At 39.2% G+C, this 72,089-nt stretch overlaps 1 protein-coding gene across 2 annotated transcripts; it reads right to left on the bottom strand.

The window, feature by feature from the left end:
- Positions 1 to 14,866: 14,866 nt before the first annotated feature.
- NCK2 (NCK adaptor protein 2) lies at positions 14,867 to 56,279 on the bottom strand. 2 transcript variants are annotated; one of them, XM_075200244.1, is made up of 4 exons: positions 55,968 to 56,279; positions 22,750 to 22,990; positions 17,723 to 18,444; positions 14,867 to 15,936 (listed from the first exon to the last, which is right to left on the bottom strand). In XM_075200244.1, the coding sequence occupies exons 2-4, from the start codon at positions 22,973 to 22,975 to the stop codon at positions 15,742 to 15,744; spliced, it is 1,143 nt and encodes a 380-aa protein (XP_075056345.1). In that variant the 5' UTR covers positions 22,976 to 22,990; positions 55,968 to 56,279; the 3' UTR covers positions 14,867 to 15,741. The 2 variants fall into 2 exon arrangements, with proteins under 2 accessions (XP_075056345.1, XP_075056346.1); XM_075200245.1 differs by lacking the exon at positions 55,968 to 56,279 and adding an exon at positions 25,628 to 25,847.
- Between the last annotated feature and the right edge of the window lie 15,810 nt (positions 56,280 to 72,089).

The raw sequence follows: 72,089 nt of genomic DNA, 5'->3' as shown, positions 1-72,089 counted from the left end.
TGTTGTGGATGCCTAAATCATGGAGGATCTACAATGGGAGTCGCTGACTGCTGTTGGTTGACTACTGTCTTGAACAATGTTTGCAGCTAAAGTTCCAGCTTTGTTACTTTTGTACCTATTTGAGAACTAATACAGCTACTTGCAGCTTATTACTGAGTATTAATGTTATTATATCATCATTTATACAGCTTCAAAATACTCAGCAGCACTTTAACATTACTAGACATTACTACTATTGTTAGCATTTACCTATTACCGGTGGTTTATTAATAGGCATTACTGTTACTGCTAACATAATACTGGACATTGTCTCCACGATCCATAATCACTAGCAAGTGAAATGTTAAAGTATAAAATGATTCACGTTTATCTATATTTGTTTCCAGCTAAATTCAAAAACTATTTTGGAGTAGTCAGGGGCTGCAATGAGCCCCCCAGAATCTAGCATGTTGTCCTTAGTTATGGAATATAACTACATGTGATATTTCTGTAGCATAGCAGAACGCGATCCTACAGTCATATGACCACATATATAACAGTGTTGACTAACCAGGAAGAAATCAGTTTGTGTAAAGCAACTTTACCCAATACCTATTTCTTCTCTGACTCTCATCGCTACTAAGAACTAGAGATATGATATGATGCAGTTATACAGCAGCACCGCTACACTACAGAGATTCTCACACTGAATGGTGAGGGGGATGACATGTTAAGGTACATTCTAATAAAAAGCCACACCAAAGAATGTTAGAAGCCAACGTCCCACTCGTGTTAGAATGACTAGTAAACTCATTATCTATGATTTGTTTTTCAATGATGTACCATTTTAAGAAAATTGCTAGTTTCTTCAGATATGAATAATATTTTGCAACAGTTTAATCAATAACTATTACGCTTTTGAGAAAGATGATTTTGCTAAGCTGACGCCATCTTGTTGCCTTATAGCCATTTTGTTCTGTTATAGTTTAAATACAAATTAGATGCACCTGTTTTGTAGGAGTAATTCATTATTTGCAAGGCTATGCTTATAACCTTGGACATACCAGACAGGAGATAAGCCAGCCCCCCCCTTCCCTTGGGAGTTTTCCTTTTAATAATGAGAGAATATAGTAACACCTGTGTAAAGGGAACATGAGTGGTTAAAACCTTTTGGGGCGTAGTTTTCTGTAATACGTGATTTTTGCTATATAGATAGGGACTTGTAACTAATAAAGCAGAGTTTATTGCACACTCAAACCATGCAGTGTATTTAATTCTCTCCAGCTCATAACTGATAATCTGACACTTACAGGTGAACAATCTGATTTAGATTCGACACTCTTCGACATTTCCTGTTTGCTGCTTTTCCTTATGTGTAAATTAATGGCCAGAATGGTGCATGAAACAGTTGCAGCATTATTCAAGACTATTTTGCCTGGCAAGTTTCTCTTAGAAGAGAGAAATAAAATAAATGTGGGGGTCAAGACCACCTCTGGCATACCAGCTGTGTGTATACACAGACATATTATACATACACATCTACATAGTATTCTAAGCATAATTCCCACCATTTCAAACTTATGTGGTCCAAACAGGATCTTTACAAGGTTCAAAAAATACCACTTTGTCCTCAATATGTTATACATCCATTAAGAAGCATTTCTAGACTACAATTTAGAAGCATAAAACCAGTTTTCCTCTAGTTCGCATTCAATTTATGGCCATTAAACTATCTCTATTATACAGATTATATTTTAATTTTTGCTGTCCTTGGAAAAAATACAAGTAGTAATGCTTCTGTGCTAGTAAATCTAATGCTAAAGTAAGGTTCAGCAATAGAATACATTTATTCTGTGTAACAATATAGAGAGGCAATATTAACATTATGTCCAATTTTGTTGCAGTGTTTCTAAGAGTACAAAGCTCCACCTTGTGGATGGAAAGTATAATTGCTAGTCACACAAAGTTAAGTACATCCATTCTTAACAAGGGGGGCTGCGGTGGCATTTTGAAGTAACCTTCATCACTAACTGGACTGTATGAGGGAAGAAAGGTCTGGGATGTGGATGGGAGAAGACAATGAGGCACAAGCATGCATCATGGAAGAGACAGGATAGTTGAGTGCAATGAGGCAGCGCATGAGTGGGAAATAGGACTGAGCAGTGCATGGGGGAGAATAAAGGGAGTGCGTTACCGTAAGAAAAATGTATAAATCTACCTCTTGGATGGCGTGAAATATTTGCAAGTATGTATATAACTATGCAAAAAATGTGTGTTAAAGTGCATTAAGTCCTGTAGATGAAGAAACTGTGTTGTGCAACAGGTCTTAGCTTTATCTGAAGCATGTTTGAGGGGCATCAGAATGAAAAGGTTTGGGCTCCCCTGTTTTAGGACTTTGGTAGGAGAGAGAAATGTTTACTTTCTTATAAGAGATTACTTTTTTCTTGACACATAATGGTAACACTGTAAGAAGTCAAGTGTACTCGCTATTGCCAATTCACTGAGTCACATAAATCATGAGAAAATAATTACACACCACTAACTTTACTGCAACAGTACAATGTTTATTGGTTAAACAAGCTTCCTCTTATGTTATCAGATAAAGGGAAAACATTTTAAATACTGAAATGTTACATTCCACCTAAAATATAGCAAATTTTCTAGATCAATAGGTATGTGTTAACAATTCACATACATACTGTTAATTTCATTTCCTAGAGATGCTCCATGGCAGCCATAACAAATGGGTTAACTCCCTAGTCACCTGAGTAAAGAGAGGAAAAGAAACACCCCCAGATGGGGGAAACACGTTCCCCTGGTGTGCTTTTCCTGTCTCTCCACCTAGTAAGCAGTGTGCAAGTATAGTGTAGTAGTTTGGTTGTTTCTCTATTGGGGGCTCACCTTTTTCCCAGGGGCTCCAGAGGGTCCCTATGACACAGCTTGCATAGGCAGGGCTGGCTCTCTTCGAGATGCTAGTTGCTATAATGGTGTAGCAAATACAGGGTCTGGCTTCTGGGTCGTCTCCTTGGGTGTGTGACATCACTTTCAGGTCAGAGGTCATAGGCTGGCCTGAGACCTAAAAAGGCAATGGGAAACCTTGGAACTTCTTTCTATTCCCTGCACCCTTCAGGAGTCCTTTCTATTCTGCTTTTATGGAGTCTGACCCCAATCCAAAAAAGCAGCATGCCATACCCATGCCAGGTGAGACCCTTATTTAGGGTGCTTTCTACATTAGTAGTTAGTCTTCCTTCTCAGTAGTATTTTAAACCTGTTGAAGGAAAGACTTGCAGTCTATAAAGAAGTCTCATTACAATGTTTGCGGAGCATGTGACAAAACTTTGTATAAGAATTGTAATGGGGCTTTATGTGCAGACTGTATTCCTCATGCCAGAAGTCCAACTTGTTCAGCCTTTTGAACAGTTTGTAGAATTTCCAAAATGATGAGAGCAATGATGAACACTTCTGTCACAAAGAAGAATTTCTGTGACATGCAGGAGCTTAAGGGAGCCAGAGCACAAATAGATGTAGATCTGGAGGATGTTAGGCTTAGTACCTTTGGCTGGGGGTTATTGGGTTCTCTCGGTGATCTTGAATGGTCATCTGTCCTAGCTCAACCTCCAAAGAGTTCTCTGGGTGGCAGAATTTCACATTAAGCAGAGATTTAGACACTTAACACACAAGATTGTATGGAACTGGTGGAATTCATTCTCTATGCAATGAAAAAGCAAGACTTCCTTACTTCCATAATTCAACAAGGACGCTTATCTTTGATTCAGCCTGTCTACATCTCCAGGGACCTTCATCAAGGTACTAGTAGTTCACATCGCTACTTTCAAGAAAAGGAGTCGCTTTCTGATGCCAATGGGCAAGGTTGCATATGAGGAACCTAGTAGAACTGACTAATATGACTATTGAGCAAATAGCAGCAGCATGCAAACATTCTAGCGATTAGGGCAGAAGACAAAGGGGAAAGCAAAGTTAACAGAGTAGCCAATTATCTCAGCAGACCCCAGAAACATGCAGGGGAATGGTCATTGCACATTGTTTAAATTCCATTCCTGAAGTTCAAAGTTTGTCGAATAAATTTAACGTCAATAACTCAGAACATCAAAGCTTGTTATCCATGATTTGCAATATCTTAGGAAGTACTAGCTCAATATTGAAATCCGGATGTCTACTTTTATTGATGTAGGGATTGAGTGGTCACAGTAGAGGTGCAAGGAAGTCTCCAACAAGGTCTCTTCAAGCTAGAAAGTAAAACTCTTCCTCTATTATAGGATTTGAAGGAGGATTTGGAAGTCCAAATTGGATCCTACTTCTGCTAGCATTCCACACACATCTTGATTTTCTTCATAATGGCTTCATTAAGGCCTTGCCCTCACCACTCTGAAGGTTCTTGTTTTGTTACATAGTGTTTTTCTGGACTTTAACTTTGGAGGATCTAATTTTTCCAGATTTTTTTTTTCCAAGCAGAATAGAGAATTTGCATTCATATTAAACCTTTTTTGGCCCTTTGTTGAACCTCTGCAAGAGATCTCACAAAAGTATCTCACAGTTAATGTGTTACTTCCAGTAGAAACGATAGGTTAGGTAGCTTAGATAGATATCAACTAAAATTATTGGAAACCTGCTGGAAAGAATGTAAAAAAGATCTCAAGGAAGTATCTGTTGTAGTGGAGGGAAAGTATTGCCATTTGTCTTATTCTTTCATATTCAAACAATATCATTTCTCTAGATTCAAGTTAGTTGTAATTTGCGTTTGTGAAAAATAAACAATACTATAATTTTGTGAATAACCACATTCAATGAACATACATAGATAAAATTTGCTATGCACAAATTTTCTTTTAAAATGCAGTATATTCTCTTCTTGTGATAGACGTGTTTTATTCCTCTTTTTCCAGCGTCGCGGTAAAAAAACAGAAAAAAAATCATTGTGCAAAACTGTATAGGAAATCTTTCTACACTAATATTTCATAAACTACTGGTGTTAGTCTTGACTCTCTTAAGACATTTTTCTAGTAGAAATCATGTCTGCCTGACCAGTGGGGGATTTATATGCCCTATGGTGTAAGGAGTCATTTCTAAATATCTAATCGGACAAGGTGGTGTTACAAACGAATCCTATTTCCAACCAAGGCAGTTTCCACTAAAACTCAGGAGATCATACTCCCATTTCTCTGCCTACAAACACCTAACAGGGAGGAAAGCTTACATTACATACACTGGATCTTGTCCAGTAAGCGCAATTTCAGTTTACCTCTCCAGAACTGAGAAAAATGTATCAATAATTTGTCCTTCTCATAGGACCTTGACAAGGACATGCTCCAACCAAACAAACATACTCTTACAAGTTGGATAGGTCACTGCACAGGATTAGAAGATTACCGAACATGAGGACCCGTAAATTCTAAGAGCAGATCCTCCTGGGTACATAGGGCTCAGGCCTCAGTGATCTCTGCAAAGCTGCAGGTTGGTCATCGATTCACACCTTGACTACCTTCTGGACAGGACATCATCTGCTGATGGTCAGCATGGAAAGAAAATCTTTCAAAAAGTTATTACATTTTTTACTCTGCACCGTCAGTGCTGAATTTGCTCCAGAATTCCAATATTCCTATCAGTATTGTCTGTTATATTTTTTTGGAAGAGCTTGGGAAGTTTCTCAAAGAGTCTAACTATATACACTTCTGGGGGAGTTTATTTTTACTGTCTCATGTGCCAGTGAGCAGTATCTACTTAGTTGACTTGGAAATAAACACATTCTTTATGGCCGACATGGAATATTTCAAGGACATAAAATTAATGGTAATAATTCTACACATTCATCTATTAACAGAAAGAGAGAGAGCGTACGAGAGAGGGAGAGCGTACGAGAGAGGGAGAGCGCGCACCAGAGAGAGAGCGCGCACCAGAGTGTACGAGAGAAACAGTGTAGGAGAGAGTGTGTACGAGAGTGAGAGTGTGTGTACGAGAGACAATGAATCTTATGGACAATAAAAGAAATCACAATAATGCTACTTCCTTCCTTCATGTCATTTAAGCTCATCTTTTTCTGACATTGCTTTGCACCAATCCACCTCCCTGAAAACCACTGCAGGACTTTCCCTTTTAGTACCTATACTTTGGAATGCTTTACTTTGCCCGGACTGAACACTCTCACTTATCCGGTCATTATATACACCAGTCCAGTAGGTAACTCCATCCTAACAACTCTCCTCTTTAGCTGAACAACTTTGCTGCACTTAAAACAAATTTGTAATATGCGAGCCACAATGGTCATATCTTAGATCTTAACTGCTTGAATGATTTCCATCACAACAACTTACAAGATTTCACACTAAGACATCATAATGATTTTGATTTTACAACTTCAAGCACGCGTGTTAAAGAATAAATCAGATTTTTTTTGCTTAAAGATTATGTAACATTTGCTTTGAAACACGTACCTTTGCTTTTTATGACAGCTCCCAAGCCTAAAGGGAAAACAAATTACAAATTAACTTCTAGCTCTACAACAGTAAAATACAATGTAATTTGTATCATAATGCTCATTGCATGGATAATACTATGGAAACCACTTATGTTATGTTGCAACATGGGGTTATAAGGGTATATTACCACACTGTATAAAGGGCAGATGATGAAATAAACACATACTTGGCTGCTCTCTAGTAATTTCTGGGAGACTAGCAAACTTTAGAGAGTACTCCCCGATGAATAGGTACCCTTCCGGATCTCAGCCCACAATTTGTGAAGGGGTTAAACAGGAGAAATCTCAGATTTTTCCTGTATTAACTAGAGATGTACACTGACCCCTGTGTTTTGGTGCTGGATTAACTTTGTGTTTTGACAAAACCGCCCTCGAGTCTTTTGGTTTCCGATTTTTTTTTTTGCTAAAATCCCTATTTTTTTTGGGGCTAAAATCACATAATTTGGCTTTTTTTTGTTCCTACATTATTATTAACCTCAATAACATTAATTGCCAGTAATTTCTAGTCAATTTTTGTCAAGTGACAAGAACACTGCTACCTCTCCTGTTTCTGTATGAGCAATGGCACTGGATCTCCTTGGGAGGAAGGTACTTATGAATTCCAAAACTTGCGAGATCCAACAACACAACAATGACGTTTTGCCTCGATTCAGATCAGAGGACGAGCAAAAGTACCGAGCCGGCTCGTGAGCCTACTCGGATTCTCTAAGTTTGGGTGGGTTCGGTTTTCAGAAAACCGAGCCCGAGCATCTCTAGTATTAACCTACTTTTCTCTATGGGGTTCTTTGAAGTTGAAAATACTTTGCATGATCCACCTTTGTGCAACAGATTCTGCATTCACTGGCACCATCAGGCTGCCGATGGAGACCTCAAACACTTTGTGTAGGAGGGAATTTTTCGCCAGGGCTCTGAGTACCCCCTGTATAGTGTATAGCAGCAATGTTTCAATATGTAATGCTGCGATTTGCAGTGATGCGTATTGCTTGATACCACACTAGCTTAATAGACCTCTAAATGTCCACCCACTTCATCCACCTTAAACCCATAGCAGTATTATTGATCATTTTCATAGGTTGGTTAAAGGGGGGTGCAAAGGATTCATGCAGGCTCTCAAGAATTAAAGTACATAGTTTATTTCTATTTTTTAGTAGGACAGATCCTCACAGTAAACTATAATAAATCATTGAGAATGACAATTACTTTTTATTGCTGCAACGCAAAAAAAATAATGCATCAGACACACCCAATCTAACTATGGCAAATATGGAGGAAAAGAACGTTTATTAAGATTAATCATTACCCTGCTGCATGTTGCACCGTTCTATCGTGTGTGTCAAAAACTTCTGCGGTGGCAGAGGGCAGTTCTACTCCATTTATGAGAAGAGCCGAGTTATTATGCAGTATTACCCATAGCAACCAATCATATTATAGCTATCGTTTTCTAGAATGTTTTACCTTAACCGAGCTAGAATCTGAATTGGTTGTTGGGCAACAGCTTTTTCATTTTAGGAGTTTTACTAATTCTCCCCATTGATACTGCCATTTAACAAATATGTTGTGATTTTTCATATGGCAGTTGCAAACAGAACAGTGTAGAAGCATTATCAGTTATTCCAGGAAGTTGTGGTACCAAAGCATAATGATTTTAGTTAGCGAATATAATTTTAAACATTTATAAGTAAAGTAGCCCTTTAATTTTAAGGACAATAAAAACAGATATTGCAACCAGAAGATTTTGATAATGCACCCCTGAAAAATAATGTAACAACCCAACATTTGTCTGTAACTTGATATATAGTAGGTGCCGTACTTCATTTACAGGTTATAAGTAAACAATGTCATAAATTGAATTTTTCTGCTTCAGCTTTATATTGGCCTGAAAATGTATTGCATCTATTTAATGTTTCTATGCCACTGTAAGACTAGTTACAATCAAAAACAGTTTGTCTAGTCAGCTGAAATAGATTGCGCCAACACAAAACGTGATGGATATATGTGAATATTGTTTAAACATAAGTCAAAGCCTCACTATGTAAACAAAATATTGCTGCATCAAAAATATTTTCCAACACATTCTATCTGGAGGAAGTGTGAAATCTAATTGAAAATCATGATCATATGGTAATTCATAGCATCTGACATTTAAAGGTCTGAAGAAAAAATAGGCACCATATCAGAAAACGTCCTTGAAGAACTAGCTTGTTGCCGTCACGTTCTTGACAAGGTTAAAATGCTCATGTGTTTACATCTACTCCTGACAACTGAGTGGTAAAGCATCAACACTTAATGGTGGTTTGTCACAACCCATGGGAGTCTTGAATTATCTCTCCAATAAGGGACCGTGGTAAGCTGAAGCTTTCATTTATCAGAGATCATTAACTATTTTAATTAAGCAATTTATTCCCCACTGGTACTGCTGACAGGATGGTCCAATGATGAGAAACAGTCCATCAAGAAAGGACATGCCGAGACACAAAGCTGATCTCCAAGGAGCGGCATCCTTTTCCAGCAGTGACAGTTAACCTTCATCCAAAAACATAACATACATTCTAAACTGGGGGCTGACAAAAATAGTAAGGAGTAGAAGAGCTGCAAATACTCTAAGTACGTGTAAAGATGATACATATTATGGTTTATTATCTAAATTGCCATATTATTAAATTTGACACAAAAGGTACTTAATCTAACAATGTAGTCAATCTGTACAAAATTAAGATACAAGTCTCAGATCTGTGACCACATAAAAAGCACGCGTTCTGTATATACATTACATTAACATACAAATTATTGTGACAGTCCTCCAGTTTCCTGTGCACCTCTACAGTCAAAGCCTGTAATAACACAACCAGTGAATCTTATTGGCAATACAAGAAATCACAATAACGCAACTTCCTTCCTCTATAGTAGGACTGATGTGTAATGGAAGAAGACCACGTAGCGACCAAGAGATGTATAAATAGGAAAATGTGAACAGTAGTTCGTAGGACAATTTCCATTATTTAGAAATTTATGAGAAAAAAAGGTGTACAACTGTATTCCATAATAAACGGGTTAACTACTGCATTTGGTTATATAATTGCACAGAAGGTTTTGGCAGAATGTTGTTTTGAAAACAAAATCATAGTTTGCCCCCATTGTCAAAAAATTGCATTGACACCTACTGTTTAAGGTGCTATCTGCCGTATGTACAATTTCCGTATATCACTCCTACAGGCTTTCAAAGACTTAACCTCTCAACTAACTTTTTTTTTGATTATTAAGTCATCATAATTAAATATTAAGTCTGCATACCTCAAGTAAAAGGAGATCAGTGCCAGATATAGAATTTAGACAAATGATGAAAGAACAAACACGCCAACTACACCTGCACATTTGCTTTGTATCCAGAATGGACTATATTACCAATTTCCAGAATCATTCAGTAAAGAAGTGTCAGATAGTATGGGAGCCCTGGTTCTGTATCATTACCAGGAAGCACAAACACCAATGAATCTCTCTCAGTCCGGATAATTAATCCCTTTCCACCTGCCCCTCCATCCCATATGTAACTCCCCTTAAAACCACAATACATTTATATATTTACCTTGTATTGTGTAAGACATAACCTCTCAAAGAAATACCTTTGAAGCCAATGATGTATCTACTAAGTTTGAAAAATAACCCGAATGTGAATGTTCCTTTCTTTTCCCTCTATTTTCCTATATGTACTTTATAATCTACGTACAATTAAATAGATGTTAAAAGGTGTTTTTTTTTTTTACCGTTTTATATTTGATAAAAGATGATTTATCCATTTTAGCAGTTAACCTGAATGAGACCTGAAACCCTGATGGACGTATGCATAATACTATATGTCAGATCATTGTCCGAGATCTGTATTGTTTATTACTGTGAAAATCAATAAAACATTGGTCAAAGTCCTTTTCTAGCTGAAAGGTTACGTCTCACATTTAGTACTGTCAGCATGTCAAGATAAGTGCATGTAAAAGTAAAACTGTAAATGATTTTGTAAGATAATAAAAAAGGTTGCAAGTATTTCTAGAAATAAAACCCATATAAGCGCTGCTAAGTGATGTCATCACTTCCGCATTCATCAGAAACAAGTGCATAATGGGTTATCTTGCTGTAGATTAGAAGGATAATTTAAATTATATTGGTGTTCAAATGACCTATGTTGAAGGACTTAACCTTCAGTCTTGTGCCTTTCTATGCACCTAAATCTGACACCTAGTATCTAATTTATATTAGTGGGCACTATATCCAGTTAAGTGGTCATTTCTGACTTCCAAAAAATTCCTTCTGCAGAGCACTTGAAGAGACTGTGTGCTGTGTGTGAATATTAACATGCATATGCAGTGTGTCATTTTAAAAGGAAAAAAACAGGTTAATAAAAACAAAAACAAAAAACCCTTTACCTGCACTACCATCTAAAAAAAATCATTTTACCAACATTACCCTCCTCCTAAGTGGAGTCCCAGCAGCTGCTGTTTCTCCAGAAAAAAAGTATATATTTTCCTATTTCTGACTGCTTTTCCCTAGATAGTGCTCATAAAATGAAAATCTGTTTCAATTTGCCAGCAAAAGACCTGTCCCAGAAGATCACACAATATAACAGTTAATTATATTTTTCACATTTAAAACTGCTGCATACCAAAAAGCAATACTTGATCTGGTCATTAAAGGGCAAAAACTGTCCGGTGATCAAGTGGTTACTGTGAGTAGTATTGAGGTACACCAAGCTAATCAACCACATAATCTCACCTGTTAACACCAATGATGTTCATCAGATTAAACAGTATTACATATAATAAAGGTGCCTGGAAATGCTGCAATTCAGATGTCCTATTGGGCTGGTTGAAACCTAATTGCTCATCAGGTGTCAAATGGAACAGATGGGCTGTTCTGTGGCACAGTGGGTAAAATGACTCCCTCAAACCCTTGGAGATGTGTGTTCTATACCAACCAGAGCACTATATGTGTTACTTCTGTAGGTTCTCCCTGTGTTTGCGTCGATGTCCTCCCACAGTCTGAAAACATACTTGTAGGTTAATGTTAGTGTCGTAGAGAGTTTAGCACCACTGAGACTTTGAAGTGCTATTTCATATGTTGGCACTGTATAAAGGTTAATCATTACAACAGACACTAAAGTATCATTCAGCACTCCGAATCTTTCATATTTGGCCATACATGTCTATGCACATGATAGCTGGCCCGAGAAGCCAACACAGACATTTTATGATGTAAAGAAAGAAAAACTAAATTGCCTATATACCATTACCCAATAGTGAGCGCCTACTTTTATATACATGAAAATTTTGCACAAATGTTTGTTTTTATTGTTTTACTTTTGGACGAAATAACCGTACATGGTGGTGCTGCAATTGTAATCACTATAGTTTATCTCCCTCTGTCTCAATATCTTATGTTTCACTGTGCTGTAAAATAGGTTGTTACCTGTACTTAACTGATATAATAGCTCTACAGTAGTATACAGAACTTAAATGCACACAAGAATTTGGATGGTCAATTTAGTCATTCTAAATGACTGTCAAAGAATAAACCCATATGTATGCATATGAATGGGTAAATTTAAAAAATAGAAAAAAAAACCTCACTTTTATTCTATTTTCCATTATTCTCTCATATATATGATAAAAGCACAGTAAATAAAGGCAATGCTAGGGTGATTGTGTCTGTCTAAAGGTGAATCTACTCTATTCATAAGTGTGATTTACTAGCACTATACTTCATGCACATTTGATAAAACACTTTCATATAAGTAATTTACATTAACCCTATGAAGCTCTGTCATTATCATGAGTGAAAAATACGTTGCTTGCCTGACAGGTATAATGAAATATTTCAGATTCCCATAGACCAGTGCCTCCTGGTGGCCACATTGTTAATGAAAAATAGTACAGTAGTTGGGTGCCTTTTCTACACAATAACCTAATGACATGGAACAAGAAATCTATGGAATCTGGATATTGGATGTAACTGTAATCTTAAGAACGGAGGACACTAGAAAGTGCTAGAAAATATGTCAGACATTCAAATATTAAAATGACAGGGCTGCAATATACATTTGAAACTATGCATCTCAATACACTACAAATACAATAGGAAATACATAGGAAAACTGTTTACTTCCATTTACCAATAAAGATGATATGAGGGGCTGACAATTTTAAACTTACAAACATGCCCCTAGACAAATGAACAAATGAGCCTTCTTAAAATATGATATAAATTGCTCATTGTACATATATATATATATATATATATATATATATATATATATACACACACACACACACACACACATTATATATTATAAAAACACACACACACACACAGTAATTTGTATACCTTAGTGTCTCTCTGTGTGTGTACGTTAGGGAATTTAGAGTGTAAGCTCCGATGGGGCAGGGACTGATGGGAATGAGTTCCCTGTACAGCGCTAATCAATTAGAGGGGCTATATAAATAGTTAGTTTGTTTTGAAGAAAAAATGCATAGTACTTACTAAATGAAGCCAAGTAGACAAGGGAAATGGCAATGAGCAACAGCACTTTGGATGGATTCATGATTCCACGTTAGTTTCTCAGTAAAAGCTCATTCCACTGCACTGGTTATATATACTGTAGTAAACTGAACACTGTCTTGTCAAATAATACTCTCTGCCCATCAAGAAAGCATGGCTTAAATTCTTAGGTAGGAACAAGAGACACTTGACTATGTTTTAACATGTAACACAGCATTGTTAGATTTGTGTTGTGAGAGTGACATCTTACAGGACCATGTCAAAATGTGACTTTGTTGTATAACCAGGAGTCTGCATAATCGCATAATACATTAATGGACCTGAGACATACCACTAACTGATCTGTTATTTACATAAACATATTTCAACCAGACAAGTTCTATTTTAAACGAGTTCCTTTTTTTATTTTTTTTTTTATTTACATCAATCCAAAACAAATAAAAAAAAATTAATTGTTCACCGTTCAGTAACATTCTAGCAAAAACTGCTATTAAAAATTACTATAAAGAAAGTTATTTTCTTACCTTGGAAGGTAAATATTCTTTCCTGAGCTAAACTTAATTTTCTTAAAAATGTCTCTTGAAAAGAACATGCTTAGGTTACACACCAATATTACAGAAAGAATTTGTTAAAAAAATTAATCCGCATTCATTAGAGGCAAAAATAACTCAAAAAGTAGGTAAAATAGTCTATTGAGCACTTAAGTAACAGATAAAATCTGCAATTCCCTCAATCCTTAAGGGCAATGTGGAAATAGTGTAAAAATAAATTATGTAATAGCACTAAAAGAAAAATAAAGGGGTATTTTTGATTAAAGGACAAAAATGCGGCATCTTAGATATATTTTAAGTAGTAAAGCTAGTCACATAGCCATCTGAAATCATATTACCAAGTCAGTGTGGCAAATACGGGGCACCATAGCACGTGTTTATTAGCAGCATATTAAGTAGCTTTCTCAATAAACCAGGGCCGGATTTACCACTAGGCAACCTAGGCAATTGCCTAGGGCCCAGCGGTCCCCAGAGGGCCCTAGGCGGTGACACCAACATTTAAAAATGGGCCGCTACTTATGGGCCAGTGCTATGTGCTTGCCCCCCCTGGGCTAAAGTCTGCCAGCCAGCCCCTGAATAGGGGTATATGTTATGCTAAAAACTATAGTGCTATGGATTTTTTCAGGGAGGGGGCCCCAAACCAGTATCTTGCCTAGGGCCCCATGAGGTCTAAATCTGGCTCTGCCATAAACCAGTGGATACGACTTCTAGGGAATAATGCCTTAATATTGTTTAGTTTTAGAATTTCAACAACATTACTTTTTGATTATATCAGTAGGAGAACATAGCCTAATGACAATGTACAAACGCAATGACCAGCAGTATATTGTGCTCTACGATTAGGTGCCTGCCAAACATCGACAGAAGCCATAACTTCTAGCGTAGTATTTAAACAGGGTTGTACTGAGGCAGCTGTCTTTTGGCAGGGATATACTTTGACTATTTTGCCTAGGGTGGCAAAATGACTTGTCCCGCCAGGGTGTCTGGCTAAATAGCAATGCAGAACGACTCATTTAATAACTGTTCAGGTTGGAGAATAGTTTCTAAATACCATGTCATTTTTCTTCAGTTCATTAGCAAAGATAAGTTAGGAAATCTAGATTTCAAACAAGAACATTTAATCTACTGTGCAAGTGGTATGGTGTTTAAGAACCAGTGAGCACAACCTACGGAGGAAGAATGACCTTTAAAGAAGCCTGTAATAAAGATTGCCACAAACAGTTGAGCAATATGACCCAAGGAAGGACCAAATTTTCAGCAAGAAAAGTGCTAGAACCTTGTATCAAAACAATAGCAACCATTTCAAAAAAGAAAATTTTATTTGTCTGTATGAGCATAGACAATCAGGTACACATACATTTTACTTTCATAATTAAATACTTAATTGTATAATTAGAACAGGTGTGGAAGGGGGAGGGACAAATGGAAGAATGTGGATGGCACATTTGGTTTACTTTTTATGTAAAACTTTGAATTAAATAACTCGCTTGTGAACTTCCTATTATTTTACCTAATACACTATTTACCACAATCATTGTACCAAATTATTTTCAGAAGTACTGCTGCAATACATTACTTGGTGTACTCTGCAGCGCAGTGAGAAGTTACTGTAGTGGCTGAGAACTGTACAGTGTAAGGGTTATTTCTAGAGCCTATGAACTGTTTCAATATACTACCTGGTAAGCAACAAGGCTACAAAATTCAGCCACAACCAATACACCATGTCTGCATTATTATTTGCTGTAGATTCAGTGCATTTCAACTGTGCCTAATGTCTTTTAATAAAGATATGTTTTATACATGATAAAATAAGTTTTTGGAATATGTTAACACTGTTTCAAGTTGCCTCCTAGTCCTACGACTAGCTGTTACTAGCTATGAACTGTAAACATGTGCAGAATAGGAGACTTTAAACCAAGGCATGACAGTGAGTGCTTACAGTGGTCACTTAAGTGAGGTTTTTAACCTGAGGGCAAGATGACTTACAAACAGAAAAGACAGAACACACACGCACAAATAAAAAAAAAGATAAAAGTACTATGCAAGAGTGTTTGTAGTATAAGAGGAGCCTGTATTGTTAAGACTGAATCCTTTGTAATGATGGCTCTGCTCCATGGAAGTATTTTTTTTCCGAACTAAGGCTTGAAGTTTTGGAGGCCAGTGTTAAGTTTTATGTCACTGTAGTGCTTTGACAAGATACAACTTTTCTCCATGTTCACTAGTGAAGATGGGCGCTTTTTTGTAATGTTCCACCAGTTCGTCCATACTCTTAAATCTTCTTTGTCCAATACAATATACTTTGTCCACCAGCTGCACTTTAAAGTGTTTGTTTTTTCCTGATGCCTTTAGAGATATGGAAAAATCACTCGGCTGCAAAACAGAAAAACATATATACATTTACTTATATAATTATTTATAAACATATTCAAGGAAAGGCCAGTTTTGCGTCTAAACAGATCTTTTAAACCGTGCAAAAAAAATCTAGGGTCCCCTACTAATATTCCACTGAAACGGTGCTCGCAAATGTGTTTAGATTTTGCTGTAAGTTAATTGTTAGAGAGTCACTTCTCCATGCAGGACCCCTTTCAGTTGCTTTTGACACCATTGATCACCTTCTTCTGCACACCCTTCACTCCATAGGCATTCGTGACACAGTATTTGCCGGCTTTATTTCTTACATATCCAACCGCTCCTTCAGCCTTTCTACCTCCATCCTCTGCTCACATCATCTGTTGGGGTCCCACAAAACAGTGTTCTCAGCAATCTTTTTTTTCTCACTGTACATTTCATGTTTTGATCAACTAATTTGCTCACTAGGCCTCCTGTACAAGGTATATGCTTGACAACCAAATTTGCCACTCTTTCCCCTGGCCTCTCCCTTTCTCTACTAGCTCATGTGAACAAACAGAGCTTATATTCCTTCTTCCTAGAATCACCATTTCCCTCAAATCCCTCTCACCATCATCTCCTGATCTCGCTGCTTTGGTGTCACCTTTGATTAGTGATCTGCTTTACTCATAACTGTTACTCTCTCTACCAGTCCTGCCACCTGCTCCTTCTAAATATTGCTAGAAAATTCCCTTCCGTTACCCCAGATGAAACCAAAACACATTCATTTTCTCACCTCCTGCCTCAAATACTGCAACCACCTCTATCTGGTATTACCCTCACCCATTTATCAACTCTTCAAATCAGTCCTAAATGCCGCAGCTCTGTGAAGCTCTACACTGGCATCAAACGTCCAGAATCCAATAAAAATGACTCACCATCACCTACAAAGCCCTCAACAACACCTTCAGAAATTTCAAACCTCTTCTTAAAATATTCTCCCTTACATGAATTTATTATGGCCTATCCTAATACCTATGCTACTCACACCCTCACAAGTATCTCAATATTACACTCTGAGTCACACTCACTCTTCTCAGCTGTGCATGTTTCTCACTAGATTGTAAACTCTAAGTGTACTAACGTGCACTTGCATATTCCCACAATAAAGAGGTCATCCTTGGGGTTTCTTGTAAGTAGTTCTAAAGGTCAGCAACTGGTGCTAGTAGTTCCTGGTTGATGCAACAGATAATAAACATTTAGTAGAATAGATATAGCTATCTATATTGCTATCTAATTATCTCTCTACCACAGATCGTCAATGGAAAGTGAGGTTTAAACACAAAGCCTCAGAAGGCACCTCTGCACCATGAATCCCCTCCACATACCTGTATCACAAATTGTGACTGAGGCAAATAAACATTTGGCATTTTCGCACAGAGAAAGGCTACTATAATTTACCATTAACAAATCTCATTGTTAACCACGTTTAATATTTTTGTTCCCCCACACATTGCTAGTAAAGGTTAACTGTAATTTTCACATAATTCTATAATGAGGCAATTATGGTACTAGCGAGCACATGAACGACATAAAGGTGATTTTCGTAATAAAAAAAACAAAAAAAAAAAAAACAGTCCACATATAAGGTCAGTCTGAATGTAGAATGTTTTATATTAAAAAGAAGAAAGCAGTTGTGTGTAATCATTACCATCTACAACTCCAAATTATGGAGTAGCATTCACTCCAGCAAACTGAAGGATTACTTCAGTTTTATTTTGCAGAACAAAAGAATGAGGTATGGGAAAATAAATCAAATATTACTCACTGAAGACTCGCTATCACGAATGAGGAAATCTCCCTCCATTCCTCTTTCATTCAGGGCACATTCTGCTTGATGTCTTGTAACTCCTCCATAGTACCATCCTTTGCCAGCAAAACGTCCTGTGCAAGCAGGACCAGTATAACTTATTTGATGAGCATGAGAATTATTTACGGAAAGACCATCAGTTAAAATTACAACATAGTTTTTGGGAACAAGACCAATCTGCCCACTGGCATTTTTACATTTCCACCATTCTGGGTCATTCTCTGGCTTCTCAATGACCTCCATGATTTCTCCTTTCTCAAAGTTCAGCTCTTCTTCTGTTACAGAACTAAATGGGTATAGGGTCTGAACAACATGGAGAATTTTACAGTTCTGACCATTGCTTATAGATGCTCCTTTTCTCAAACTGAGAAAACTAGGGGAATCTGCTGTTGCTTCATCAACCTCTTCCACTACATAGTTTGATGGAAACCACCCAACCTGTCCACTATGTGCTCCACGCCACCAGCCATCACTACATTTTTCCATAACAATAACTCGTGAACCCTTCACAAGGGAGAGTTCATCATCTCTTTCCGCCACATATGCAAATTTTACATATGCGGGTATGTTTAAGTCATAGATTCGATCAGTGTTGGTACCATTAGAGGAATATTCAGCATCAGTGCTAGGAGTTGGCGAGGCATCTCGAGTGCTAGTCTTCCTTTTTGTCTTACCCAGACCTGTAAAGAGAAAGTAAAATGATTGACGTCTTAATATGCGTATGTGGCACTTGTAGCAAAATTTTATTATGCAACACAAAAAGATAGAGTCCACTGCTCCTTTCTGCAATGTAAAAGCAGTTAATTCACAATTCATAACTACTAAATGAAGGTAAATATGGCCATTTAAGTGGCTGAGACTAGTTGAAGCATTCAAAGTCAATATTAACAAATATGTGTATAGTGCAAGGTGAAGATGAAAGACCTGGAAGGTAGGCTGCTCAGAAAAAAATTGAGATTTATGGCACTGCCGGAGTGGGTAGAGAGCCCTAGTCAGGAACTGTTTCTTGAGGACTGGCCTCTCAAGGAGTTTGGCAGAGAAGCATTCTCTCCTCATTTTGCTGTGAAAAGGAAGCACAGTTTGCCACCTCAGCCAGGAGCCCCTGCTAGCTGTTCTCAGGATGACCCAGCAACATGACCAACACTTTGGCAATCATATATATCATTATCTGTTTTCCCTGAATTTGCGGTGGAGGTCTAGATCGCCAGATCACTATTTACACAAATTTAGAAGAAAGTTCGGTAGATACAGTTGTCTTACACAATGCTGTTCCCGGCCAGGATACGGGTGTCCGCGGATGGCAGGTCCCATTTCTTCTTCACCCCGCAGGAAGAGGCGGATTGGCTTGCAGGTCATCCACCTCTAAGACATCAAGATTCTTGATATATACAGACTCTTGCAGACACAGTATTGGGTTGTCTTCATTTCTTTTCTGTATTCCCATCCTACTCCCTTCCCCACTGGGATGTTTTGTTCTTTGAGCGGATTTAGGTATGCCTTAGTTAAAATAGGTATACTATTAATAGGTTAGGAAATCTAACCCTGATAGTTTATAGGGATTTTGAGGCATCATACATTGAGTCCCATACAGTATCAGACAGACTTAAGTGGATCAGTATAAATGTTTGAACTGTGTGTTTGGAGAAAAGAAGCCTCTGACTATTCTTGCCAGACACAAATCAGTACTTTCAGACTGATATGGGGGTTAGCTATCTTGCATGCTTGGCATGGGATGAGCTGTCCTCAAGAACAATACCGGCTATTGTGGACGATTGCATCGTTTGGAAGTACGTGGGGCCAAAACTGAAAGTATTCTTTAATTATTACAAGGACCTTTACACACAGTGTGCTAGGTATACACCCCGCCCAGCTTGCAGACTATTTAAGGAACATCAGGCTCCACCAGATTGTCACCAGATTCATCTGATTTATTTGATTATCCCATAACCGAGAAGGAGATAGATGTGGCCATTTCCTCATTCCCGAACCACAAGGTCCCAGGCATTGATGGTATCCCAATAGAGGTGAATAAACAATATAGACAATTCTTTGTCCCCAAACTCCTTGAAACGTATTCCTGTTAGAATACAGGTCCCTCCCCCCTCTCTGTCTGAGGCTCATGTCATCCTTATTCTTAAACCTAGTAGGGAAACCATACATTCGAACACATACCGCCCCATCTCCCTGATCACCACGGATGCCAACATCCTTGCAAAAATTATCTCCACCAGTTTCAATAGGGTTATACATGAGGCGTTTCACCCAGACCAGATGGAGTTTATACCTGGCAAGTCCACTCTTACGAATGTTCGGCGTCTGTATACGCACATACAGGGGGCCCAGAAGGTGGAGGAGAGAACAGTGGTAGTGTCTCTTGACACAGCCAAGGCGTTTGACTATTGAATGGGACTACCTGTGGCATGTACTGGCATGTTTTGATGTTGGTGACCGGATTACCAGTTTAGTTAAGCTAGAATCTGTGTTAATGGCTATATGAATTCTCTGTTTGGTCTGCGGACGGGAACTCGCCAGGGATGCCCCTTATGCCTTAATTTATTTGCATTGCAGATAGAACGTTTAGCCTGCCTAATATGCGCCATTAGAGGCCTCAAGATGGGGAAGGTCATGGAGAGCATAGCACTGTAAGCAGTTGATGTGCTGATTTAACTGGAAGATTCCAATAGCTCTGTTACTCACCTTCGGCAGGAGGTCGATGACTTCGTAATTTTTTCAGGCTTCAGAAATAACTGGAGCAAATCCATGTTTTTTCCGCTGGGCTGGTGGATTCTGCCAGACACAGCTTCCGGTCATTCATTGTTGTGGACTGATAAATTCAAATATTTGGGAATCTGGGTGACTGCATTTGCCTCGTAGTGTGTCAAGCTCAATACTGATCCAGTAACTGAATATCTTAAAAATAAGTGTCACTCCTGGAGAAAGCTTCCCCTCACGGTGACCAGAAGGATTAACCTAATAAAAATGATCATCAATCCCAAATATCTTTATCCACTTTAGCACTCCCCTGGGAATTTACCGCTCCAGGTGTTTTGATCAATCATTAGATACTGGATTTTCCTAGTATAGGGTAATAAGAGAGCAGGTGTTCGCTTTGCACACTGTGTAGGTCCAAAAACAATGGAGCTGGCTAGCTTTTCCCAACCTCCAGATCTACTATTTAGCTTCCCAGCTTATTCATCTAGTTCAGTGGTTGAGTGATCCTCCAGGTACTTCTCGGAGACATTTCTTGTGAGCAGACAGACCCCTCCTTGGGACCATTACAGGTTCTCCTTGCAAGTCATAGGCCTCTTAAGGTGGCCCCTATTGTACGACAGGAGTCCACAGTTTGGTGAATTACACATGCCCTTTTGGAGGGTGAGGGGCGGAACCCGGACACCCCCCTGTGGTTTAATATGGAGTTCCAAGAATTGACGGGCACTGTGACGTGGTGCAGAGTGGGGATTCATACTATAGGGCAGATATTTAGAGACAAACATTTACGTGCCTTTGAGCAGTTGAGGACTCAATGCCTAACTCCCAATTTTTCCAGTACTTGCAACTTAGACATGCTGTAGCGGCATAATTTGATGAGGGCCCACCATAGATCCTAGATTCCCCAGTAAAAAAACCTCCTGCATACTGGGGACCATGTTAGACGATAGTGTTGTATGCTTTGTTGTTGCCTGAGGAGTCACCAGAAGGGCTAAGCCACCTTAGAACCAGGTGGGAGTCTGACTTATGTGTTCTATCTGATGAGGACTGAAGTCTTGTGATTGGCGGTACGAGAGATGCCACCTCAAGCCTGTGGTTCCAACAGGTGCAGTTCTATATTCTGCACAGAGTATACTATACCCTAGATCAATTGGACAAGATGGGAAGACAAAGTAGCACGGCCTGCCTTATGTGTGGCACCATTCTGGGCATCTTTTGGCACATGCTTGGTCATGTCCTGTTGTGTACATGTATTGGGAGGTGGTATGGGATTGCAACTCGTCTACACTGGTAGCCGCCCCTGCTTTGCGCTCAGGGATCTGCCTTTTTGGCCTCACATTAGAGGAGAGCTTTAATAAACTTCTGCACAAATACATGTTTACTTTATCATTCTTGGCCAAGGCGATTATTGCCAGGGGTTGGATGGCACCTCAGTCGCACAATGTCCACAACTGGATTGCCCTGGTCAATGATGCCTGGCAGCACGAAAGCTCTATTTAAGGAAGCTGGAAGGCCATGCACAAATTTTATAAGGTATGGCATCACTGGTATAAGTCTCAATTTGTCATTCACCCTCACTAGGATGATGACGACGTGCTGCTGTAATTTGGTCTTCCCCAAGCACCTCTTCTTCGCCCACTACTGGGCGTGTTGGTTCAAAATGCTAGACCTCTATGATACGTTTTCTATTACTGAAGTATTACTGTTGCAATTTATCAAAGGAGTGACTTTACATATGACTAGTGACTCTTCAATTTCTCTCCTGGTTACGTGATCACAAGGATCGCACAGTACCGATATGTAGATATATATTAAGGCCCCTGTTTTAGGTAGGCTGGGGTAGATGGTATGGATTTTATTGTTTTTAACGGATAAATATGTTCTAAAATATGGTGTCACTTATGTTAGCAGGAATTTACTACTTTTATTTGAATGGAATTGTACTTATTTTTAATAATTTTTTAATTATGCCTCTATAGGCTAATTTTATATTGGATTCAATTGAACGCATGGGCTTCATGGAATTTAAAGTGTTTCAAAGGCTATTGTACAATTATTATATAAGTAGCTTAGGGGAAGGGTCTTAAATTTCCTTGATACACTTTGCTTTTGTGTGTATAAATAAAGCACAAGAATTAACCAATTTTAAGCAAGTATAGTTATTGTATCTTCAGAATATGTACATATACACAGTATATCGCATATCACATACACCCAATTCTACTTAGAGCAGCTATCAGAATTTGTTTTTTATTCCAACATAAAAAAGGTCTTACCCAAAGTATCCTTCAAATTTTTTACCAGTGATCCCTTTTTTAAACTGTTTTTCCGCTCCACGTAGTTTGATGGCACATATCCCATCTTGTTGGCTGCATTTCTGACCCGCCACCATGTTTTGGAGTCATCCAACAACCACAGGCGTTCATTTTTCTTAATATCAAGTTCTTGGTCTTGTTGTGCCATATAATCCCACTTGGCAATAACAATGACCTCCTCTGTCATTTTTCATGAGTCAAACTGTCAAAGACGTGAAAACATTAGTTAAATGGTGACTGCACTTACAATGACTTCTGTTTAAAACAAAACATCCTAATGAGGAAACAAATGAGATATTAAAAATCAGTTTTACTTTTACCAACAATTTCATTACCTACACAGAAATACCTGCATAACACTGCCCTGTAAGAATACGCAAAATTACAGGTGACGGAATGCTATGTCAAGTACATTTAGCTTTTGTTACATATATTGTTAGATGCATTACATTTAACAAAATCTGAATGGATAGTTTTGTTTTAGTGCCTATCAACACAGTCATTTAGCACTTTTTTCTCTCAATTAAATTGGTTGTCTGGCTGCTTTTTAACCATTACTATTTAATCTTTGACAATAAAGACAAAGGGCCTGATGCATTAAGGCAAGCAAAGCAAAAATAAATTAATATTCACCTTGACAAAACCACGTTGCATTTGGAGGGAGAGAAAAGTTTAAACGTGGGGACAGATTTGTTTTTTGGGTTTGTTTTTTTTTGAGGGCTCAATGATATTCATTTCACATTTTGACCTGTACGCACTCAATAACATTTAATTATATGATTGTAATTAGGAGGGGTGACACACCTTCTTTAGTTTGTACCATCTACTCTAAAAGCAATCTGCCCAGAGCAGAGTAGTTTACAACAGTCACCCAGAAAGGTTAGTTAGCTGCTGAGTAATGGGCAAGAGGTTTGAGGACCATTTTTCATTTACACAGGTTTCCCTAGCCACCGCAGACACCAGGTGAGTGACTAGGGCGTGACTAGGAAGAGCACATGTACTTTTTAGTGCTGTCGTTGCTTGCAATTTGCAGTGAGGTCTAACTTTCGGGGTTTTTTTTTACCCTCTCTACAAAAAAGTAAAGAGCTTCTTCTCTTTCTCAGAAGAGGTTCTGACTAGAATGGTGATTAGGGGGACAAACCATGTTCCAGGTCTTCACAAAATCATGGTATTATTGCATCTGTGGTTTTCAATTTAAAATGCTACTCAAAACCACTTCCATGGTGGAAACATGGCTACAAGCGCATGCACATTTTTAATTGCTGAAAATATTTAGAAAGGGGAGGTGAGAGGTTATGGTTAATAAGGTATCCTCTCCTGCTAAAAGTACCCAGCCCCACAGAAGCTAGTCCAGGGTCTGGACCAATGTTATCCCCAACTCCCCTACAAACAGCACCCCGCACACTGGAATTGCAAATGAAATGTATTAAAATCATGTCAGCAAGTTATTTCAAATGTAACAGATGTGAAGGACAGAGCACACCAGATTCCTTGCCTGTTGTGTACCAGCTGGGGTTCTCTGGTGTCTTTATCAATTACACAAGATTGTGAGAGGTGGTAGCATTGCCAACCATTGTAGTCCAGGTGCATATATATATATATATATATATATATATATATATATATATATATATATATATATATATATATATATATATATATATATATATATATATATATATATATATAAAATCATGTATACTTTTATTAAAAGCACAGTTAAAGCAAACTTAATACTTTTTATTTTTCCCCTCTGGGATATGAATTGCAGCTGCAGAGTAGGATTTGGACAAAATGGCACAAATCACGTCATTGAGGCCACTCTTCTGCAGGATGCGGGAGAATGACCTGCTCACCCAAGAGTCTAGGGAGACCTAGTCGGAATTCGGGGACATTACAGGAGAGTGGACAAGTAGGAGTTAATATTCTATCTAAAGCTAAAAACACCTTAAATTCCAATATTAACTGACCCCACCCTCAAGAATTCTTCTTTGACATGATTCACAGAATCAATGACAAGACCTAGAATGCGCAGCTTACACTAAATAATAGCAACTTGACATTTGCTTTTATTGCCTGACACTACACAGATAAAAAGCTAATTGTCTGTAAATAACCCTTGTGTTGTGCTACTTAATTGCACAGTAGTCCACCAACTGTAGTATACTACATCTGACTGAAGAATATTTGATTTTGGCTTATATGTTTGACAAGGGAGATTGCTGAATTATTTATGTCATAAGAATGCTAGGTGATGTCAGTGATCAATTATATAATAATGTTTGACATGTTCTGTGTGTTGCTAAATCATTGTGGTTGCACACAAAACTAACAGCTCAGGATTTTTTCATTTTTTTTTTCACCTTGCAGAGACTAGGCTTTCAGCAAAGTTTTTTTTAGCCCAATTAATGTGTGTGTCTAAATAGAATAATTAGCCTCGGGCACTTGATTTTTATTAAAATGAAACAAACACTATTGAAAAAACAAAAAAAAAAAAAAAAACACGACATCTTATAACAAAATTATCCTTATTAAGATCTGAAAAAAAAATATTCAGGTACAGAAAGGACCAAAATCACTATACTTGGGGGAAAAAAATAGCTTTAGGCAGCTATAAGATAAACAAAAATAATCAAAACAATAAAAATAGATAGTGCGCTAAAACTCAATAAAAATAAATAATCCAATACAGAAGGTAGAAACTGAAGCTGCAAATAGTAGCCAAATAATTATTAAGAACACAAAAAATAATACATAAGATCAATAATAGTAAACATAAAACAAAATCTAGAAACCACAATAAGTGCCCCAAACAAAAGTGCTGACAGCTTATGCTTACCCAGACCCTGGGAACGTGAATTAAATTGCAGCCGAAACACAAGTCTCACAGGTGCAATAATCACTTCAGGTGGCCGCCCATAAAGACAATCTCCTCCACTCCACATCACAAAACACTTCAATACATATTGTGAATCTGAATAATTTCCTCAGTAAAATCCTAGGAAAATGAGTGACAGTGATAGTTTTAGGAGTCCATCAAGCAATAAAGAGGCAGCATTCTCCGTTCTCTCATAACACTACTGCTGATGCATTTTGTTCCAAAGGGAACTTTCTAAACGTTTCAAAGAAAATTTTGTTTGGGGCAATGGATGAGATATGTCAGTTTAAGAAGAAACTGAAGCCCCAGAATCTGGGTAAGGAATATAGTAGCCATCTATTAACTCAATTAAAAGTGCTCACTGCTCAATGTCCTTCACTATCCGAAAAAGGACTGTTACCTATTCCTCTGAATTTTGATAGATACTAAGTGATATTCCGGGACTATTTATCATAAGAGACTGCATATGTTTGATTTTTAATGGCCCTTATTAAATCTATGGTTGCTGATTAAGAGGAATGAAAACAGAACTGAAAAACAGGATTACAGGGTTTTAGTAGGGATATTTTTTCATAATATTGATTATTGGGGTTTCTATATTTTATGTTTACTATTATTGCTCGTATGTATGTATGTATGTATGTATGTATGTATGTATGTATGTATGATTTTGTGTGTCTTAATAAAATATTTGGCGCATTCCGTTGTCAAGGGTGGGACACTTGCACGGAGGTTTTCTTATCTCATATTATGAAGTATATTTACATTATTATGGTAGAATACATAGGGCCATATTCAATTAGCTTTCCGGTTCGCGGGATTGCGCCGGCACAGCCAGCGAAGTCAATCCACGGTACCGCAATAACGTGGATTTTCGTTCACAGCCCATAGGGTTGCGTACGAAAATCTGCGTTATTGCGGTACCGTATTACCGGCAATACTGCGCATGTTTCACGGTAACGCGCGTTACCGCGAACTGGGAAGCTAATTGAATATGCCCCATAGTGTGCATGGCATTATAAGATGTGTATGGTAACTCCTTATTTGCATCGTTAGTTATGGCGTTATTTATTTTCAAACTTGTGTCTCCGATGGAACAGAAAGTAGACATACCTTATCACATAGAGAGCAATTTTAGACAATCTCTGTGAATGTAAAGATGGGATAACATTTATAATTTACCCATTGTGAAGTAAGAACTTGGTGTAGAATATGTCACACAAAAAATAAATCGAAGTATTAGTTTTAAGCGAAATAGTGCTTTTTATTTTGTCCCGGGTGGGACAACTATGTGTCACTGGTGGGACGTTATGCAAAATAATTCTCAGTAACACCCATTTTATGTATGTAAAACAAACAGTGCACTTCTATTACTACACAATCATTTTTTGTCATTTAACATGTTAATGTTATTACAAATATTACTGTTTTGAGCACAGATTTTAAATTCCAATTTTAACCCTGTTCAAACACATCAACCATAGCAGAAAACTCATTCAAACATACTGCCTTTCAGTTTTCTAAGCACTGATATAGGTAACACTGCAAGAATCTGTTCAAAATTTACAAAATTAATATCATTTTCATTTGTTTTGAACAGTTTTCAATTTTCTCCTAACAACCTTCAAAAACATTATTTTCACTGAACAGTCATTGTCACGGAAGCTCTGTGTAATGCCAGCATATCTGTAGTGAGCAGTCTTTCTGAAAGAGGTTTTGAACTGTACCAGCATAAATGTCCCTTACATCAGCAACTTCAGGTGGCTGTGTTTGAATAACTTCCAGTCATGGGGTACAATCATCAGGACTGTCCGTTTCAGGCTCAGAATACACTCGGGAGATTCACAGTTTGATTGTTGAGCACACATTTCAGTCTGAGCACAAATGCTCAAAGTTTTCAAAGTCTGTCTGTCATGGTCCTCCAGATAGTGTAGTGACTGTAACCCATCAATACCAATTACAGCTTTCCATCTTTGATCTAGCATTTCCTTGTGTTCTTCACCTTCTTCAGAAGTGATACATATAATTTCAATATTTTTCGCTGACGAGTGTGCTGCTGAAACAAAGTCTTCGGCAGCACGGTATCTTAGTGGTTAACAGTTTTGCCTCACAGCACTGGGGTCATGAGTTCAATTCCCGACTATGGCCTTATCTGTGTGGAGTTTGTATGTTCTCCCTGTGTTTGCGTGGGCAGTGTCAGACTGGGGCATGAAGGGCCCACCAGGGGACAGCAACGCTAGGGGCCCACCAGAGGGGGTGTGGCCAACCATCAAAGAGGCGAGACCAGACACTAGAGGGGGAGTGGTCAGCCCACAAAGGACAGCTAGCACAATAGTGTAGTATATAAAGAATGCAGTGTGTATATAGAGTACACAGTCTTGACCTGCCCCTTAGATTGGGCAGAACAGTCACCAAAAATCGGGATTATCCCACTAGACCAGGCTTGACTAACCTGTGGCACTCCAGGTGTTGTGAAACTACAAGCCTCAGCATGCTTTACCAATATATAGCAGCCTATTGCTGGAAGGGTATGCTGGGACTTGTAGTTTCACAAAACCTGGAGTGCCACAGGTTAGCCAAGCCTGCACTAGACTCAGAACATTTGACAGACTGTCCTACCTGTTCTTGTCACCACCTGTGGCTGCTGGTTTCTTTAGCTGCGGCTTGTCTGGATCCTGGAATGTTGAGGGGTCCTATTTAGAAAAAATAATGGGTACATTTAGAAAATTCCAACCAGCCCCGGCATTAAATCAATAGGACCCACATTTAATACTTAGGACTTCCTCCAGCCCCAACATAAAAGTAATAGTATTCCCATTTAATTTCCCTCCCAACAGACAGCCCCTGCAATAAATTAATCACATTTACATATAATAAATATACCTATTTCCTGCAGCCGTCACTGCCATTAAATAATTCATATTCACATTTAATAAATATACCTCATGCTCCTCAAACTCAGCCCCACATTCAATTAATAGCGCCCAAACCACCCCATCTTAAATTAATAGTCCCCACTATAAAATTAAATTGCCCCATCTTCACCCTACAAAGAAAATAGCACCCATTATTTAGCCACCACCTACCACACACGCATTACATTGCCACAAGCCCGTTGTGCCATCACACACACATTACTGCGCCCCTTCATCACCATGATGTGCCTCCTTATAATCACATTGCACCCTCCATGCTGCTTTTGCTCCCCCCTTCTCCTGGCTCCCCTTCACACACTGCCATACTGTCTGTGCTCCCCCTTCTCTGTTCCATGCTCCTATTTCTGTTCCATGCTCCCCCTTCTCTGTTCCATGCTCCCCCTTCTCTGTTCCATGCTCCCATTTCTCTGTTCCATGCTCCCATTTCTCTGTTCCATGCTTCCCCTTCTCTGTTCCATGCTTCCCCTTCTCTGTTCCATGCTTCCCCTTCTCTGTTCCATGCTCCCCCTTCTCCGTTCCATGCTCCCCCTTCTCCGTTCCATGCTCCCCCTTCTCCGTTCCATGCTCCCCCTTCTCCGTTCCATGCTCCCCCTTCTCCGTTCCATGCTCCCCCTTCTCCGTTCCATGCTCCCCCTTCTCCGTTCCATGCTCCCCCTTCTCCGTTCCATGCTCCCCCTTCTCCGTTCCATGCTCCCCCTTCTCCGTTCCATGCTCCCCCTTCTCCGTTCCATGCTCCCCCTTCTCCGTTCCATGCTTCCCCTTCTCCGTTCCATGCTCCCCCTTCTCTGTTCCATGCTCCCCCTTCTCTGTTCCATGCTCCCCCTTCTCTGTTCCATGCTCCCCCTTCTCTGTTCCATGCTCCCCCTTCTCTGTTCCATGCTCCCCCTTCTCTGTTCCATGCTCCCCCTTCTCTGTTCCATGCTCCCCCTTCTCTGTTCCATGCTCCCCCTTCTCTGTTCCATGCTCCCCCTTCTCTGTTCCATGCTCCCCCTTCTCTGTTCCATGCTCCCCCTTCTCTGTTCCATGTTCCCCCTTCTCTGTTCCATACTTCTATTTCTGTTCCATGCTCCCCCTTCTCTGTTCCATGTTCCCCCTTCTCTGTTCCATGCTCCCCCTTCTCTGTTCCATGCTCCCCCTTCTCTGTTCCATGCTCCCCCTTCTCTGTTCCATACTTCTATTTCTGTTCCATGCTTCCCCTTCTCTGTTCCATGCTCCCCCTTCTCTGTTCCATGCTCCCCCTTCTCTGTTCCATGCTCCCCCTTCTCTGTTCCATGCTCCCCCTTCACTTACCTTTTCTATCTGCTTCTTCCTTTTCTTCTCCTCTGTCTTGCCGGCGCTCCTCACTGAACGTCGGGCGTGATGACGTCACGCCCGGCATTCAGTGCGAACGGAGCCAGCGCGGCGGTCACGTGAGTTTTTTTTTTTCTATTAAAGTTTCTAGCTCCCCCCACCAACGAAGAGGGGAGCGATTCAGGGTCGGGGCCTACCGGTGGATAGTCCGGTCCACCAGCGGGCCAGTCCGACCCTGTGCGTAGGTTTCCTCCGGGTGCTCCAGTTTCCTCCCACACTCCTACTTGATATGGACAAGACCATCACTGACCATTGCAAACGTCTCAACTAGTTTGGGACGACAATCAATTTCTTTCCATTGCTTCCAGCTAATGTTGCTATAAGTATTTGCATCATTAGAAATTAATGTTCTGAGATCTGTAGTGCAGTCTTTACATTTACTTGTCATGCATTCTTCATTTTTTGGATCACAACAAACGAATTCAAGCAGTTGACTTGCTTCTTTGGGAAAGTTCATTTCTTGTGCATGATACTTACCCACACACACACACACATCAACATTGTGTGGCCTTTCACTTGTAAGCATAAAATGTTTGGGACACAACTCATAGAATTTGGAGAGTTTGACTGGAACATCACCAGTGTTGGGGGTATATTTACTAAACTGCGGGTTTGAAAAAGTGGAGATGTTGCCTATAGCAACCAGATTCTAGCTGTCATTTATTTAGTACATTTCCAGATTTTAGCTGTAATTTATTTAGTACATTCTACAAAATGACAGCTAGAATCTGATTGAAGATGTTGCCTATAGCAACCACTTTTCCAAACTCGCAGTTTAGTAAATATACCCCTTGGTGTTCAATTTGTCACGGGTGAGACCATTTAAAAAAAAAAAAAAAAAAAAAAGGTTAAAATCTTGATAATGCAAATGTATAATGTAATTAATGATTTTTAGAGATAATGAACTTATGCAAATGTTTACTTCTAACCAAATGTTTACTTCTAACCAACTGTACACCTACCCTCAAAACCATTCATTCTCTCCCTACAAAAACTTTTGTATGTTTTTTTGTCATGGGCAAGACAATTAAAGCACTTTATTTTTGAAAGTTAAATACTATACATAAACTTGCCTTTTTAATCAAATTCTCAGATGAATCTTTAAGTAAACATTATAAATAGCATCCAGACTCACTCTCTTGCAGAACATAAACAGCTGATGCATATGTAATGGTGGCAGTTTTGAAAACAAAACTTCTTCAGGAAAGAGGCTACCAACATATGAATTTCTACCATGATTTAAGATAATGGTGCTGCAAAATTAGCTTTCATGGGATATAACATTTTAGGTATTTATTAACAAAATAATTAAAAATTGAATCTTGATAAATGAGTCAAAAAAAACAAAAACCCAAAAAAAACCCCACACACACACTAGTCAGGTTCATCTTCTCATGGAATACCCCATTTGGCTTTTATTTGCAGCTTCCGTTTCTGTTTTTTGTATTGGATTATTTTTATTAATGAAACAGACTTTTAGAGTACTATCTATCCTTATTAAGATAAGGCTTCAGAGAATCATCTGCAGCAGATATCAGAGCATTAAACAATATGATCATATGATCTAGGATAGTATAGACATGCTCATAAACACATCTCTCTATTCTCCATCAACAACAGTTGTGTCGCAGCCATCATGGTGCTTCATCAAGGCTATTTAGGAGCCTCATTAATGGCTACTTTAAACTTTAAATTTATACAATGCTCTCAAACGGTATTTACTATAATAAGCTGTGTGGGCGCTACTGGGGGATAACTTCAGAGTATTTTATAATCAGAACAAAACAAATAACAAAAAGAACATTTCCATCACAGTAAAATTTATGGACAGACACAATGCAGTAGGCCAAGTGCTTTTATAACTTTTAGATGTGTTATATACCGGTCTCCCAACCATGCTATATGATAAACCAATAAACCTTGAAAGGAGAAAACAGCCTAACACCATAACAGAAAAAACAAACACTAGGGGGTAAATGTATTAACATGCGGGTTCTTCAACACCCGCGAGTTCAGCGTCTTCGGCGATTAAATTTTGAACTCGCGGGTGTTGAAGAACCCGCATGTTAATACATTTACCCCTAGGACTGTCTAATATGGGCAAACATGTAGAAGTCCAAACTGGACGAGCTCTGGCTGTCCAGATCTCTTCCAGCTTCGGAAGATAACCACACACATTTCCCGTTACTCAATAGCATTTAACAACAAGTCTCATAATGATCTGGCGGGTTTAGATCAAGTATCAAAGAAGATTTGGGGGCACACAAGAAGGTAAAAGGAACACATGTCAGATCAATTATAATTTTTGTCTTGGTATAGCCCATATATTTGTGAGGCAATGTCCAAATTGTTCACACCTATAGGTTGCTAACTTAGATGAAATCTAGCCATTAACCTCTGTGGCCTGTATAGTACTGTTGCAAGATTACTGCACTAAGGCCTACAGTAGTCACCATCTGACAGCATTTACCAACATGTCCTATATTATTTATTTCAAACTGATCATTATTGGTCTCACTTTGGGGTAAGCTTTAGAATAGGAGACTGTTTAATCTGCGTAGTAAAAAAAAACAAAAAACAGAGCTATGCATAGTTTCACAATATCTGAATTAAGATCTCCATCCAAGTGCTCCTGAAAGACAATGTTTGGTTTCTGTCATAGAAACAAAAAAGTGTCATCCAGATGCTAATAAAACTGATGCTTCCATCCGCCATCCCAGCTGTACAGCATGCACAGCAGGGCCCTGGACTTCAGGTTCCTCAGACGTCTGAGTCCAGCGGATACCGTATTGATAGAGCACCTGAATGGCAGCACATATTAGATAGAACATTGTATTGTAGTGTAACTCCCATCTCTTGTCCCTGTTTGGATTGCACTGTGGCTCCTAGACCCTTTTCACGAACACAGATATTAACCAAACAAGAAAGCAAAAAACATTTTGAAAACTGCACTTGTTATTATAGCTGCTATTGTTTAAGTACTGCCAGCTAAAACACTAATATACAAGCAAAAAGATACATTAGTCATTTGTAAAATGTACTAGGAACCAGTTAAATTAATGCAATTGAGGATACTTAGTCAAATCAATCTTAAAACATATTACAATCCTCCCACTTTAAACACACCCCATTTATAAGGTCACCCTCACTTTCTGTGAAGTTTACACAAAAGTGTCAGTTTTGTGCCCATGTTTAGGCTAGTAGTGTGGGCTTCTATCCATGTTTGGATTTCCTCTGGGTGCTCTAGTTCCAAGAAAACAAATGTAAAACAAAAACATCAAAAATATTCAAAACCACATAACGTAGCCCTAAAGTCAATCTACAACTGTAATTGTACACTTCAAAATTATATATAGAAACAGTTTAAATTCTTGTTAATATTATCCTATTTGTCGATGCACTTAATGTTTCAGTCTATGTACTCTAAATATAAACATGCAAGGTTACAGTAAGCATACTGAATTTAAAGGGTTTTTCAAGAAAATTAAAGTTTATATAACTAGGGTATGATGTTATCTAAAAGTGGATAACCACTTCAATGTACATTATGTGATTTGAAGAATGAATAAGTACACTGATTGACATTAACAACAAACAATCCTAAAACACCATTATCTTAAATATGTTTATGTTTTATTAGAAGAGAAACTGGTGATAAAATTCATGTATATAAAAGGGGTCCAGCCATATACGACATATAAAGAGGCTGTACTTTTGGAGAAATAGGGAAGCATTTTGGTAAAAGGCATATTGCCCAAATGCAGACAACCACTTTACAGTAAGGTTAAGATCATGGCGGGTATTTTTGTTGCCATATACATAAAAAAAATCCTGTCATTGTAAGGAGTCCCCTACATGTACACTAGGAACAATTGTCATAAAAATTATAGAGTTAACCATAGCATTGTTAATATCAATATAAAAAGAGTTGGGCCATGTAAACTAATCTAGCAATCCATGGCAAATGTTCTTTATAAAGACAAATGGTTTCTGACTAATATTATGACCCCTCAAATTAAAGTTTTGGTTTTTATTTAAAATTTCTTTAAAAACACTGTGTAAAACTAAATATCAGACATTATGGAGAAGAAATTAGATATTAAACATATGAAGATGACGAGGAATAAGAAATGATGGGATGGAGTAAACTATGCGAATAGCAATGGTGATCCCCTCTTACTCTTTACCACTTTGCCAATATCAGGATGTCCCTCCAAAGTTGATGACAGGGAGGCTACTAAGAGGCCTACGGCAACATTAAAGTATCTGCATGAAATACTGTCAGGAATTGGCCACTCTAATGTTACAACAATCTCCCTTTTGCTGCAAATGTCAGGGCTATGGGACTGCTTCCCTTCAGTTGGGTTAGGGGCTCTAGTCAGGATAGTGAGCATTACTAGCACCACATATTAAGATATTTTGGAACAAAACCTGCTGGCCTCATTTACCTTCCAGCCTAACCACCCAAAGCACACATCCAAGTCAACCAAGGAACAGCTTAAAAAAAAATAAAAAAATAAAATAAAAAACAAAAATCTTGAAATTGCCCAATTAGAGCCTATACCTCAGTCCCACTGAAAACCTGCGGAATAACCTAGAGGGTGGCGCACAGGGGATCCTCACACAAACAAGTAAAAAGGTGCTTCCTGAAAGTATTAGTTTTGGGGTGTGTACACTTATGCAACAAGGGTATAGTAGGTTTTTCCCCACTGATTTTTACAAAATATATATATATATATATATATATATATATATATATATATATATATATATATATATATATATATATATATATATATATCTCTTTTTCACTTAATTTTGTTTGTTGCAAGATCACATTAAAAAGGGGGGAAAAGGTACAACAGAATTTATCTTTATTTCAGGCTTTACATCACAAACACTGCATATGTGCTTTATGTTTATCTACTTTTTCATCTTTTAAAATTTTTAATAAAAATATATTTTGGGGTAAAAAAAAAAAAAAAGCAATGAATAAATAAAAGGTTTTGTAACGTCAATAAAATAACATAGTGACCTAATTAGACAGGTATTAGTACTTAATGACTATTTTCTAACTGTCTGTCTGAAGCATGCTAGATTAACAAACACAACACATCATTATACCAGTCTAGACAAACATTCTTTGTAATGATGGTCTACAGTGCTGTAGAAAACTTCAAAATAACTGCACATTTCCAGATTAATATAGTTGCTTTCTCATGAGAGTTATAGCCTTATTCCCGAGCCAGATTACTGTCTAAAGCTTTGTACACATTAAAAAAAAGTTATAAGCTCGTGAAGAAAGATCTTTAGACACTTTAAAACACTTCATAAGGCTTCTCAGTTCTTATCTATATTACACATGAAAAAAAAAAAAAATCTAAGGCTGGGTACACACTACCGAATTTTCCAACCAATGTGTCCACTATAACGAAGTTACTAGCGACTAAAAGAAGAGAAAAAAAAAAGTCTCAAATCAGCATCACTAAATGTTTTAAAAGATTTACCCTCAGATCTGTACTCTTCAACTGTCATAACCATCAGCTGAAAAGATCATGACTCTGTAAACTCTATGGAGATCCTGATCATGAGTGCATACACAGTGCAGAATTGGAAGGATGACGTTCCATAGCTGAACAAGATATATACTTCTGCTGAACAATCAAAGCAAACGATGGTTGGTGCTTTGGAACGATTATCGTCCATTGTCTAAGGCTGGGTACACACTACAAAAACTGTTGACCAATTTGTTATCACCAACAATTTTACAAACGACTAAAGTTCCAATCAGTCTGCCAATACACATCAAATTGGGTAACCGAAATCTAGCTACTAGATAATTGTACCTGTGGCAGTCTTGGCATCTACATAAAGGTAATAGTGGGGCGGTGCCTACCTGTTTCTCATATCCAGGAACAACAAAGGGGAATACACTTTACACTCAAATCAGAATTCTACCCAAAACTAAGCATAGTTACGTAGAACTTTGCACTGTATCTTAATTTGGGGAGGGGGGGCCATTATGCAAAATTTTTAGAAGACAAAAAAAAATCACCTCTGTTCTGTTTAAAATTAGCACATTGATCTAAATAAAAAGTGCTTAAGCCTAATGGTCAGCTAATTTGTTATGTACAATTAACAACGGTTTACATCAGAGGTTGCAAACTTTTTAACCAAGGCTCAATATATAAAACATGTCCTCAACTACTGAAATCACTGCATTCACCGAGATGTGTACTAAAATACAAAAGAAAAAAAAAACCAACATGTAAAGCGATTCCTAGTAACAGGAATACCAGGTTAATACATTGCACCAGAAGTATACTTAAAAAAAAAAAAAAAAATTGTCTACACACTTAATGTTTTAAGTAAGTAATATTTATTACCATTTATATAGTGCCACCATACAATGCAGCGCTGTAGAGAGAACAGTTATCATTTACCTCTCTCATTAAAGGGTCTGATGTCTAAATCCCTAACAGTCTAAATTCCCTTAAGCTGGGTACACATTGTGTAATTTTCCACCAACTTTTTATGCCGACCGATTTACCATACGATCGATGGTCCGATCGCTCAGCCATGTTGTCGTGAACAATTATTTAAATTTCGTATGCACTGAAATGACATTAGTGGGTTATGTAACGAATACATTAGCATAAAAGGGGCAGAGCTTTCACTATAGTGAACACCCAAAAACGCATAAAAACAGTAGACAACACTGTCTCTTCATTCAGTCACACCTTTTCCCCTACAATGGATACAGTAGAAGAACAACAAAAAACTGCACAAGTTTATGTTTATTTCTTTATACAGGTATAAGTTTAGAAAGGGTAAATATAAATAGGTTGCCTATATATAAATATACACACACATACATATAAAAATGATATATATATATATATATATACACACATAACACGTGTGCTTTACACAAGTGTAATGGTCTGCAACCAGACAGGTACAATACACAACACAAAAACTGTATGTATTCAAGTACAGTACATGGACACTAATAGATTTAGCCATTCTGACATACACATATTTTGCTTTACAAAAGAATGTGAATTGCGGACAATAAGGTGGTACAGGGACCTAATTAAGAAGGCAGACATAGGAAACACATAAAAACATTGTTTTGGTATAACTACACTTTATTAAACTGGCTGCCATATATTAGATGCATCAATAGACTACTGCTATTCCGTTACAATTATCTAATTAACAAGTCAGTGATGTGCGGACACCGCATCACGTGGGACAGGTACAGGCATCTGAAATTTCCATACACACCCCTCCAACGGAGCCCCAGCTCAAGGAAGTATCGGAAGATTATCGTGGATCGATCGTAAATGTATACACACTACACGATAGAAAGGTGATTGGAACAAAAAAAATTGAACGGTACAACCAACTAAGTGAGTTAACAATCGACGATTTGGGAAGACTTTCGACCATTGTGTCACCACACACACTGACCCGACTTTCGAACGAGCGGTCATATGTTGGCTGGTTGAGGTAATTATTGGATGAAAAACCTGTAGTGTGTTAGCCAGCTTCACTCACACACACACACACACACACACACACACACACACACACACACACACACACACTTTAGTCAGAAGCCAATTAACCTACTAGTATGTTTTTGGACTGTGGGAGGAAACCTGAGAACCTAGAGGAAACCAAAAACTTGGAGAGAAAATAAACGCCACACAGATGGGGCCTTGGTCAGAATCAAATTTATGACTCCAGGGCTGTGAGGCAGCAATATCAACACCCGGTGAAAGACACAAGACACACTCCATAGTGTAAAATGGTGATACTCAATATTGTCAATACAGAAATATTTGAAGAATAATGATACTATTCTTTAGTAGCATCTTTATGCTTTAATATTTCTACTAGATGCAGGACTATAATAGAAAAGGTGGGCAAGACAAATTGGCAGTCATAAGAAACTACAGACATGTTACGCAAAGTATATTCTGGACAGAGCTTTGGGTATTGTAAATGTAACATTAAAAAAAAAGCTTATTTCATTATTTGGAATTATGTTTTTGTAATTAGAGGATACATTTTTGGTGGACTGAGAACTTAATGTTCCAAGATGGTAAATTACAATTTGAAGGAGCTTCACAACAAAACATGATAAAGGTGTAATTAAATTACATGATCACTGGATCCCTAAATTACTCTAAAATTAAACTTTTTCTGTTTTTAGCCTGTCCAGCTATACAGTAAATACAAAGTGATCATCATTCATTTATATAGCGCCACTAATTTCGCAGCTCTGTACAGGGAACGCACTCACATCAGTCCCTGCCCTTTTGTAGCTTACAGTCTAAACTACCCATCAGATACACACAGACAGGAACACAGACTAGGGGTCAATTCAATAGGAGCCAATTAACCTACTAGTATGTTTTTGGAGTGTGTGAGTAAACCCGCACAAACACGGGGAGAACATACAAACTCCACACAGATGGAGTGATCATCAACCGATCACTATTTTGAGATGCACAAAAACTGCATTCACTGTCCGGTGATTGCGTCAGTACAAGTCTTTTACAAGGGCTGCCTCTGCTATCTGTTCTTTTTTTTTTTAACCTAGGTCTATACAAATTGTACTCCTGGCTCCATACAGCCTTTTAAAAGCAGATGAAACAAATAGCACTAGTGATCAGGAGAGGTAAGAAGCTGAAGAAACCTAAAGTAAAGACTGACTGCATAGTTTGAAGATAAAAATAAAACTTTGGGGATTTATTAACAGCAGTAAAAACAATTTTTGAGATGTTTTTCTAAAAATCTAAAAAAATATGGCTTTTTGAGAAAATCAAAATTTTACATTTTCAATTTTTATTGACACATACTGCCGTGTTATATATCATATGAGAGCCCATAAAAGTTGGTTTAAAATAAGATCTTGTCCAAATCTAGCTCAATCAAGTCAGCTACAAATGCAATTTAAATAAACGTTGAAAGCAAATTTTGTAAAAAAAAAAAAAAAAAAAGTGCAAATTTAAAGGCAAATAAGTTCAAAACCAGTGTACATATCAGCCTAAGATTTGGGCAGTTTCTGCATTTATTTATACCAAATTTCATTACACTAAACGGTCATTTAGAAACCCTTATTTTGATGTGGAATGACCCAGGAAAGAGAACTCAAAACCAAAATGAGTACTACTTTTTACAGCATAATGAATTTATAAAATTACATATTAGAACAAATTCACATACAAGTGAGTAACAATTAGCTGGATTTTCCCTATTTGGCCACCTGCATAAGCTGCATTGTGTCTAGTGCAAGTGCCACCATAAGCAACGTTTTAGAGTTTTAGAGTTTGAATGTTGTTTATAGGTAAAAGGATACACAGATATTACTCAAACTGAACATTTATTCCAACAATTCAAGGCCTTCATCCTCACAAAATAGATAACTATACCTTCCTGAAACATATTAGCAGCAGATCCTTTAAGTTCTGTTAGTTGCGAGATGGAGCCTCCATGGTTCAGATTTGAATTTCCAGCACATCCCACAGACGCTTGATCGGAAGTCAACGCCATCAACTCTTTGTCATGTTCCTCAAACCATTCCTGAACAATGTTTGCAGTGTGGCAGGGTGCATTATCCTGCTGAAAGAGGCCACTGACATCAGAGAATATAATTGCCATGAAGGGGTGTACTTGGTCTGCAACAATGTTTAAGTAGGTGGTACGTGTCTAAGTAACATCCACATGAATCCCAGGACCAAATATTCCCAGCAAAACTTTGCTCAGAGGATCACACTGCCTCCAAGAGCTTGCAATCTTCCCATAGTGCATTCTGGTGCCATCTCTTCCCCAGGTATAATGACACACATGCACCTACCCGTCAACATGATGTAAAAGGAAACATGATTCATCAGACCATGCCACCTTCTTCTATTGCTCCATTGTACAGTTCTGGCGTTCACATGCCCATTGTAGGCGTATTCAGCATTAAACTTTTCAGCAATTTGCGATACAGTAGCTCTTCTGTGGGACTGGATCAGACGGGCTAGCCTTCACTCCCCAAGTGCACCTACGAGCCTTGGGTGCACGTGTGTCACTAGTTGTCCTTCCTTGGACCACTTTTGGTAGGTGCTAACGATTGCATACCGGGAACACCCCACAAGACGTTCCGTTTTGGAGATGTTCTGACCCAATCGTTTAGCCATGCCAATTTGTCCCTTGCCAAAGTCGCTCAGATCCTTACGCTTACCCTTTTTTCCTGCTTCCAACACATCAACTTCAAGAATTGACTGTTCACTTGCTGCCTAATATATATCACCCCTTGAAAGTTGCTAAGCTAATCAATGTTATTAATTTCACTTGTTTTAATGTTGTGGCTGATCGGTGTGCATATATAGATATATATAGAACAAGTTAACCCGTGCATGATACTCATGCATTCTAGTCAAATCAAGCTACTTAAGGTGTTAAAAAGGTTCTTGTCATGCATTTGGGCCATAGCTCAGGCCTCCTCAGGGGAAGAGCGTTACTTCTCGACGTAAGCGCCCTTTTTTAACGTGGTTTTGTCCACATGTCACCACCTCATCATTCTTCTCCATCACCTCATCCTTCATTTTCATCACTACATCTATCCAGATGTCTATCCAGACACAGGGATCTCTCTCAGCGGTCCTGAGTATCACACTCCTCTCACTCTGTCACCCCCGGCAACCACCAACCACTCCCCACTGTCACCCCCGGCAACCACCAACCACTCCCAACTGTCACTTCTCCTTCAAGAAATATATATATATTTTATTTAAATCTTTATAAACACGTTTAACAATTAACAAATTAGATTAACAAATTAAAAACATCTTAGTATACCAAATTTCAGCCCTTTCTGAATTTTTTTTCCCACACACACTAAGGGGCATATTCAATTAGCTTTCGGATTCGCGGTAACGTGCCGGAACAGCCGTGAAACGTAATACACGTTACCGCAATAACGTGGATTTTCGTTCGCAGCCCATAGGGTTGCGAACGAAAATCCGCGTTAATGCGGTACCGTAATACCCGCAAGAACGCGCACTTTTCGCGTTACCGCGAATCCGAAAGCTAATTGAATATGCCCCTAAGAATTTAGTAGGTCAGTGTATAACTCCGCCCAGCAGGTGGCGCTGCAGCTTGATTTTATTTTTTCCACACACACAGACAGACTAACACACGCCACTAGACATTTATATTATAGATGTTATTCATAACTATGGTTTTATAAGGCAACTTGTCTTTGAAATTCAGTAATTGTGCAGTCCTTATAGTTTCACATGACCACTAAATCCCTAAATTGGGAATATGACGCAGGAAAGTAAAAAAATATTATTTTCAGGTTAGCTGGCATTCCAATGCAGATGAGCTAAAATGTAAAATATACTTGCCCCAATCCATTACAGACAACTGAAGCCACTTCCCAAATCTTTAGTCTCAATAGAATCTGATACATATCAAGATCATAGTCGACAGACTGTTAGATACTGCGACATCACTGGCCTTGCCCATGTGTGACTTGCAACTCCCTACTAACATGGTAAGTTACAGCTGCAGTCTGAAAAAGAGCATAATCAACACATTTGGTATAAATGAGTTATTCCATGTCTATTAATTAGTTTGTTTTTTTTAAAAACAAAAAAACAAAAACATTTGGCATATAGTCAGACAATGGTTTGACAAGACAAAACTAGTCAAACAATTCCCTGTGGCAAGAAATGGTGCATGAAACCAGCTTGAAGCCCTTGCCCTACATTGCAGGAAAATTAAAATAATTTCATATCTAATCAGGTTGCTGCCCACAACAAGTATTTTGATATTACTTTCTACTGAAACAATAGTTAATAAAAAAAAGAAACAAAGATCTATGTGGATGTTGCAGTGCAGCTTGTGGCAAAAACAAGTGATAATTCAAAACAGTTACTTTAAATTGTTGTTGTTATTACTCGATCCAAACTAGAGATGTTGGATACGGTGTCTCAAAGTATAACACTCTTCAATGAGCAACTAAGAAATTGTCGGGATACTGAGTCTATCTGCTAAGTTTGACACTACCCTGTCTGAAGTTGCGAAGTCTAACATGCCTCTGGTCTTCAACAGGGACTCCCGCAAGGGAGTTTGGATTTAGCTGCAAGAGACACGCAGGTCGCGGTTCTCCAGGAGGGCACTCAGCAAGATAGAATGAAGTAACTGGATAGTCTGGAAAGTCAAGGTCAGACAGTGTAGTACACAGGGTGGATCCGGTGGAATAGCCTGCCAAGCTGAAGTCAGATGCCAGGAGAATCTTTGCAGAACTAAGGGAGGATCCAGAAGAAGACTCCAGAGAAGCCGAGTCAGAAACCGTGGAGTCAAGCAAAGGAAATAGAACCATAAGTGCCTGGAGCTAGAGGACCTAATCCTCTGGCACGTTAGTGGTACCAAAGCCTTCTTTAAATAGGGGATGAGGAGGAAATGCCAGACCAGCGGGGCTGACGCCAGAAGCCGCCGCCGTGAGCCAAATAGCGACACGCTTGCGCAGAAGAGACTGCCGGCAGGCTGGGTCTAGCTCATCTGGTTGCCCGACAACCAGACGCGACTTCCGGCGGCGACTTCAGGCACCATCCCTTTGCCTCCCCATCCGCATAGGGACGGTGCCTGACAGAAATTCTATATAAACAGGTCGATCCTCTCAAGAACAGATGTGTTTGTATTTTGTTTTGTTTCTTCTTTTGTTTTTTATAAATAGAGAACCCATCAGCTCAGATTTTGTTGTGTAAAAAGCCAAAACAAAAAAAACAAAAACACAACGAAACCGAGAAAAGCAGTGCCCAATATATGCATGTATAGAGCAGTGGTGCTGGATAAACCACTCTCAGGAGTTGGAGTGCTGTGATATAGAGAGGATGCCAACTAGGAGCGAGTATAGAACAATATGTGTGACCGCGTCTTTCTATGCTTTCCCCAGAGCGGAAAGAGCACAGAAAATCTACTTTTTATTCTACACTGACATAATACATTAGACACTATGGGGCATATTCAATGGTCGTCGGAAACGGGGAAAATCTCGCGCTCCGCGCACTATTACCGTTATTACGGTAATAGTGCGTGTAAAAACCGTTATTACGGTAGTTTTCTCGCTGGATTTCAGCTCGTAGCTTCCTGAGCAGTGAGCTGAAATCCAGCTAACTATTACCGTAATAACGGTAGTAGTTTTTACGTGGCGGGATATTCTAACCTATGGGGCATATTCAATTGTTGAATATCCCCGCGGCATTAAAACTACTACCGTTATTACGGTAATAGTTAGCTGGATTTCAGCTCGCGGCTCAGGGTGCTGCAAGCTGAAATCCAACGAGAAAACTACCGTAATAACGGTAATAGTGCGCGGAGCGCAAGATTTTTGGCGTTTCCGCCAACAACTGTATATGCCCCTATGGGTCTCATTTAGAATTAGGAGAAAATCATAAAAAAGGAACTAATTTGCCCCTTGGCACAACCATGTTGCACTGCAAATTTAAAATGTGCGGACATACCTATAGTTAGGAGGGATCGTGCCCAACTTTAATTTGTAAAAATTAAGATGTCCAATATGTTTGTGCTATATGCAAAAGCAGCTAATATTTTCCCTGTATGCAAAAAATAAAAGTATTTGCGCCCCTTGCACTGCAACGTGGTTTGTTCACAAGCAAATTTCTACCTTTTTAGCTTTGCTTCCAACTCTAAATGAGGCCCTATATAAATAAAAAATTATCTTATATCTGACAAATTCTCTTTAATGTTTATTGCAGTCTCACATTTACAATTAATTCTTAAGTACACTTTTACGCTGAAGAAATTAACCTGAAAAAAACAAAAAATAAAAACCAAATCCATTCTATGAAAAATCATATTTGAAAAAAATTATGTTTTTGTCTGCAAATATATGGTAAAAACAGCAGAAAATTGTCACTAGTGCTAATTAAATGGAAAACACGAAGAAAATGCAGTTATGTAACTGTAGTGTTCATACAGCTATTTTCCGCTATATCTAATTAACTGCAATCTTCGCACTCTATTTATAGATGCATTTAATTAGGAAAGCGCAAATGCAAATTAAAAAACAGATCTTGAATTTTCAGATCTTGAGTTTAGAGAGAGAATGAAATTCCAATGCAGTTACATTGAACAGCAACATTTGATTTGATCTTGTATTTACTTGCAGCACATGACCAACAAATCAAACTACTGCTCACTACAGGCATGAGCACATTTCTCTGCAAGCCAAGAGCCAGTGCCAAAAGTTAGGAGCCAGCATATTTTTTTTTCTTTCTAAAATAGCATACCATACCGAACAGCGACCATAGTATAATTATCTGAAATATTATATAGCACAGTGCAAAAGTATTTTAATAGCGGAGCCCAATATATTATATGCCAGCGGTCCCTTCCGCATTACTTTAACAGAACACACCACATGAAACCAGTAACACCAATCTGTCCATTTTGCAACGTCAACTACATAAGATTACATACTGCTTTCAAAGACAGAGAAGGAATTAGTGTTGGCACCTTATATTTTAGGTATATTCTATAAATTTCAATAAGTGAACCCCACAATTTCAGCTTCTCAAACTGTTAAGGTGGGTCCTCGATTTGAACTTCTGTCTCCTAAATGTAAACTTTATGCATCTCTACACGTATAGGAGAATTTAACACTTGACCCAAAACAAAACTGCTTGATCACAGAGGGCTCCTCAATTGAAACATATACAGATTTAAGGGTCATTTCAATTACTAGCAGATGTGCTGCCAGACATCACGCATTGTACAGCTGTGCACATCTCCAGGTACTACTATACCCGAACACCACTGAGTTTTCTGCACATCTCCATGGGGTGGAAGAAAAAATCTGCAATGTTGCCTTCCCGCAGAGTGCCTTCACGACCATTCAGGAGGCACTGCGGCACATTATTAGTAATTGAACTGGCCCCTAAAGAGTCTTCTGCTTTTGGTGTAAGACCCAAAGTAACCCTGAAGCAATTTTTGGGTTACTGGTTATATAAAAATGTTAACACTACTCTGAGCAATAAGCTATGGTTATTATTTGCACATAACACCTTGCAGTTGTTGCCTGTAAGTCTACCCATGAAAACATAACATTTGATATTCATTGAAAATTATAGGACTTATCAATTACCCTGTGATGTTAGGAAAACGCAAGTGACATCATGTCAAGCACGTCCTGAACACGTGGTGGTAACCAGCTCTTGAAGTGAGGGAAGCGGAGGGCTATCAACGGCAGACATTGTAAATAGAGCATGCAGTGTCCAAGAGGTACTGACAATCTAAACTATAGGCGCAAGGGGTCATTTGTATAGAAAGGTCCCCACATCCTCATTCCCATTTACAAGCTCTTGCAAACACTGCAAAAATTGCCAATAATAACATAGATTTTTCATGCCAGAGGGTAAGGGGCCTTTATGACATGATGCTTTTTATTTTTTTAATGCTTTTATTTTTTTAAAGGTTTATTTTTTTTAAAGGTCAAATACAAATACAACCCACATGCAGAGTTAACAAGCATATAAGTAATTAGACATCATATGGTACGACCAGCGGACATGATGCTTTTATTTTTAAGGCTAAAAAGCTAATTTTATATTGACATTTATATTGACTCTCCTTTGGTAACATGTATCTGTCTTGTGAGCTTTATAGTGTGGGAATATGGTGATACACTGGAACCTGTGTTACAGAGCCTATCTCTGTATAGACAGAGGATGCCAAGCTGATGGAAGGGAGACATTTGTACCCCCATCTACATCCAAAAAAGCGGTAAAAAGAGCTGCACTGTATATAGTTTTTAAAGTATGTCCTCTCCTCCTTCCAAGTGACAGAACCATAGGGGCTCAATGCTGGGGAGCTCTGCTGTTCCTGAGGTAATGTACCCCACTCACTGCAGTGTGTCACTAAGATGACTGGATGGCTTGGCAGGACACCAACAGTTTTGCTACTTGGAGGCAAATAGGGTAAGACTAAAAATTAACATGACTCCAGGTACTGCTGCGGCAAATAATAAATACATTCACTTATATTATTATTATTATCCTTTATTTATACACCACCATATTATGCATACTTGCCAACTCTCCCGGAATGTCCGGGAGACTCCCGCATTTTGAGAGAGTCTCCCGGACTCCCGGGCGAGTGTGGCAAAATCCCGGATCTGCCCACTTCCTAGTGAAGTGGGCAGAATTAGGTCACAAACTCCGCGATTCCTGGTGAATCGCGGCGTTTGGCCCCGCCCCCTCTGTCAAATGACGCATTTTGCGTCATGACGTCATGGGGGCGGGTCCAAAATGACACGGATTTTGGAGGCCCGCCCCCCCATGACGCCCACCTCCCCCGCAGGCTCCCGGATACCAACATTGTAAAGTTGGTAAGTATGATATTATGCAGTGTTTCAAATAGAATATTTAAGTATTCACATTGATCCCTGTCCCAGGGACTGATAGAAGTATTTAGCACACACTAGGATTCAATTAATCAGGAGCCAATTGACCTTCCAGTATGTTTTGGACCGTAGGTGGAAACCCACGCAAACATGGGCAGAACATACAAACTCCATACAGGGAGTGCCAAGGTTGGTATCAAACCCATGGCCCCAGGGCTGTGATGTAGCAATGTTGACTACTGTGCCACTTGCCATCCATACTTAAATCAAATCTAAGAATCAAGCTGTTGTTGACAAAGCTGATGTAGTTCAGAGCTAAAGTAAATTAAAATATTTTTTTTACTGAGGCATATAGTACCTTGCCGCTAACATGCCACTTCATATACTCAAGTCAGTCACACTTCAATTCATTTTTCTCACAAATAGGACAACATTCAGCAAAAAGGAAGCCAAAATTCAATAAATAAAACAGACAGGTTACCCACTGTCATGATTGCATTTGACATGAGCTGTGTAATCAGACCAGCAGTCGGGGGAGGGGACAGTGGAGGATATGTGTAAATGGAGCATGTAGTGTCTATAAGACAATGCCACACCCTGACAACAGGAACAAGTGGGTATGGAACCGATAGGTTTCATCCACATACCTGTTTGCGTGCTGGTGGTAATAAAATGCATGCATTTACTAGCATTTTTTATAACACCAGTTGGCAACCAGCCTTATATCATGGAGGGTTACATAATTCATATGTTTTCATTTTTAGTTTCAATTGAAATATTTTTAGCGTATTAGTTCCTGTGGAAACTGGCTTGCAGAAGACCACAAACACTAGATAATTTGGACAAAAACTGACCAATCAAATCAAAATCTGGTAGAAAATGTGAATAAAGTATATTTATAGAGGCATATTTAAAAACAAAAAATAAAAAATAATAGACACTTTATTTGAATGTGTGAAAATATTTCTATTTTAAAAAAGTTTACTTCATGAGTGGGAAGGATCAATGACTGCTAATCACTTGGGATGAACAAACTTGTGGTAAAAAAAGTTCCACAAAATATTCACCAATCCACATTTTCCTTTAAAGAGTTTGCATGTTTCGCTTGTGTAATGTGGCATAGTTTGTTCCTAACACACACTGAAATCATCATAGTCCCAAGGTCTGTTCATTCCACAAAATGCGATTTTAAAAATATAGCACGAAATGTATAGCAAAAGGAGGACTCTAAGATCTCAATCCTGGAACTTTGCACTTCTACACAACTGCCTGTGTCACTGCATAACTATTTGCACTACATTTTACTGTGATTTCTAATATCAATTACACTTTAAGGGGCATATTCAATTAGCTTTTGGATTCGCAGTAACGCGCGTTACCGCGAAAAAGTGAGCGTTCTTGCAGGTATTACGGTACCGCATTAACGCGGATTTTCGTACGCAACCCTATGGGCTGCGAACGAAAATCCACGTTATTGCGGTAACGTGTATTACGTTTCGCGGCCGTTCCGGCACGTTACCACGAATCCAAAAGCTAATTGAATATGCCCCTAAGTGTCAATTGAAGAACCTGCTTCAGGCAATAGCTTCTTAAAAAGCAATCATTTATTGCACACAATTAAACAACAACAAAAGTTTATAACCAGTACCAAGAACTATTACCTAGATTCTAAATAAAATTGCCTTCATCATTTAAAATGAATTGTTACCAATGATAACCAGTGTAACAATATAAGTATTGCATTAACGGAAGCCCTTTTTACATTTATCTAACATAGCTTGTACATATGACCCAAATGTGTGGTTTTACCATAGTGCGTCCAGCTATCCTCTGCAGAAAGCCGTCTGTTCACAATTGTTTCTGAAGACAGATTATGAATGAACACACTGTTTATGGTGGGCACTACTGACCTTTGTGACGACTTCGGCAGCATTCAATGACTTTAGTAACTGATTACATGGTTCATTTATTAAAGGAAGCAGCAGCTTCATTTCTCCAGCTAACCAGTAATTGAACAAGACTAAAATTACACAAAAACATGCATACACACAACTATCACAGGAGACAAAAATAATATCCTACAGTTTATCAAATGATGCAAAGTACAGGATTGGCCACATTGGTTCTGAAACTTAGTCTATTTTCAGAATCACATGCTATCCACACAAGTCAATTATCCATTTCCTTATCTTTGTTAAATCCATTGCGCATTACTCTACACATCATGAACAAATGTGGCGCTGATGTATAATTAACACCCATGCAAGAAAAAAAACTCTCTCAATAGTTTATGCACCAACAACACATCTAAAATTAAAATACGCTTAGGAGCCCAACATCCCTAGCAAAAACAGAGATTATATTCATTAGCTGAAACACACTAAGAAACACCTTTTACGGTTTGCCTACATCTGCGTCAGTGTTCTCCTCTGCAACTTTTGCCAGATGTGTGGCATCAACCAGTGTAACACTGCCCAACAATATTAACAATATTACACTGCCCCCACCAGCCTGTAATATTTTGCAATAATTATAATAAAGAAAAACATACTGGAGGTTATTGTCAACACTTATATTATTTATAAAGACTTCGTAGGTTATTGCCCACTTGCTGGCTGAACTGGACACATATTTTTTAATGTTTCCATGCCTGGCAGCTGAACCTATGCCTGCCTGGACTGGTCAGAATGGTGGTCAGTGGTCAAACACACTCTGCTGGCTGAAGTGATCACACAGTGCTTATTATAATAGGACTCCTTGAAGGACTCTAAGAGCCGGGTGGAAAGTAAAAACAACCGGGTGGTGCACCTGGGAAAATAGGTTTCCGGGGAGAACACTGGGCGTCTTTTATCTGTTTCTCCTCCATGTTTTTTACAAGTAAAGTGGGCAGATAGAAGCTCGCAAAGATCAGTTATTTGGAGAGATGGAGGACCAGTATTTAAAGCAACAGAAGAGGGGTATTAAAGATCTGCCTTAACCCCATTGAGATTTTAAATGCGTAAGTGTTTTGGCACATATCAAGACACAAATATTATATATAAGTTGACATATTTTAGGTAACATTGGAATTGCCTCCTCTTTTACTGCTGTGATTCTATTGTGACAATATGAGAGGGCCCCCTGCCAGCGTAACCACTTCATAAGATAACCAAACCAATTTTTACATTTCGGTGAATTGTTTTTTTTTTGTTTTGTTTTTAAGTTTTCCTACTTGTTACACAGAGCTTGTCATTGGTAGCATATTAAAACATAACTTTATTTTATGGGATTCATATAGGGGAGAAATAAGAAAAATGGGAAATAAATTAACATTAATATGAATTTTCCCATAGGCGTTTACTGGGTTAAAGTATCTAATTGTCCAATAGGGTTATTTTGGAGGGTTATTTTGGACAGTCAGTCATTCAGGAGAATGTGGGAGTGTCAAACACGAGAAACAGGATATGCTATTCTCACGCTAGGTAGTTTGATAGGGAAAGGAGGAGGTGGGTTTTAAATTTAATTTAAGGTCTCCCCAGCCTTCTACAAGCAAACGCCTACTAGATCTATGTTATATTGGCAATAGAGATCTGACCTTGTTCTCACTTACACTACAATTAGGTACCTTACTAATCTAGCAATCACTGGCGATGTCATCGTGACATCAGTAAATTACTCAGTGTTCCATATGGAGGGCCTTATGTAGAATTGGCCGCAACAGACGCTTACAACCGAAACATAAATTGCTGCCCATTTACTTAATATTCCGAGTTACAGGTATCTTAAAATATCTGCGACTCTGAATAGTACACAATGGGGGGAATTCAATTGGCCATGTTACTGTAAAAAGTAACGCGGCCTGCGCACTATTATCGTAACAACGTTAATACGGTCATTTCAACGCCGGCTTTTTGCTTAAAATAAAACCATTTTAATGGTATTAGTCTTAACAGCGTGTTAGTCGTGGCTGAATCCCCCCCCAAAGAGCGTATATTTTTGTTTTGTCGGTTCTCACACCAGGGAAAAGTAGTCTCTACAGATACATCTTTAGAGGAGTATCTGCAGCTACCCCTTCAGCATAGTAGGTCACAGTTGCACGGGTGCTGCATACAGCATTTTGACAACAGAGTCTCTTTGGTGTGATGGGAATGTTGTCGTCCACTCCAATTTAATCTTAGTCTAATTGAGCATAACATCGCTTCAGAGTCCTATGGTTTTTCCAGAAAATAGCTGCATTCTAAATAACTCCTCGCCATGCGTTAAATTCTAGTCCCTGTTTTTACCAGGGATGGGAGGCAAAACCTTGAAAAAAGGGAGGGAGCAGTCAGTACCATAGAGCAAGATATACTACTAGTTGTGAGCAGTTCCCTTTTAAGAGTAGAGTTTGGCTTTTACAGAAGAAATGATATACCACCTTTTTAGGAGTGTAATTTACAGAGATTGCTTTTTGTGCAAGACACAGAATAGTGTACTCTGGTTGGAATCTTACCCAAAGACCCAGTGCTGTGAGGCAGCAATACTAGCCACAGTGTGTATATGTATATATTATATATATATATATATATATATATATATATATATATATATATATATATATATATATATATATTTGAAAGAGACCGAACAGATCTTGAATGCTGCTACTACACTTAATTTTACACATCTCGAGTGCCGTATGACATTTTTTTTTTTATTTACTATACTATTTTGAGTAAGGCACTGGATCCCTTTAGGGAGTGCGCTCATTTATTTTTATATTCATCAGACCAGACCACCTTTTTTCATTACTTGATTGTCCAGTTCTGGCACTTATGGGCCCATTGTACTTTCAGCGGTGGACAGGGGTCAGAATGGGCACTCTGACCAGTCTGTAGCTACACAGCAAGCTCTGACACCTTTCAAAAATAGCTAGCATTAAGTTTTTCAGCAACTTGTGCTACAGTAGCTCTTGTGAGGGATTGGACCAGACGAGCTAGCCTTCACTCCCCATGTGTACCAATGAGCCTGTTGACAGTTGTCCTATCGTGGACCACTTTTGGTAGGTACCAACCACTACATACAGGGAACACCCCACAAGACCTGCTTCTTTGGAGGGGCTCTGACCTAGTCATCTAGCCATCACAATTTGGCCCTTGTCCAAGTTGTACAGATCCATACTCTTGCCCATTTTTCCTGCTTCCTACATATCAACTTCAAGAACTGATTGTTCACTTGCTGCCTAATATATCCCAGCCCTTGGCAGGCACCATTGAAACGAGATAATCAATGTTATTCATGTCACTTGTCAGTGGTTTTAACGTTGTGGCTGATCAGTGTGTATATAACACACACCCCAAATCAGAGGTCAAAGCAGCACAAACATAGCGGTATGGCATACCACCCGTATACCAGCCCACTTCGACTAATGTCTGTAGGATTAACTTACACTCCTGATTAAATGTTAAACTAGTTTGTCTTCACGTGCCATTTTCCATTGCTGAAGTAATATATACAGTATACAAGATTATAAAGTATAGGGATCCATTACATATCCTGCACTGTAGATATATAACATCATAAATTTACAACTTGTTAATGTTTAATAAATCCACTTGTGTGTAACATCAATTACAGTCAGAAATGATCACAGTGCCATATCTATTAACCACATGGTGTGCCATTCTGTTGTGACTATGACGGAAGCAACCTCTGTTAGAAGGCAATGTAATTGGGGTGAAAAAAAAAATCTCTGAAGCACACACAAAATATTACCAGGTTATTAACATATGAAGGTCTGATCTAAATTAAATCAATTAATGCTCAGTTTATAACACAAACACATTTGGCCTTTTGTGTTCTCCATTCTGTTGAGCATAAATAGATAAATTGTAGTAAGACAAGATTCATTTGCTTCTACTTGAGAATCAACAACAGACAGTAACACTATAAAACATAATTACGAAGGGACAGACAAAATGGATTCACAACTCATGTCCATTACTTAGACAATGGTAAAACACTTATAAATAGTTGTTCAACATTTAAATGATGCACTGATCAACCACAGTCAGTTCTTGAAGTTGATGTATTGCAAGCAGGAAAAAGGGCAAGTTAAAGGACCTGAGCGACTTTGACAAGGGCCAAATTGTGATGGCTAGACGACTTGGTCAGAGCATCTTCAAAACTGCAGGTTTTGTGGGATGTTCCCGGTTTGCAGTGTATAGTACCTACCAAAAATGGTCCAAGGAAGGACAACCGATGGACCGGCAACAGGGTCATGGATGCCCCAAGACTCATCGATGCAAGTGGCTAGAGAAGGCCACCCCATCTGATCCAATCCCACAGAAGAACCACTGTAGCACAAACTGCTGAAAATGTTAATGCTGGCTATGATAGAAAGGTGTCAGAACACAGAGTAACGCAGGTTGCTGCAATGGGACTGCATAGCCACAGACTAGTCAAGAGTACCCATGCTGACCCCTGTCTGCTGCTAAAAACGCCTACAATGGGCAAATGGGTGCCAGAACTGGACCATTGAGCAATGAAAGAGGGTGGCCTTGTCTGATGTAAAAGAAAATGTGATTCATCATGTGGACAGCGGGGGACATATGCATCATTTACCTGGGGAAGAGATGACACCAGAATTCACTATGGGAAGATGGCACGCCATTGGAGGCAGTGTGATGATCTGGGCAACGTTCCGCTGGGAAACCTTGTATTCAAAAGGATGTTACTTTGACACGTACCACCTACTTAAACATTGTTGCAGACCAAGTACACCCCTTCATTGCAACGGTATTCCCTGATGGCAGTGGATAATGCGTCCTGCCACACTGCAAACATTGTTCAGGAACATGACAAAAAGTTCAAGGTATTGACTTGGCCTCCAAATTCCCCAGATCTAAATCCATTCAAGCATCTGTGGAATGTGCTGGAAAAACAAGTCAGAGCCATGGAGGCCCAACTTTGCAACTAACAGGACTTAAAGGATCTACTGCTAACACATCTTGGTGCCAGATCCAAAGAAAACCATCAGAGGTCTTGTGGAGTCCATGCCGCGATGGGTCATAACTGTTTTGATGGGACAAGGGGGACCTACATAATATTAGAAAGTTGTTGGGGCTGATCGGTGTATGTGTGTTGCATGTTAAATAGCATTAATTGCACTAAATTAGTAATCATGTTCAGGGTAGAATGGATGGGAGGGAGGTAAAGGGGTGTCATCTGTAGAATAAGTTTTCATATGAAGGAGAATCCATGGAGGTAGGGCATTACTTTGTGGAGAGTCACATAGGCACTTTGTCCCACTATTCTCTCCCCCCAAAAAAGTTTCTGAGGACACCGATGGGCAAGTGAAGTTTTTAATCTTTCCAATTTACAGGACTCAAAGGATCTGCTGCTACCACAGGACACCTTGAGAGGTCTTGTGGAGTCCATGTCTCCGTGGATCAGAGCTGATTGACAGCACAAGGAGAACCTATACAATATTAGGCAGGTGGTTCCAATGTTGGGGCTGATCTGTGTATAATCTACAGTGTTCTCCCCGGCACCTATTTCGCGGGTGCTCCACCCGGCTGTTTGTACTTACCACCCGGCGCTTGGAGCCCAACAGAAATAGAATAAACCTTTGTTTCTCCTATTATTACAGGCACTATGTGAGCATTACAGCCAGTGGTGTGTATTAGACCACTGACCACCAGTCTGACCAGTCCTGGCAGGTATGGGCAATAACCTCCAACATTTTTCATTATTATTGCAAAGTATTACAGCTGCCCCCAACTGGCTGCATATGAATGCAACCTGGCTGAGAACACTGATCTAAGCAGACAACTATAATGCCATAAAAGTAATGTTTTCTCAGTCAACCAAAATAATATGCATAATATGAACAAATCACTTAATAGTTTCAAAGAGCCCTTTTGCTCACAGGCTAATGTTCCACAACTGCCAACATGATCATTTTAACTGGAACATAAAACGCATTGTCCACATCATCACAAAAGAATTAACCTAGACTAAGAAATATTTGATGATAAAAGTTTTTAGGATATTTTTTTAATTATCTTAACAACTTGTTCAGATGACCATTTTTGTATAAGTTGCTCACATCAGATTCCAAAGAGAACACAAAGGGAGCAAAAACTGAACTGATCCTAATGCCTGCACGTCTCTACCAAACAACCAGTGGCAGCATAAATCAGAGATCATAGTGAAACACAGGAAACTCATGCATGCACAATTTTCCAGTGTTTCAGTCTAACATGCTACTACCCATGTAAGGAACACAGCATTTTTTTTCCATTGTGTCGGAAGCAAGGTGTAAGCAAATGCAGCAAAAATATTTGTCTGAATGAGCCCGAATTCAGATCAGGTTGATCTTGTGGGAGACACAGGAGCAGAACACACTGTTTCACATTAAATGGATCATGTTATATTGTCAAGATTTATTCGTATTGTGCCAAAGTAATCTACAGCTTTTACAACTGGTTTGCAGGTAAGTTGTCAGAAGTAGTGCATGTCTGATTGATAAGATCAAAAGAAGACTTTGGAAGCAAATTGTCTCAGATGCGTTAATAAGTATTGCATATTTATGTCAGTTCCATGTCATTGGCTGTACGACATACAGTACTAAGAGGCGTTTCGGATGAGGAAATAGAAACTTGCAGATACATGAAAATCCATATGGACATTAACAACAAAGAGCAACAACTCAAAAACAAAACGTTATGACAATTTTGATCAGTGATGAATTTTATAAAATGCCCAACTGGACATTCGCATAACAATCACTGATCCACCTTCTATAGTGTTTTCCTTAAGCTTAATAAGCTGCAGACACATATTAAAGATGGAAAAACATACACAGAAATGCAATGTTCAGTGCCTAATATTCACCAACAGTGTTTTTATAGCAGCTTGTTAGAGGGCACTTAACAGCACCAGCCTGTGCATGCCAAGCAAATGTGTTGCAACATAACTATAATTACACATCACAATGATGAACTGATAGGAAAGACATCCTCCCTAAATGAAATAAACTTTATATAACAGTCGGATTATTGGTATGTAACATGTAAACAAAGGAAATGTGCATCAGTTTAAAAAAAAATGCTCAATGTCTTCCTAAAGCAAGAGAACTGACAACTCCAATGGAGGTACACATACTACATGTAGCACTACACCTGCCCACCAAGGAAGAAGCTAACCAACGTGTTTGTACGGTGACAAAGAGGTTTCTTCCAAGGAAAAAGAAAAAAAAAAAAAGAAAACTTACAGGAAACTCAAAGTTTGCACACAACTAAACTCATGGCAATTACATATAACCTGGGGAAATACATCTATGTTACTACACACATATGTCCATGTCACATGAGGACAGCTAGTACAGGCTGCCCCGGGGACCCGGACAGGAAGAGAGACCCCAGGGGAGGAGAGATGGGAAAGATGTGAGCGCAGCACAGAAGGGGAGTGGAGGGCGCATAACAAAGGCAGGGAAGAGATGGAGATCGGGGGGCACCGTGCTCGTTCACACAGCGCAGGGGGGTAGCCGGGTACAGGGATCCTGTGCTGGTCTGGGAGAGACAGGACAACACATCTGGATACATCACCTCCATCACACACTCACCTCTCTGCTCCGGTCCTCACCCAATCCCTCACGCCCTGCTATGTCGCCCTGTAACCCCGTTCACAGGCCCGGCACCTTCTATCGTTCTTCCCGTCGGTTCCTGCCCACTTTCCTCCTCCTCCTCCTCCTCCTCGAGGCTCACCCTCTCCGGCCAACCGACACAGCGCGCTCACCGGCTGTCACCTCCCGCCTGCTCGTGCACACGCCAGCGCGCTCCGGCGTTCTCAACAGAAACCGTCACCTGACATCGGTACTCTCTCGGGACCCCGTGTGTCACATGACCTGCCTGCAAGCCTAACGTCCTGCTCTATAGAATAATGTCACCCCATTGTGTAGGATGTGGGCTTTACCTAATTATATGCTCTCATCCCGCTGTATCATGAACTATGTAATAAACCTTTTGATTGCACATTGTTTGATAAAAAATAAAAATTCCATAACATAGTCACTTCTTGACTTTACTGCATTGTTGACAACATTTTAAAATAGTTTCCAGGTAAACCTGGTGCTGAGGAAGTGTGTGTGTCTCAGCCAGAGCCGTAACTTAAAATGTTAGCGCCCAGGGCGAGAAGGAAAACTGCCACCACCAAGCCTTAAAGTTTAACCAAATTAACCTAAAATGTTCCTAAACTGCAACTCCCTTCAGCATTGCGTTCTGGGCAGTTGCCTCTCTCACACAGCCCTAGTTACAGCCCTGGTCTCAGCATATTATATTTGACAGTCTAAGTCAGTGATGGACAACCTGATATACTTCAAGGACTACAATGGCTGTCCTCCAACCTCCCAAAGGGCTACACAGTACCTTTAATTATAAGAAATAATGATAAAAAAAAAACAATCTCGGCATCTCCATCACTCATCTCAAAAGCCCTTACATGTACTGGCTTGCTCCAAAATTCCACCACATGCCACTCGGACTTCCCACTTGTCACAAAATATCCCCACAAGAACTTGGATCTCCACTTGTTACAAAATGCCCCCAAATGCCTTGAGGACCCCCATGTACTCCAAAAATCCCCCACATGCCACTTAGAACTTTCTACTCAGACCTCCACACACCCAGAGCTCCCGCCATAGAGGAAACATTTCCTGCTAATTCTTTATTGAATTGATTGATTTATAATTCATTGAATTCCTATCAATCAATGCTTATGGAATTCCCTTTCTCGGACAATAAGACATTCCTCTAGTCTTCAAACCTTCATGCCTTCTCTGAAAACCCACCTCTTCAGATAAAGTTATAATACTCATTAATCACCCTGTTAACCTCCCTAGGTTACCCTATTACCACCCTTTACACAGTGCACACAAGACAACAACTCTTTCACCAACATTGCTGTGTGACTGGATCATATAGCTCACTAAGCACATTTTACCTTTGCAATCTGGCTGGACCAATATGCAATATAGCACTTAACCTCATGTTTCAAACTCCCATTATCCCATAGATTGTAAACTTCTTACTTATCTGTCTGTATGACCCAGTATTGTTTTATTACTGTGTTTGTTCCTAATTGTAAAACTCTATGGAAATTTCTGGTGCTATATAAATAAATGATGATGATGAGAAGCTATTCTCAACAACCTTTAGTACATCATCTAATAAATTATTAATAGCACTGATGTTCAACCCAAAACAGTGGAGAGCAACAGGCTTTAGTAAAAATATTTACCTTTAGTCCAGAGCCCGCAGAGGAAGGAGGGAGAGCACGAGGTGCAGAATACACTGTACTTCCTCCTCCTCCGATTGGATATGCTGCGCGACCTCACTGCAGTGTGCAGAGGGGTTCTCATGACACAGAAGCCACTGTTTACTTATACTCCGCTTTCTTGTTAAGCAGAGAATAAGACTGAACATGAGGTTAAGTCTTATTCTCTACTTTATAAGAAAGCAGAGAATAAGTCACAGCGGAACACAGAGCTGAGGCTGCAGGCGAAGTATTCTTGGGCTGCTTGTTGCCCACCACTGGTCTAAGCAAACATTGGCTTACAATCTACATCATGGTATGTAGGGATCCCGTTGAAGCATGAAAACCCTGGCAATCGTCCAAAGAGACTCTGCAGTAGTTTCCCTATTTACTCTCTCCTCCAAGGCCCACAAAGTCCCCACTCGGCTTTCAAAAGAAAGCCAACTGGGTTATTGAACATCTATTTCCACTAGTGTTCCCTATTCGCCCTTTCATAAATAGATGCCTTACTGCTTTGTGTATAACAGGTAGACATGGTACTGTGAAATTTAATATTGACCTCTTTGCAATACTGAGAGCATCTTAGTGACCAATATACAATACAGAGACCAGTCTAATGACCCATGTACAAGTCTGGTGACCAATACACAGGCCTCTACTGAAGTGTCACAACTACTTTGGGGTGCAAATATAGTCTGGCTGCTTTCACAACAGCAGACGCATATATTTAATTTACTTTGTGTGCTCCGGTTTTCTCCCACACTCAGACATACATGGTAGGTTAATTAGTTGCTGTCTAAAATGGACCCGAATGTGTGTGTGCTTGTGTGTTGAGGGATTTAGACTGTATGTTCCAATGTGACAGGAACTGATGTGAATGACAAATATTCGCTGTACATCGCTGAATAATATGAGGGTGCTACATGAATAAATAATAATAATAACATGGAATCCTGCCATTCCCTAACTGGGACACTGTAAATGAAGTTGAATGTACAAGATAGAGAATAAAACAACTGTAAAAAAAAAAAAACAAGTGTACATTTTAAATGCATACCATGAAAAGGTAGTGACGTTCTCTATACCTATAGAGGAAATCCTATGAAGGAGATTTTTAGAAACGTGCAATTGAAGTGTAAGGACTATAAGCACTAGAAAATAAGATAATGATTCATTTACCCTTTATTAATAGTTTATGTACAAAGGTTTTGGTGATTTTTTTTTGTGGATTTGCAAACACTTTAAAAGTAATTATGTAACTCAATTTGTATTTTATTTTATACTACTACATAGACTATTCAGATATACTGCCACATGAATGTGATATTCCTGATTTCTGTTTCTTTCAAATGTGCCATTCATTCTGCTTTGTGGCACTGTATAATTTAATGATGCACTGTATGTGCTTGGCTTACATATTTTGGAAGTAGTTTTTAGATAATTTCCATGAGACAACAGGTATATCTAATAGTATCAAATTCTTGGGACCAACAACAGAAAACAGCTAGGGGTAAATGATTCACTTGGCGATTACTTAAAACCTCAGAGAAATGGCGGTTTGCCGTCATCATTTCAGACAGCAATTTTAAGTAACCGCCGATTGATACATTTACCGCCTAATCTCATATAAATATAGGGATCACCCAGTGGTGGGATTGAAATAAATTAACAACCAGTTCTCTGCACTAATGACAGTGTTAAGTATAAAAAAAGATATCAATATAGAGGCAGTTATCTAGTTGTTTGTGTATAAAATGTCTTATTTTATGCTGCTAATATCGAGATAATATTAAGGAGTCATTGTATGCCACACAGTAGTGCCCCCATCTCAAATTAAGCCACAGTAATGCCCCCAGTACATATTATGCCACAGTAATGCCCCTGTTCATCACACTCTGCCATACTGCTTTTGCCTCCCTTCACACTCTGCAATGCTGCTTTTGCCCCTCAAAACACTCTGCCATGCTGCTTTTTCCCCCCTTCCACTCTGCCATTCTGCTTTTTCCACTCAAAGCACTCTGCCATGCTGGCTTTGCTCCCCACTCCACACTCTGCCATGCTACCTTTGCCCCCTTCACAATCTGCCATGCTGCTTTTGCCCCTTCACACTCTGCCATGCTGCTTTTGCCCCTCAAAACACTCTGCCATGCTGCCTTTGCTCCCCCTTCACACTCTGCCATGCTGCATTTGCTGCCCCTTGCTTCCGTTCCTTCACTTACCTTTTCTATCTTCTCTTCTTTCTTCTTGGTTGCAGACTCCTCTCTGCGCCGCTACTCACTGAACGTAGGCCTTGATGATGTCACGCCCCGACATTCAGTGCGGACGGAGCAGGTAGGAGGAGTGCCGACGCCGCGGACAGGTGAGTTTTTTTTTAATTATTTTTTTAAAGGAGCCTGCTCCCCCTACCAACGAAGATGGTGGACTCAGCCTGTAGTCACCGGTTTGCCGAACCGAGCCTAAAATTAGGGATCGGTTTTGGGGAACTGGTGGGAACTGGCTGTGGCTGGGATCACCTCTGAAATTGGAGCCCCAAGATAAATGATCTCTCTATCCATAAAATATCAATTTCATTACAGGAAGAAAAGTGGAAGTTTCATAATTCCTGCCATTTGTGAGATACTCAAACTCTCCAATAACTCTTTAGTCAAGAAATTTACTTTGGCGCTGCCTATTTAGCTATAAACTCACTGCTATTGACAAAAGGAAATGGTACGGTGGCACTGTCATTGAATTTCACACTTCTACTGCCTCCTGCTTGTGTTGAGGGAGGGATTTGTGTTACAGAATATTTTTAGTTCGTAATGGACACCTTTTTGAATTCATTTTGATATTGATCATCTCAGTGCCAATTGTGGACTTCTGCAGTTTTCAAGAGTACTAGCACTCTGCAAGAGCTAACTAGATCTTAAGTTCAACAGTGTTAATAAGTAACAGATCAGAAGACTAATTCCACTGTATTTTGAGCAGGGTGGACTCTGCCCTGTAGTCTACAGTAGATAATACATCTGATAGTAAATCCCTTTTATGTGAGAAATTGCTAAATATAAAAGCAAATGAAACTTTTATGCAACATGCTCTATTTGTAAGGGCTATGCCATAATATATACATACATGATGCATATATATAAATATAAAGTTTTAGTGATCATACACATGTAAATTGAAACACAATGCTTGTTAAAATATTGACAAACCCAATAACTTTGTTGTCACTTTTAGCAAGGCTTTCAAAACATGTTCTTTTAGCCTTCCTGCTGCATATTGTACTTTGTGCTTAATTATTGACCCCATAAAACCCAATTATATTGTACCAAGCATTAACATTCATGGACAGTGAAGATATTGTTGAAATTGATGTTGAGGAAAGCAAAGCAAATACACATTTGTCAGAAAGTGTGTCTACAGGTCCATTCACTTGAGCATTAAAGTGAGTTAACTAGGTCTTGAGAACACAAATTGAACAACCACTGCTCTTAATAGCCATGTATAAGAGTCCTTAAGCTTATCATATTACATTTGTTAATGTCTATCTAAACATATTTAAATGTAATGTAATACTTATTATAATATTTAAAATGTGTATGTATGTATGTGCGTCTAGCATTATCACTATTCTGTGTTTTGTTAACGATTAAATGTCTGGATTGGCTACACGTTGGCCTAGCCTCTCCTGCTTCAAATTTGACTACACATGACCAGACAGAAGTTGGCTGAGCGGAGATATTCTGTTGACAATATAATACTTCTAGCTCCCCACAATCCATGTCCTGCACCTCCTTGTGTAACCAGTTTTCAAGACTAACTGCAATATGCGCTCTGACGCTTTTAAAACAAACCAAAAAGACACATGTTAATTTTAAATTGCATTTAATCTTTCCTTAAATAGCCTAACTTTCCCTGCAAGTACTAAGGGGGGTATTCAATTGTCAGCTAGTTTTTTTTGTGGGACCGCATTAAGTAATTTTAACGCTGTTTTTTATAATTTTCGAGCGGGTTAACTTTACCCGCAATTCAATTCCATTTTTAACGCTACTTTTTTTCCAAGAAACGGTCCTCTCGCGCTCCAGTAGAAGGTCTATTGAAAGTATAGGGTGTACGAGAGGCAGCCGCGTTAAAAGCTATTCAATTGTTTTTTAATGCGGCGCGTTAAACAGGAAAATATCCTGTTTTATCTCGCACCTCCTTGGGGTGTGTTAATAAAAAACCTCTGAAAAGTATTTGAAATCATGTAATAATGTGGGAAAAAGTTAAACTTATGTTTCTCACTAATGCCTAACTTGTGTAAGTTGATTTTCTTATGAAAAAAATAATGAAATAAAAAAAACATTTAAAAAAATTAAACAATAAAATCACTAATTAATTATATTTGTATGTTTTTGGTACAAATATGAATGTAGTAATGTGTTTTGACATGGTATAGATGATTGTATGGTAAAAAATAGTTCAATAACAAAATATGCTAAAGAAATTAAAATAATGTAGATATTATCAATGTGTATCAATGTGTAATGCAATCTAATGTATGGAAATGTATGCAAAACCTTTTTTTTGTGTTATATATGACCGCGTTAAAACTCCCCTTCACTCCCCTAAAATCTGGCAAACACAATTTTTTACACGCGGGGGCAGCGTTCCCTCTTTTTCAATTGAATTGCATGAGTTTTCCCGCTGCGCTAACTCAAAACGGTTGGTATTGCTGTCAAAAACCCGCAGGAGTTTTTTTTTTTTTCTCTGCGGCAGGGAAAAAAAAACCTCACTAACAATTGAATACCCCCCAATGTGTCTAGAACAGTGTTTCTCAAACCCAGTCCTCATGACGCCTAACAATGGCCAGGTTTAAGAAACACTGGTTTAGGACAGTGTTGGTGTCACGGTTGGCTTACTAAAAATAGATCCCTAGGCTCTGCTGAACATGGCTAGGCCCACCCACGGGCGCGGAGTCTAACAGGCAGGTGGTTTTCAACAGGAACCCCCGCAAGGAGGTATGGTCTTAGCGGCACCAAACCTGCAGGTCTCAGTCCCGCGAGTGAGTGAACAGCAGACCGATGTGGAGGAGCCAGATGATGCAGGAAGAAATGATGGAACCCACAGGTAAGTGGTATATAGATACGGGAACAACAACAATATATGCTGATGGTCAGCAGACGATGAGTCACTAGAGGAATAGGTGCTCTGCAGAGAAACAATGAGAGAACAGGAGCTGTCACAAAGGTGTACTCAGGAGTAGATAGTAGAGGTACTGGAACAGCGGTAGTTCAACACTGGGCATGTGCTGAGTCAACCTGGAGTAGCGAAGGTAACTCAGGACAACAGCTGATGAGTCACAGACGTAGTAGCGGCTCTGAGCGGTAGCGATGAGAGAACAGAGGCTGTCACGATGAAGTACTCTGGAGATGGTAATAGAGATACTGGAGCAGCGATAGTTCAACACAGGCCACAAGCTGAGAGTAGACTGGAATACACGCAATCCACAAGGAGAACAGGAACCAGAACTAGGGGTGTGCACCGGCCACTTTTAGTGTTTTGTGTTTTGGGTTCTGATTAGCTTGAGGTTTTGGGTTCTGATTTGTTTTGCCAAAACACCCGACGAAAGGTTTTGGTTCTGATTTAGGGTTTTTGGTTCTGATTTATTTTTAAAAAAGCATAAAAAGTGCTAAAATCCCGTTTTTTTTTGTTTTTTTTTTCCACTCCTACGCTATTATTAACCTCAATAACATTCAATAAGAATCATTTCCACTAATTTCCAGTCTATTCTGAACACCTCACATCTATCTGGACTGCGTAGTGGAGTACCAAATTGGGTACCGGGGCCACAATACCTCCTCCAACTGGTCTGAATTCCACTGCACAGATGGCTGCTCCTACATCCTCTGCAGCATATACAGGGTGTAGTTCGAGCGCGTCAATACCTCTTGTTTTTGACGATGACAGGTCATTACGCATCTATCTGGACTGCGTAGTGGAGTGGCCCCGGTACCCAATTTGGTACCGGGGCCACAATACCTCCTTCAACTGGTCTTAATTCCACTGCACAGATGTCTGCTCCTACCTCCTCCAACTGGTCTAAATTCCACTGCACAGATGGCTGCTCCTACCTCCTCCAACTGGTCTGAATTCCACTGCACAGATGGCTACACCGGATGCACGTCTAACACCAACATAGCTGTTAAGGCCGCAGTTATCCGCTTTGCCATAGGATGACTACTGTCGTACTTTGTGCTCATGGCAAACGACTGTTGGACGGTCACATAATGCCAAAAAAAGAGGTGCAAGATGGAATTGTCCTTGGGCCCTCCCACCCATCCTTATGTTGTTGAAATAGGACATGCACACTTTAACAAACCAATCATTTCAGCGACAGGGCCTACCAAACAACTGTGGCTAAAATGATTGGTTTGTTTGGGCCCCCACACCAAAAAAGCTATTTATCTCTCCCTGTACAAACTAAACTGGCTCTACTGACGCAAGATGTCGTCCTCATCCTCATCCTCTGATTCCTCTCCCCCTTCAGTGTGTACTTCCTCATCCTCACACATTATCAATTCGTCCCCGCTGGACTCCACAACCACAGGTCCCTCTGTAGTATCTGGAGGCCAGTGCTGTACTTGATTGAGGAATTGATAATTCATTTTTATGAACATCATTTTTTCAACGTTCTGCGGAAGCAACCTCCTTCGCCGCTCACTGACCAGGTTCCCCGCTGCACTAAAAACTCTTTCGAGTAAACACTGGAGGGGGGACAACTCAGGTAACTTGGGACTGCACAAACAATGAACGTAGTAATAGAAATGGCAGTTACTCTTTTTTGGGACTACAGAAACAATGAACGTAGTAATAGAAATGGCAGTTCCTCTTTTTTGGGACTACAGAAACAATGAACGTAGTAATAGAAATGGCAGTTCCTCTTTTTTGGAACTACAGAAACAGTGAACGTAGTAATAGAAATGGCAGTTCCTCTTTTTTGGGACTGCACAAACAATGAACGTAGTAATAGAAATGGCAGTTCCTCTTTTTTGGGACTACAGAAACAATGAACGTAGTAATAGAAATGGCAGTTACTCTTTTTTGGGACTACAGAAACAATGAACATAGTAATAGACATGGCAATTTCCCTTTTTTTGGACTGCACAAACAATGAACGTAGTAATATAAATGGCAGTTCCTCTTTTTTGGGACTGCACAAACAATGAACGTAGTAATAGAAATGGCAGTTCCTCTTTTTTGGGATTGCACAAACAATGAACGTAGTAATAGAAATGGCAGTTCCTCTTTTTTGGTACTACAGAAACAGTGAACGTAGTAATAGAAATGGCAGTTCCTCTTTTTTGGGACTGCACAAACAATGAACGTAGTAATAGAAATGGCAGTTACTCTTTTTTGGGACTACAGAAATAATGAACGTAGTAATAGAAATGGCAATTTCCCTTTTTTTGTACTGCACAAACAATGAACGTAGTAATAGAAATGGCAGTTCCTCTTTTTTGGGACTGCACAAACAATGAACGTAGTAATAGAAATGGCAGTTCCTCTTTTTTGGAACTACAGAAACAATGAACGTAGTAATAGAAATGGCAGTTCCTCTTTTTTGGAACTACAGAAACAATGAACGTAGTAATAGAAATGGCAGTTCCTCTTTTTTGGGACTACAGAAACAATGAACGTAGTAATAGAAATGGCAGTTACTCTTTTTTGGGACTACAGAAACAATGAACGTAGTAATAGAAATGGCAGTTCCTCTTTTTTGGGACTGCACAAACAATGAAGCACAGACACTGGCCAAAGCACCACTGGAATCAGCAGGACAGAGCACTGGAAAAAGTACTACTGGACTCAGCAGGACAAAGCACCACTTGACTAAAGTAATCAGCAGGACAGAGCACTGGACAAAGTACTAATGGACTCAGCAGGACAAAGCACCACTTGACTAAAGTAATCAGCAGGACAGAGCACATCAACCTCCCTCTTCAGTAACCACAGGGAGAATGAAGATGGCGGCCGCGAGCGGGGCATTTATGAGATCCGAGTCTCGCGAGATCCGACGCGAGACTTGGATGTCAAAGCCTCGTTTTGCATTCCTTGGGCGGCCGGCAGTACCCGAACAATGCTCGGATCCCGTCGGATCCGCACTGTTCGGGTGGGCTCGGATTACCGAAATCCGAGCCCGCTCATCTCTAACCAGAACCACAGGCTGCAGGAAGTGAGCTTGAAGAACAGGCATCAGACAGGTGAATCCAGGAGGTTTAAATAGTGCTTCAATAATGCTTAGCCAATGAAAAGAGGAAGGAGGCCCTGAAGTGCAATAGACTTGCATCTGCGCAGATCTGATAATAGCTGAATGAATGAATAGTGTCTGACACTGAAACATGGCAGTTTCCAGATCAATGAGATGCAGGTAACGAGACAAGTACCTGTTTGTGGGACCAGAGCGTTACAGTTGGGAATAATTTGAACTACATTACCTGTATCCCAGTCCTGCCAAGTGAGAGATGTCACACTAGTAATCTTCCCCCCGCTAAATTTGCTTATAAAAATCACAGTAAACCAATTAATTTTTTTGTAGAATTAAACAGATCTCAAGTTGTACTGTGTGTCTTTAGTGTTTTAATTCTTTAGTGCAAAGGTATATTTATCTGTAAAAACAATATGAAATTGACCTTGCAGCTTCTAATCCTTTGAAATGAATAATATATAATATGATAATAGATTTTTTTTTTGTTTATTAACTAGGGTTGGACATTGATGCATACAATTTATCGTCATCATTTATCATCCATTAAAATATTGCAATACTTATGTCTTGAGCAAAACATGAGAAAGTTTATGGGGAAAAATGTGGATTTAAATGTTTTTGTGTAATGTATCTTGTGTAATATGCAGCTCTTGGATTGAAATATATTGATTAATGATCAAATTCCGCCATATTTTACAACCTGCGACAAATCCTGTTCAAATGCATTCTCAGCAAGTTCACGTAAAGTCACAGAAGAGATGTTTCACTTTAATGTCCTTGTTAAAGGTATACCTAAACAGTGACAAATTATTTATCACATTAAATAGAAGTTCTGGTTGTGTCATTTTCAAGCTGTAGGTAGTATAAATCCATATAAAATCAACTAATTTGATTAAAATCAATTCATTTGGTTAGCAATGGACAGGGTCGGCATTTGGAAAGGGCAGGCTCCAAAGTTTCAGGCAATGCCATGGGCCACAAACCCAAATATTGTCTAATGCAAATCAAACCCAACACTGAAGCTGATTACATGCACAACTGGTGGTGGAAGTACATAACAGGACTCTCTGGTGAGTTGAGGTCTTTCTGACTGTATATATATAATACTGTACACTTTCTGTGAGACTGCTCTCTGTTCATTCTTTTTGTTATGTTATAAAAAAAAACAGACAATTAGTTTCATTAATGGCGCTTATGGATATATCAAGAGCTGCTACATCAAAAAAATGGTATTTCTAACCCATACAAAAAAATCCAAAAAAACAAATATTTGACCAGCTTTCAAGGGCTGGCCCCCCGGGACGGTCCCGTAGTGGGCTACCTTGGGCTAGGTCACTGCATTTTTGTTCCCTTTAAAATGTTCCTAATAGGCTACTGAGCTGAGTCTCGCCCCTCGGGCTAAAATTTGTCAGCCAACCCCTGCCAGCGTTCATAAATATTAAATTAGCATATCTGTCAAATAAGGTAAAGTAACCATATTTTATTAACTTAAACAAAAATAAATTCATAAAATAATCTATATAATATACTCATATACCCATATACCATATAAAATACATTAAAATACATTACTTTGATATCCTTTTAACTATCTATAATATAAATGTCTAGTGGCATGTGTTAGTCTGTCTGTGTGTGTGTGTGGAAAAAGTAAAACCAAGCTGCAGCGCCACCTGCTGGGCGGAGTTATACACTGACCTACTAAATTCTTAGTGTGTGTGTGTGGGGAAAAAAATTCAGAAAGGGCTGAAATTTGGTATACTAAGATGTTTTTAATTTGTTAATTTAATTTGTTAATTGTTAAAAGTGTTTATAAAGATTTAAAAAAAATATATATATATTTCTTGAAGGAGAAGTGACAGTTAGGAGTGGTTGGTGGTTGCCGGGGGTGACAGTGGGGAGTGGTTGGTGGTTGAGGCCTGGGCTATGGCCCAAATGCATGACAAGAACCTTTTTAACACCTTAAGTAGCTTGATTTGACTAGAATGCATGAGTATCATGCACGGGTTAACTTGTATGAATATATTGATATATCCAAGAATTCATAAAATCCATAAATATATACCACCAAATCTAAATCACAAAAAAAACAATCTCTATATAATTCTGTATCTGGAGATCAGTAGCAAGATAAAGAAAGCAGTACTGAACACAGAGATATTAGCTTTCTTTTTCAAATATACAGTTATCGTCAATTCTGCTCCTTCAACAGTATTATAACTTAATTGTGCAAATTAATTGTATTGATGATTCATATAGATCATAAACATTTAGGATCACACAAATGGATATATGTTAATCCAACATCTACATATATAAGCATTTGTGAAAGGGTGGGATTACTCTGCCACCCATCTATTTATCTGTCTGCTACTAGGTTTTATCTGTGGATCCCTCTTACCATCAGTAACCTATCGTTACTTACTACTCTCAAATACTAGACACTCACCAACTGCGAGTGTCAAATTCACACTAGACTAGAAGAGTAATCACTGTCTCCTTCACCACCTCTAGGAACCGCTTACTTCTGAGATAACTTTTGCTGCTGCAATACTGATGACTGGCTGGTTGCTCCTGACCGCTTATTTTGGATGAGGACTGCGAATAGCAGGCAGACTATTGACACAGAGTGCTGTGTTCAGCACAGGACAGCCGGGGGAATCAGTTGAGTGTAGCTCTTTTCTGTAGACCACAGGATTCAGCAGGCCATAAACAATGCAGGCGTATGAAAGCAGAATTATGTTTAGTTCTCTTCATGGGTCCTTAACATTTCACACCAGTTAGAGGTACTGGTGATCAGATGAATTACACCTTGGAATACCACATATACTGGCAGGAAATAAGCCATTCCTTTCACCAATCCCTTTAATCAATTGCATGTGAAATAGCCTGGAGGGTTTTTACACGTTTAGCATGTCTGCTAGTGGCAGAGGGGTGCATATACTGTGCACAAGCTACCAGACTGAGCGACGCTCAATCTTCTCTCCACTCCTGGTGGCGCAGAGTCTAGGGCATGAGTTTTAAATATTAATTAATCAATAAAAATTAATAAAAATATCTCCAGGAAACCTGTCCCAGGGTGGCTCTTTTGGTGGTTATATCAAAGACCTTGGTGGTTTTCCAGTAACTCTCCTGTCTGAATGCCAATATATTGTTGCTGTAATATTAGCAATAACAGCAGCAGGAATCAACACCTGGAACATCTCTGGTTTCACCATGGAACTCTGGGATGGACCAGGACACTCTCTTTTCCTCGGGGTTGAACCTCAACGCCTTCTTTTCCTCTGGACTGGGCCTAGACTCACACTGTTCCTCTGGCAGCTTATACAGGACCCTGGCAGCTTACTCTCTGAGAATGGGAGACTCCCCTCTACGATTGGCAGTTCCATCTGTTAGTCTGGCAGCTCTTTTGAAGGATGTATGGCACTTCTTATCTCCTATAATCTCTCTACATTGGGAATACCCTCTGCCTCTCTGCTACACTCTGCAGCACTTGTCACCACTGAAGTCACTCTCAAAGTGGTATGCTTTTGATTTGGCAGACTTAGTGGCTGTGGCTGCACTGCATTCCATGTGCCTGTGTCTCCTAAGAGTATGTCAACATCCACGGCAATAGACATGCCTACTTCCTCTTCAATAGCACTCCCACAGTTCTACTTGTCTCTTTTGTCCAGTGTTTTCTCATATGACAGGTTTTGATGTAATTTCCTTAGTATTTACACCTCGGGCATCCCAGTAAGTGTAGTTTTCGGCATCTGAGGCAGTGTTAGACAGTCCCCTGCTGCTGATGACTCCTCCTCTCTGACTTTCAACTCCCTGAATCAGGCCCACCTATAAAGTGAGCTCTGGGTTTGGGGGTTGCAAGAAAATATCTTACCCAGCTTTCATGGAAATTTGCTCCAACCCATTAAAATAAATCCAAATAGATTTAAGAAAACAATTTGGGAATAAAAAGAAAAACTGTGAACATAAAACAATCAGCCATACACAGCAATGGATCATGTGCTGTATGCTCTAGGATAAAATTGTCGCGTTTCTGTTCAAATAACTGGAATTTGTAATGACAGCTATGGAGCAAGGGCTAAAGCTAGGTACACACTGGAGCGTTTTTGTCCAATAATCAGGCAAATCAGCCGACAAACGAAGTCGGGATATTGTGTATAGTGACACGATGTTGAAAGTCGTTCCAAAGTGTCAATCGTCAGCTAATTTGGTTGGTTGTACTGTTTAATATTTTCCCACCAATCACCGACCGATCATGTAGTGTGTATGCACTCATGCTCACGATCTCCATAGAGTTTACAGAGTTGGGCTCTTTTTAGCCAATGCTAGCAATGAATGTCCCAGTGAATAAACGTAGAGAGTGCCATAGAAGGAATAATTAATTTGTTCGTTCTAAGACAGAATGTTTTGTTTCAGAGTCACAGAAGCTAACGAAATTCGTTAGGACATATGGATAGATATAAGTAAGCGGTTTTAATCAGTGTGACAATATAACAAGAATAAATGTTGTGCTGTCATTGTCTGAAGACTAAAGGTGAAGGACCAGATGAAGAGCAGATATCTGAAAGTAAATCGTATAAGTGTGTATGCATGAATCGCCAGACTGATCGGACCTCCGGTCGTAGGTACAATAGTTTGAGATATCACGTCGGTCAGAAAATTCTTCAGTGTGTACCTAGCCTTAGGTAAAAACATAAACTGTTTTGTTGAAGAAACAACACAATCCAGATATGTAATGAATGCACAGATCAAGTAAAACTGAGCATAGATAACAGATATCTGGGTGTGGCAGGAGACAGGTAATAGCAATAAATACAGCAGGAAGAGGTAAACTTAACTGAGCAAGGTGAATAGCCAGGACCTGGGGTACATGAAAGCAGATAGCAGCTTGCAGGAAGTCCAAGGAGCAACAACATTAACATTAACAACTTGACCAGCAAGGTGAACTGTGGGAAGCAGGCATAAATACGCAGAGTCACAGATGCAGCAACTAACAAAAGCAGGAAAAAAGCAAAGTACAATATAGTCCAGCAGACAGGACTGTGAAGAAAGAACAGCATCCCCAAGGGCGATGCTGCAGTACAGCCATTTACACCTGTGTGAACAATCCTGGGTATCTTGCCCTCAAATGTGAGACCTTCCAAAGGGGATAAAAAGCTGCTGTTGGCGATTTCAGAAGCGGCACAAAAGTGCATTCTCCATATGAGAATCCAGAGTTCTTTCATCCCATGCTCGATCTTTTAAGAGATAAAATGTTTTTCATTCTACGGATGGATTAGTTGGAAGCATCCCTCCAGAAGGAAAAACTGACCTGGGAGAGCTATATAGCCACATTATCTACTACTCTGTGGGAACAACTCAGGCAGTGCTTTCACCAAACACTCTAGTATGAGACGAAGATATTTCTACAAGACCATCCAATCTTTGTTCAGGGGAGGTGACCTCCCTTTCTCTGGTCTCCCTGCACTTCGGCTCTCTTTTTATATATATTTTTTTAATGCATACTACACTCCACTGGACCATGCTTTGATGTATATAACTCTGGTGCACCTCCCTGCTCTGGGTCCCCTGTGACTTTCTCAGGAGTTGGCCTGGGCAGCAGGCTGACTGACTGAGCACCTCCAACATCCAGCTGTTGTTTTTGTACCATCTCCCCTCTTCCAATGTTTATGAATAGATTATGCAGTCTCTAACGATGTCTCTGTGTTACTATGATATTTGTTTTACTCATATTTTGAACTTCTTCAATAAAAAAAAAAATTCCTTTTGATGAAAATGATTTATTTAAATAAAGCATTTTTAAAAAATCATTATCTCCTGTGATTGCGGTAGAGAAAGGAAGATTGCCGTAGTACATGTAGTACCGTGGTCCTTGTTATATAGGCTTCCCCATGCTTTTCATGGGAAAGTTTTCACTGGGGAAAGCTAGCAAATCTTTTTGCGGGGTCTTTGATAAATAGGCCTTTCTACGTTTAATAAATAGACCCCAAAAAGTTATTGGAGTATTCCCATTAAGCTTGTTCACTCCTTTGAACCTTAGTTCCAGAACTGAAATGAGAAAGCTACTTTCGAGCCAAAATTGAGATTTACATCCAGTATATAAAACATTGGGGAAATTTTATTTAAAAGGAGAAAAACTCCCACATAAGGGGTTACTGCCAGCAACAATGTTGTTACCGCAGGGGATAACTCAACTAGTGT

Source organism: Mixophyes fleayi, chromosome 2 (genome assembly GCF_038048845.1).
Source record: "Mixophyes fleayi isolate aMixFle1 chromosome 2, aMixFle1.hap1, whole genome shotgun sequence".
Lineage (NCBI taxonomy): Eukaryota > Metazoa > Chordata > Amphibia > Anura > Limnodynastidae > Mixophyes > Mixophyes fleayi.
This window is presented reverse-complemented; position numbering and strand designations above follow the sequence as displayed.

Coding starts and splice junctions, on each gene's coding strand:
- NCK2 (XM_075200244.1), bottom strand. CDS start 22,975: ATGACAGAGGAGGTCATTGTTATTGCCAAGTGGGATTATATGGCACAA. Junction 18,445..22,749: donor AAATTTGAAGGATACTTTGG/GTAAGACCTTTT, acceptor TTCTCTTTACAG/GTCTGGGTAAGACAAAAAGG. Junction 15,937..17,722: donor TTCGTGATAGCGAGTCTTCA/GTGAGTAATATT, acceptor TCTGTTTTGCAG/CCGAGTGATTTTTCCATATC.